At 36.7% G+C, this 72089-nt stretch overlaps 3 protein-coding genes and 1 long non-coding RNA gene across 6 annotated transcripts; 1 reads left to right on the top strand and 3 right to left on the bottom strand.

Annotated features, from left to right (window-relative positions):
• Positions 1–34161: 34161 nt before the first annotated feature.
• Positions 34162–34841, bottom strand: LOC113277308 (glutaredoxin-C5-like). Its single transcript, XM_026526435.1, has one exon. The coding sequence runs from the start codon at positions 34730–34732 to the stop codon at positions 34331–34333; it is 402 nt and encodes a 133-aa protein (XP_026382220.1). The 5' UTR covers positions 34733–34841; the 3' UTR covers positions 34162–34330.
• A 19804-nt stretch (positions 34842–54645) lies between these two features.
• LOC113281100 lies at positions 54646–57721 on the top strand. The gene is made up of 7 exons (XR_003325906.1): positions 54646–54748; positions 55498–55601; positions 55715–55867; positions 56070–56169; positions 56701–56800; positions 56902–57105; positions 57249–57721. It is a non-coding gene; the product is annotated as an uncharacterized LOC113281100 (long non-coding RNA).
• A 151-nt stretch (positions 57722–57872) lies between these two features.
• Positions 57873–60795, bottom strand: LOC113281099 (regulation of nuclear pre-mRNA domain-containing protein 1B-like). The gene is made up of 8 exons (XM_026529745.1): positions 60622–60795; positions 60324–60408; positions 59840–60087; positions 59571–59690; positions 59290–59446; positions 59042–59178; positions 58929–58964; positions 57873–58725 (listed from the first exon to the last, which is right to left on the bottom strand). Exons 2-8 carry the CDS (start codon positions 60400–60402, stop codon positions 57967–57969), a joined length of 1536 nt encoding a protein of 511 aa, XP_026385530.1. The 5' UTR covers positions 60403–60408; positions 60622–60795; the 3' UTR covers positions 57873–57966.
• A 239-nt stretch (positions 60796–61034) lies between these two features.
• LOC113281097 lies at positions 61035–65297 on the bottom strand. Of its 3 annotated transcripts, none has more exons than XM_026529743.1 (11): positions 65116–65297; positions 64436–64554; positions 63882–64129; positions 63628–63747; positions 63398–63520; positions 63171–63290; positions 62957–63079; positions 62687–62846; positions 62459–62595; positions 62326–62361; positions 61035–61881 (listed from the first exon to the last, which is right to left on the bottom strand). In XM_026529743.1, the coding sequence occupies exons 2-11, from the start codon at positions 64509–64511 to the stop codon at positions 61246–61248; spliced, it is 1779 nt and encodes a 592-aa protein (XP_026385528.1). In that variant the 5' UTR covers positions 64512–64554; positions 65116–65297; the 3' UTR covers positions 61035–61245. The 3 variants fall into 3 exon arrangements, with proteins under 3 accessions (XP_026385528.1, XP_026385527.1, XP_026385529.1); XM_026529742.1 differs by having other exon boundaries at positions 64436–64527; XM_026529744.1 differs by having other exon boundaries at positions 62687–62843; positions 64436–64527; positions 65116–65296.
• Between the last annotated feature and the right edge of the window lie 6792 nt (positions 65298–72089).

The following is a 72089-nucleotide window of genomic DNA, read 5'->3' as shown; positions in this document are numbered from 1 at the left end:
AACTTGAGGAGTATGGTGATCTTGGTGATATAACTATTGATTTCAGTGCAGATGGCATTGATGTCCCTCTTGTTTCTGAAGATAAAGACATGCTAGACATACTTGAAGGAAGAACATCATATTGGTTTAAAGAATTTGACGAAAGGGTAGGTGCAGTCGAGGACAAGGTGTCTGATGCAACCTTGTTAAATTGGGAAACCAATGCTGAAGTGACTGAATTGAAGGTGCAATTCAGTGACATAAAGACCATAATAATAAGCCATGCGAAGCAAATGTCCGAGGAAGTGGAAAGCATTCGCGGGTTAATCAGTAACTGCATGTTTGTAGGGGCAAACGTGCATGGAGAAAGCTCAAATCGAGACTCCGAGCCAAGAGTTTATGCAGGTTCTATAAATGCTAGAGAAATTGAGAATTTCTTGTATGAAGTTGAGGCATACTTTGAGGCAAATGGAACTGGGGAAGGACAAAAAGTAACTCTCGCAGGCAATTACCTTGGAGGTGATGCAAAGGTTTGGTGGAGAACTATGCTGCAAGAAGATGAAGCTGCTGGTTATGCGAATCCTATGTCATGAAATGACATGAAAGATGGACTGAGATGTCAGTTCTGGACGAGCAATAGTGCTTGGTATGCAAGGGAAAGTTTACGTAGGCTAAGAATGACGGGTACACCACATGCCTATGCTGAAAACTTCCTTGCATTGGTGCAAGACGTACGTGGCATGAGTGAAGAAGATCAGATGTTCCAATTTTTGGATGGCGTAAGTTCGAGTGTGATTTCTAAACTTAAGAAGCACAAAATCCATAGTATCCAGATGGTTATTCAAGCGGTAAGAGGGCTTACTAGTCGCACGACGACTGAAGATGTGCAAAGATGTGAAGGTAATGCCAAAAGGAAGGAAAAATCTGTGGGCAGCAAGCGAAAGCATGAACCTAAGGAAGAGGAACTACTCCCTTCATCCCGGAAGTATAGGGGATGTTTCATTTGCAAAGGTTTGCATTTCGCAAGAAGCTGTCCACTTAAGGCACAACTCAATGCATCAGTTGGGGATGACTATAAAAGTCATTCTAGTAAGACTCGTGAAGGCCTAAGTGAAGGTTCAAGGAAGAGACCACGCAACGAAGTTGTTGCGCACTTCACAAGAGTAAAAACTAATGAAAAAGCGGGGGTCTAACAACACCACCCAATATTTCGCTTAGCAATCTGTATGGACTAACTCCGAAATACTTTGCTAGAGAATCAACTTGATAGTCAGACTTAATCTAGATAAAAAGTATCTCAAGGAGTTATTATCTCAATCTCTCGATTTGATCTTTACTCAAGCAAATAGAAATATGCAAGTCTTTATCAAAGAGAGATAACTTGGACGGTACCAAAGACCAATGTCCAAGGATCAATCAACTACAATCAACAACCAAAGGTTGGATTAGAGAAGTTGATGATCTTAACGCACAACCTGTATTATTTCAATTATATAGAAATATAATGCAGAAAAGAAATAACATAGACACCAGGCGTTTTATTAACGAGGAAACCGCAAATGCAGAAAAACCCCGGGACCTAGTCCAGATTGAATACGCATTGTATTAAGCCGCTACATACACTAGCATACTCCAAGCTAACTTCGGATTGATCTATAGTTGAACACCTACCAATCTCCCAATGATACAAGGTACAGTTGTACTCCTACGCCTCTGATCCCAACAGGACACTGCGTACTTGATTCCCTTTGCTGATCTCATCCACAACAAAGAGTTGCTGCAACCCAAAATCACAGACTTGAAAATAAACGAATTTGTCTCACACAGAAAAGTCTATCAAAAGGATAAATATGTCTCCCACAGATAAACCCTAGGTTTTGTTCCGTCTTTTGATATGAAATCAAGGTGAACAAGAACCAATTGATAATCCGGACTTATATTCCCGAAGAACAGCCTAGATTAATCAATCACCTCTCAACAAGCCATCCTAACTACACAGCCGGTTTGTCAAGGAATCACAAACAGTGAGGATCCTTAAAGTCAATCAGTTTTGACAACCTAGAAGAAACTCAAGTAAAAATTTAAAAGAACATAATAATAACCTGAATAATTGAGGATCCTTAAAGTCAATCAGTTTTGACTCACACAATCGACCACGATGAAACTGGTGGTCAATCTTAAGCAAATGTATCAACCCTAATCTCTTAAAGTAATTAGGTTTAGTCTCAAAACTAAATAATTGACACAACTGAAATTTATACGTTCCCACAATTGGTTGAAAAATATTTGGTGGGAAAACAAAGTCGATCTTAGTATCATAGCCTGGTCTAACCTCATCAACCAGAGGATGGGTTTCTAATAACTGAACTTCCTTATGGACATCACTAGGTTCAGGAAAACGTGTGTGAAGATAATCTTGTAAAATGGTTGAGGCACATGGAGAATGATAATCACCCCCAAACTTAGAGTTTTGGGTATCTCTAGATAGACTAGCTACAATTTCCTTAATTTCTAGATCGTTGGAATCCTGAAAATAGTCAATTGCTTCTTCTAGGTTATACTCAAGTGACGCATCCTCACCCATATTTAATAGATGTACGAGTTCATTTTCTTCTTCTAAGACCATTGTTTCTAAATCGCTAGACTCTAAAACGATATTCTCAGAATAAACTCGTTCCTCTAAAGCATTATCGACTTCGTAATCAAAAGGAAATACTACATCGTCTAAAACAGGGTATCTCTAGTCAAATCCTCGTCCTTTTGAATAGGTGAATAATCATTAAAATTATCGGGATCTGAACCAGAAATAGCACTATCATCATAAAGTTCATTTGGAGTAACAAATTCCTGATCACTATGCCTACATATTTCAAATTCTTCATCAACACTATCCTCGTCATAATCATCATAAAGCATGAAAATGGTTGAACCTCATCTAAAGTAGTGTTACCAATCCTATCCTTGTCATCTTGATTATGCAAATAACTATCCTCATTTTCAAAGGTATTATTGGAAACACTATATTGGAAATTAAGACTATTTTGAGCAGTTCTTTCCTGGGCCTCTAACAACATTTTCTGAGTCGACTCACAAGACTTTCTTATGGTATTGTGTATAGAAGGTTCACTCATGGGTGCATTTTGTTTATTCATTTCTAACACAAACCTATTTGTATTCTCAGTTAATTTTTTGAGAGACTCTTCTAGAGGAAGAACAGGTTCAGAAGGATCATAATAGGGACTAGTTTTCAACATTTTCATTATATTGTCCAAAGACGAGGAACTCGTACTATAATAATCCTTATTTTCTTGCTCGTATGACCGTTGTGTGTGTGTGTATAGTAATTGGGCTCACCATGGTATGAGCCGTAACCTTGAAAAGGTTGATGTTCCCAATCACTATTCATACTATGGTTAAAATTGTAACGTCCATTTTGAAACTCAGTCGGATATTCGTTGTATTGGCTATTGTGATACCAGTTCGACATTCTATTGCAAGGGTGTGAGTTGTCACACAAAATAAAACCCACTGACAGGGGATTCGTGGGTGGATAGAGTCTTACCTCCCGTACCAGACGGGCGATGAACCGTTGAAGTCGACTCAGGCCACCGACTCCGATGTCATTGTACGAACCCGAGGGGCCGAGACAGTATCGTAACTGTCGTCCTTCCCTGCAAACAGTTTATATTTAATCTTAACCCTTCCGTAGGGTTTTAAAAAATAATGTCCATTCCAAAAATAAAGTCCAAAAAGTGTCCAAAAATAAAAAGAAAAATTACAAAAATAAAACCCTATTTACAGTTTCTAAAAATAAACCAAAATAACTATATACAAAATCTTCTTCTTCACTCCTTTCGGATTCCTCTCTTCTTTCCTTCTTTGGCGATGCTTTCCTTTTATAGTACTTTTTTCTTTCCTTGTAGCTTCGCTCCAATCTGAAAAGAATCAAAAAAATACCAAAGTCGTAAAAGAGAACAAAAATTCTAAAAGAAATAAAATAAATCTAAAACCTAAAACCTAATACAAATTCGCGTCGGCGGCGCCAAAAATTGATGTAATTTTAAAGTGGTAAGTAAGGTTGTCGTTCACTCGGACTTGTGTAGACTCGATTTAGACTCAAAAATAGAAAACACTAAAAATAAAGAAAATATATTCACAAAAGTTTATCACAGTATCTAGAGGTACTGAGACTCAGGATTCCACCAAATTCCATTCAAGCGACTCAAATAATAATTCCAATCAATTATAGTTCAAATAATAAAAATATGGACTCTTGTTCTTTGCCAAAAATAGATTTTTGAAAAGCAATGACTGTAAATCAAAAGCATGATGTATCAAAAATACATAGACCAAGCATACACCATCAAACGAAATCACACCCATTCAATAAAAATCATAAATCAATTAAATATCAATGCAAATAGTCATAAAAGAATTATTAAAATTACCACATGCGTGAAATAGGGCTTCCTCCGTCATCCCAGTGTTGGGGTTTAGCTACTCATATCAAAAACAGGCTCAAAAGAATAAATCATGTCTCAAAAGTTGTTTTTATTGAAGAGATGATATGATTCAGTGAATATGCAACGATGTAGTGGCGTTACAGAGTTCACTGTTACAGGAGGTGTGGTTAACTGAAGATAAATGTGGCTGTTCAGCTGTTACAGAGAGAACACTGTAGCAGTGTTGCGAATTTGAGACGCTGTTCTTCGTTCTGCAACGCTTGTTCTTCAGCAGCAGCAGCAGAGATAGGCTTCCTGTAATCTCTGATTCTCGCCTCCTGATCTCTCCTCTCGACCCAAACTCCCCGTCCTTCTTCTAGGGGACCTAAGCATCCTATTTATACACAAAAGGGTCATTGAATCTTTCCCAAATCGCATCAAAATTCCCTTTTTCCTTTCTTGGCAGTCATGGAAATAATCGCTTCCCAAATTTGTTTTACGCGTTTCTGAGCTTTCCCACTTATCTCAAACTCTTCCTTAGATAGAATATGTACCTTTGGAACGAATTTCTTGCCTTTAATCTCTTTGAATATCCAGAAACAAACCCATCAGGATCGTGTTTCCTTATTTGCTCTGTTTCCTTTTTCTGGCCATTCCAGCCCAATTCGATCGATAAAAACACATGTATTGACCCTTTATAGCCATAAGAAGTCCAGCCCAATCGATTTCCAGTGTTGAATCTCCCTGAAACAGCTCCAAAAATCGAGTCCAAATTTGCCAGGCGTGAACTCATTTTTTCCCGCCAATTTTCTAATTTGAAACGAGAAGAAGGAATTCCCCCTATCCAGTTTTGGTGTCCCTTTAGCACATGCCCGAAATGGGTTACCCCTTATCCAAAGTGAGAGTCTGTATAGTAATTTTCTCCCACGAGCAGAAAAACCGCTTTTCGAGCCAATTTCGCCGCAAAAGCTTATTTCTCCAAAATACCTATAAAGACATAAAATAACCAAAATAAGTACAAAATCGAGCACTAAAAATATATACAATTGAGACATATTAGACACATAAATGCGTCTATCAGGTATACGTTTACTGGGTTCGTGAGAACCATGCCCAAACGTGTACGTGTATGTTGGTTCAACATGATAACCCAAAATGTCAACCATATGAGCATCTCATATTAATCATGTTCGTATTCACCATAACTAGTTCATTTGACTCAAATGAACTAGTTAGAAATTGATCAATTGCTATGACACAATTGAATCAGAGATGATACGATTAGATTGAATCTGCTCACGAACATTATAGCCACGGTTTGCATAAATCGTTCCTTAATAATTAATGTTTCATGTTCAGAGCTCATCTTTAGATCATAACCTCTTAAGCTCACAAACAAGTTCGCGGACTTAAGTTAATCGGTTGAGTTTTCCAAACTCAGCAGAAAATCTCGGCAAGGAGACTTCCGCCAGTTCGCGGACTTAACACGCAAACAAGTTATAGGAAAATCCAGCAGAAATTCTCGGGATGAAAACTTCCGTCAGTTCGCGGATTTGGCAAGCCAATTCCACAATCCTACCAATTTCACTTGATCAACAAAGTTCAAAAACTTCGGTTCAAGGAACATGGTTATTTTATCTAAACTCTCATTCCAACCATTGAAACATTCTCAGAGGACGTTATTTAGTCGTTATTCACAACCTTTTTCTTCAGAGCAATTTCCAAAGACAATTGAAATGTTTCATGACTTTCGTCACTAGGTGAAGATAAACTTGATCAAAGTGAAACGCTTTACCAACACACTATTTTGAGAAACAAGACAAGCATTGAATACTCAGATCGAAATGTCAAGTGTGTATGATCTAGTCTATATAGCATACGACTTTTGTCTCATAAGAAGTAGGATAAGAATAGATAAACTTTCGAGTGATAGATAAGTTCAAGTCTCCACAAACCTTTTTGTTGATGAAGTTCCACGGTTCCTTGGTGTATATCTTCGTCGTTTTCGTTGAATCTCCATGAAGTCCTTAAGCTCAACTACACTTTTCCTATCCAAGTTCGAGACTTAGCTAATAGGCTAGAAATCAAGACTTATAATTTTGATCACTAACATTGACAAACATGCTTGATATAACAACGCATGCGAGGTTGACCGAGCTATGCTCTAAAAACTCCCCCTTTGTCAATTTTAGTGACAAAACTATTAATACATATGGAATATAAAAAAGATAAACTTTAGTGGCTCATATTCCATAGTACAATCTTCGACGTTCCATGAAATGTTCGTCCTTCCAAGTACTCCAATGATCCCAAAGGTTGTAAGTTTAACATCACCGTTGTTGAGGATCCATAGCTACAACAATGAGAGAACTCGAGATTCTCGATCATTATTATACAGTGTCATAGTATTATTATGAACATCAAAGTCCAATTGCATCACGACTTTAACAATAATACTATGGTGATATGTATCACTCTCCCTTAGTCAATACTCCATCTCTATCATGGAAACTACTCCCCCTTACACAATGATCCGAAAACCATATGTATTTGTAGTGTGACCTATAATATTTCTCCCCCTTTTTTTCAAAGGTACAAGAACGGGTTCATAATGGGTTCATATTTGTAGTGTGACCTTCCACGGACGCACTCCCCGCAAGATACTACCATTAAGCACAAGTTCAAAAGAACTCTCCCCCATTTGATGTCATTCCCGAAAGAACAACATGAGCGACCTTAATTTCGAATGAAAATAAGGATTTTGAATTTGGACACCAAAAACCATGGAAATGATTTTCTATATCCAAACCTTCAACCAAAATACTCACAAGTAAACCCATGAATATTTTAATTGAAAACGCAATTAAATCAAAACCACAAAAGTGATCAATTTAATTGAAATTGCTCGACATAAGTAAACCTACGGAGCTACGACTAAGTCAATCACATGGAGATGACTAACTTATTCGTTCAAGTACTCAGTATAAGGAAAACCTTATGGAATACACGACTACATTAACCAATAGAACATGATAGTGTAGCCGTTCATATACTCAACACAAGGAATTGTGGAATATATGAAATCACAACTAGATTAATTATAAGAGAACCTATAATTAATCTAATCAAAAAACAAACAACCAAACTAATCGCCGAAGTTATCAAATTAATTATTATGGGCTCAACATAAAAGAGATTACGGAACCCCGACTAAGATTATCATAGAACATGACCATCTTAACCGTACATGTACTCAACATAAGAAAGAAGGCTTATGGTGTACAAACTAAATAACCAAGGATGATTAATTTAGTTCCTAATGCTCAACATATAGTATCTCATGGAACAACCAACCAAATCAATAGGAATCGACTTAGTCGTATCGTGCTCAACATAAGACACACAATGGAGCCTTCACGGTAAAACATAATAAATGGATCAATGAAGATCAATACCGTGGATAACATACAAGGATCTATTCTATCTTTGCATCATTATATGCATAACAACATAATAGACTTTATCCTTGTTACACAAAAGTTTTAATCATATTTTCCATCACATACATGACTGGATAGGCATAACTTTTGTATATGTCAAAAGTCCATTCGTTCTTTCATCAATATGAATACCAATTCATGAACGACTTTACTTTTGACAACCATATGGGACCTTCAAGTTCACGGACGCAAACAATACATATCCCATAAAAATATTGCAACATAACAAACCAAGAAAATACTACAATAACCATCATCCTCCAAATATTTTTAGAATTTAAAATCAATAAACCTAAAAAAATAACATAAGAGAATGAAAATAATAGCTATGTGTAGTCACAATCTTCGCTATTCAAAGCACTAGTTATTCTTCCAACTAAGCCAAAAAGAAGACATCCTAGGCAACAATCCCTTTGAGAAATTCAGCATCATTCCCGAACTCCTTGTTATCGACGACCATCGGGACATAAGGTTCACGGAGATAAGTGTCAATACCCACGAACTGTCTTGGCTGAAGAGGTCGAATTAGGGTCCTCTGAATTTCCAAGGATTTAGACACATACATCTTTATTTCATAAATCTCCCTTCTTAAAACCTTTAACTCATCAAGAACATCGGAAAACTTCGGAGAGTTAGAGGGAACAACCTTGGGTTTTCTTGTACTTCTGCTTTTTCTTTTCAGGGACTTAGACACAGGAGTTTCTCTTTTTCCTTGATTGAAGGGTTAACAATCATGTTGACATCCTTTCCATCTGATGACAAAATGCTTTGAGAATAATTGTTAACAACTGGATTTGTGTGATGGAATCCTTAACTCAATAAGCAGTCTTATAAAGGATGTCAAAAAGGAGAAAAAATATGTAGGGTTCAAAACCTATTGATAGGTTCGTATACGCCCAACTCTAAAACCTTATAAAGAGAAGAATCTTCGATAATAACCCTTTCTTTTATTTGATAGACAGAAAATAACAAAACTACGAAAAGAAGTAAGAACTTTTCTGAAGCCTGAATCAGCTCTCAATCTTGTCTCTTTTCAATCAGGCACATGAGACAAGATTTTCCCAACAACACAATCAAGTTCTGCTGCGATGAACAACGATTTGTCCATCTTTTTCCCCATGGGAGGAATCTTCTGATTTCTGTCTATCAAAACGACTTGATCATACTTTCTTTTCAAATGGTCTTCTTCTATCCCTGGAAACCAACTTCTTAGATGAATATAAGATCCTACATACCTCGGCGGTTTTCTGAGCAAGTTTCAGCTTCCTTGCTAGTCGATCTACTCTTCGTTGGAGTTTGCTCGCGTGCCTTATTTGGTGCTTGTATTTGTAACACCTTGATAGTTCGTGTCTCCTCATCGAACAAAACTAGCATGTCAATCTTGAATAGTCTTCAGGCATATGAGATGTGCAAGCAGCTAAACATACAGTAGATCCTGAAACATTACTGACAGAGTTTCCAGTGATTGGATTCCGCGAATCTTCCAGCTTGATTGGGTTTCCTTCTTCTCCGAACCCATTGAGGTTGATATATGTATTGCTACAAGTATCAAAATCTATGTTTTCACCAAGAAGCCCTACACTTGATTTCCTATCCTCATCAGAATCATAGGTTTCAGAAATTTCATCAAGTGTTACAGCCAGACCTTTGTTCCCAGTGTATTTTCTACGATTTGGGCATTCGTTAGCAAAATGGCCAAAACCCTTACACTTAAAGCACTAAGGCATGTCCTCGTCATCAGTCTCGTCAGCATCCCTGTTTTTAGGAGGTATGCGACCATGAGGTTTGTCTGATAACCTAGGTTTTTCTCTCGAAAACCGTTTACTTCTCTTCAATAGAAGATCCCTAAACTGTCTTGTGATCAAGGAGACCGATTTATCAAGGTCTTCATCTGAAAAATCATTCTCAGACTGATCATCCTCAGAGAATGAACACTTTTACTTTTGGCCAGTAATTTAGTGTTCTTCTGTGCTTTAAAGGAAACATCCTTTCCGACTTTGGATGTATGCTCATGGTCAAAGATCTTAAGCTTCCCAACCAATGTGTTTCTGGAAAGATTATCAAGCTTATTCCCCTCAACGATGGCATGCTTCTTAGACTCGTATCTAGATGGCAGCGATCTGAGAATTTTCATCACAATGTCCTTTTCAGGAATAGTCTTACCCAACGCAAAAGATGAATTAACAATTTCAGACACTTTGTGATTAAACTCATCAAATGAATCTTCATCTTCCATACGAAGGTTCTCCCAATCGGAATTAAGTTTTTGAAGCCTGGCTTCCTTTTCACTGGAGTTTCCTTCGAATACGGTTTCTAAGATATCCCAAGCATCTTTAGACCACGTGCAATTACACACATGGTGTTGAAGATTTGGGGTAATGGCATGTATGATAGCATTCAAACCGTCGAAATTCTGCTTAGCAGAAAGTATCTCAGCAGGAGTATATTCAGCAATAGGTTTGGGAACGTTTACATCACCAACTGCCACAACGGGAGCATCATAGCCATTAATAACATATACCCATGATTGAAAATCACGCGCTTGAAGAAAAGCTCGCATAGAAATTTTCCACCATAAGTAATTGGATCCATCGAAGACTGGTGGTACATTAATAGAGATAGCACCTTTGTCCATAGAGTCAGATCGCTAGAAACACAGACTGGTTAGGTCTTTAAATGTGTTTGCCTGCTCTGATACCAATTAAAAAAGCGGGGGTCTAAAAACATCACCCAATATTTCGCTTAGAAATCTGTATGGACTAAATCCGAAATACTTTGCTAGAGAATCAACAAGACAGTCAGACTCAATCTAGATAAAAAGTATCTCAAGGAATTATTATCTCAATCTCTCGATTTGATCTTTACTCAAGCAAATAGAAATCTGCGAGTCTTTATCAAAGAGAGATAACTTGGACTGTACCAAAGACCAATGTCCAAGGATCAATCAACAACCAAAGGTTGGATTAGAGAAGTTCATGATCTTAATGCACAACCTGTATTATTTCAATTATATAGAAATATAATGCGGAAAAAAAATAACACAGACACCAGACGTTTTGTTAACGAGAAAACCGCAAATGCAGAAAAACCCCGGGACCTAGTCCAGATTGAATACATACTGTGTTAAGCCGCTACAGACACTAGCCTACTCCAAGCTAACTTCGGACTGATCTATAGTTGAACCCCTACCAAATCCCACTGATACAAGGTACGGTTGTACTCCTACGCCTCTGATCCCAGTAGGACACTGCGTGCTTGATTCCCTTTGTTGATCTCACCCACAACAAAGAGTTGCTGCAACCCAAAATCACAGACTTGAAAATAAACGAATCTGTCTCACACAGAAAAGTCTATCAAAAGGATAAATTTGTCTCCCACAGATAAACCCTAGATTTTGTTCCGTCTTTTGATATGAAATCAAGGTGAACAGGAACCAATTAATAATCCGGACGAACAGCCTAGATTAATCAATCACCTCTCAACAATCCTTCCTGACTACACAGCCGGTTTGTCAAAGAATCACAAACAGTGAGACGGAGATGTTTGTGACTTCTTTATCTTGCCTATCGGAGAACTCTCACGTTTCCAAGCCAATCAAGGATTATACTCGTACGATAGAAGATGCAAGATCAGATCACCCAACTACGATAAAAGTAGTATCGATTTGGCTTCACAATCCCAATGAAGTCTTTAAGTCGTTAACCCGATTTTAGAGAAGAAAATCAAGAGTTAATGGAGATCGACTCTAGCGAGCGCACTAGCATCACACAAGACGTGTGGGGATTAAGTTTATGCTCAAGCTAGATGTCTCCTATGTATAGTCTTCAAATCAGGGTTTTTCCTTAGGTACAAAGCAATCCATATTCACCGTTAGATGAAAACCTAATTTAGTTCAAGCCAATATCTCTCAACCATTAGATCAAAAGACATAGCTTGTCACACACACTTGGGTATACGTTTACTGGGTTCGTGAGAACCATGCCCAAACGTGTACGTGTATGTTGGTTCAACATGATAACCCAAAAGGTCAACCATATGAGCATCTCATATTAATCATGTTCGTCTTCACCATAAATAGTTCAATTGACTCAAATGAACTAGTTAGAGAGTGATCAATTTCTATGACACAATTGAATCAAAGATGATACGATTCGATTGAATCGGCTCATGAACATTAAAGCCACGGTTTTCATAAAGCATTCCTTAATAATTAATGTTTCATGTTCATAGCTCATCTTTAGATCATAACCTCTTAAGCCAACAAAAAAGTTCGCGGACTTAAGTTAATCGTTTGAGTTTTCCAAACTCAGTAGAAAATCTCGGCAAGAAGACTTCCGCCAGTTCGCGGACTGGGTTCACGGACTGAGTTCGCGGACTTAACACGCAAACGAGTTATAGGAAAATCCAGCAGAAATTCTCGGGATAAAAACTTCCGTCAGTTCGCAGACTGGGTTCGCGGACTTGGTAATCCAATTCCACAATCCTACCGATTTCACTTGATCAACAAAGTTCGAAAACTTCGGTTCAAGGAACATGGTTATTTTATCTAAACTCTCATTCCAACCATTGAAACATTCTCAGAGGACGTTATTTAGTAGTTATTCACAACCTTTCTCGTCATAGAAATTTCCAAAGACAATTGAAATGTTTCATGACTTTCGTCACTAGGTCAAGATAAACTTGATCAAAGCGAAACGCTTTACCAACACACTATTTCGAGAAACAAGATAAGCATTGAATACTCAGCTCGAAATGTCAAGTGTGTATGATCTAGTCTATATAGCATATGACTTTTGTCTCATAAGAAGTAAGAGAAGAATATATAGACTTTCGAGTGATAGATAAGTTCAAATCTCCACATACCTTTTTGTTGATGAAGTTCCACGGTTCCTTGGTGTAGATCTTCGTCGTTGTCTTTGAATCGCCATGAAGTACTTGAGCTCAAATACACTTTTACTATCCTAGTCCGAGACTTAGCTAATAGGCTAGAAATCAAGACTTATAGTTTTGATCACTAACATTGACAAACATGCTTGATATAGCAACGCATGCGAGGTTGACCGAGCAATGCTCTAACAACTAAGATATAAGCAAGAAGGTGTGTTGATGTCTCCTTTGGAAACACCTAGTGCAGAAAATATGGTATTTTCTGATCTTGTTTGGCATATCTTAGTTTGATAGTTGTTGCAAACTCTGTGTGTAAAGGTTGGTTGTACATACTTTTATTTGAGTCTTCAAGTTTGTATATACTTTGCTTTGGTGTAAGCAAGTTATTTTTCTTATGAAGTTTTAGCTTTCCAAAAGAGATCAAGTGGATAAATCATGTAATGGTACATGGTCTTGTTATGTAAGAGCAGTAATGAATGAAGGTGTTTTCGTTTATAAAGTCTTGACTCTTTATTTACGATGTAAAGCTAGTTCATGGGGAGATGCTGCAAGTAGCATACTTAGCCTAACGTATGCAGTAGCAAGACAAGTTGAAAGCTAATAAGCAAATCATAGGACAAGGGTCCTAGTTGATGAAGAAGTGATTTTGTTGTTTGGGGATTGCAAAATGGCACGATAGCAGATGGGCACCGAAAGTGCTAGCAATACAACAAGTTAGAGATAATTTTATCTACAAGCATGAGTTGGATAGTACTCATGGCCTTAGAGAAAGATACATACTTTCCAGGCAAGTAGTAATGCAGTTCAAACAAGTATTGGGAGACATGTTGGCTTTGAAGGCATGGAAAATGGCCAGCTAAAGGGTTAGCTAATGTTATGTCCAAGAGATAGTTAGTCACGGTTTTAAATGGGCTGTGCAACTCAATAGTTTTGTTGCATGGAAGTTAAGCAAAGAAAACTCACCATTTTAGTACGGGTATGAAAGATGGCATAAGTATAGAGTTTATACTTGGTGGCCACATTCAGAGAAATGAGTTGTTGAATGATATTTTGCATAATCAGAGTTTGGCGAGGCATGAAGTGTTGAATGCGGGTGTCTAATATAAAAAGAACCCCGATTACTTTGTGACGTGCTTAATGAGGATCGCGGAGAACAACAATTCAACGGAGAAGTAGCCTAACAAAATTGATTGAAAACAAGGCCAGGTCGTTTATAAGTCCTTGTCACGTTGAGTGAGATGTAAAAGGCAAAGTCGGAAAGCGATGGCAATGATAATGGTGATCAGATTAAGAAGAATTATTATGTCCGTACACTTAGGCGTAAATGATTCAAGACGAAATTCAAGCTAAAGGGAGTTGGCTAAAGAAGAATTTCAAGTTTGCATTTGGGTATTGGTGCATGATTTGAGTAGCAGCGTAAGCGTAGTACACGACGCCGAGAAGTGGCTCAAGTATATGAGATCAATGGCAAAGCAGTAAGCTAAGTGATGGCATTTGGTACTAGGCATAAAAGTTTTGGCAAAGATGAGGGCCAAACAAGTTTGCTGAATTCTGAGAATGGCTCATAAGTGTACAAGGCCGAAGAACAAGTATAACAGGTATACTTGGTTGCGTTCAACGAGGGCGTTGAACGGATTAGGTGGGGGAGGTCTATTACGGTGCTGCAAGTAACGCATAATGATTGTGCGTTACAGAGTTGCAAGCCAAGTCAGTACTCCGCTGTAATAGTGCAATGCGAAGCCATAATAGCACAACGCAAGCTATAATAGCACAACGCAAGCTATAATACTGCAACGCAAGCTATAATAGTATTATTACGGTATAGACTATCAAATGCGAGAATGACATAAACCCACAGAGCCAATGTAATGCAAGTGCAGCACTAAATGTAAATACATTTGGCTAAGGAATGAAGCTATTGGCAGACACAATGAAGCTTCATTGAAGGAAAGGCAAGACATGGACAAAGTGACATATGCAACATGCGATGTTGGCATTGATGCATATCCACGGAATTGAGTTGGCCCAAACTCAAGGATGATACAAGAAGAGTGAAATAGACTAAGAGTTAGTCTATGCATTAGTTCAAGGCAGGGCTAAAGCCTGAATAGTGCAAACAAGTTGGTAATGCAAGAGTTGCATTGTTGTTGTCAAGCTAATTGGCGTAGTAAAGCATATGTGACGCATGCGCAACTAGAGTGATTTAATGGAGCTGGTATTGATGTTTGAAGCTTAAGGAATGTATATGCATGAGTTTAGAGTGATAAGCATGCAGGGGCAAGATGGCTGAATGTTGGCGCAAGACAGAATCCAGCATATTACAACTAGCATCCAATATGGCTCAAGTGAAGGTTGCAAGTTAGTTACGAGCTTCACAAGTATGCCAATGATGCGTGATGAAGAGGAGCGGTTATAAAGAAGATTATAAGCGTGGTAGAATAGTTCTAACTGCTAGAGAACATGTGTTGGAAGGCTGGCGCGAGTTAGAGAAGAACTGGCCAGTTAGCACAGTTATTGGCGGTTGGTCATGAAATGTCTCTTGTGGAAATTTCATTATGAACCCATTCTTGTACCTTTGCCAATTTTATTGACAAAAAGGGGGAGAAATATTTTAGGTCACACTATAAATACATATGGTTTTCGGATCATTGTGTAAGAGGGAGTGGTTTCCATGATCGAGATGAAGTATTGACTAAGGGGGAGTGATACATATCACCATAGTATTATTGTTAAAGTCGTGATGCAATTGGACTTTGATGTTCATAATAATACTATGACATTGTATAATAATGATTGAGAATCTCGAGTTCTCTCATTGTTCTAGCTATGGATCTTCAACAACGATGATGCTAAACTTACAACCTTTGGGATCATTGGAGTACTTGGAAGGTTGAAGATTTCAAGGAACGTTGAAGATTGAACTATGGAATAGGAGCCACTAAAGTTTATCTTTTTTGTATTCCATATGTATGAATAGTTTTGTCACTAAAATTGACAAAGGGGGAGATTGTTAGAGCATAGCTCGGTCAACCTCGCATGCGTTTCCATATAAAGCATGTTTGTCAATGTTAGTGATCAAAACTATAAGTCTTGATTTCTAGCCTATTAGCTAAGTATCGGACTAGGATAGGAAAAGTGTAGTTGAGCTCAAGGACTTGATGGAGATTCAACGACAACGACGAAGATCTACATCAAGGAACCGTGGAACTTCATCAACAAAAAGGTATATGGAGACTTGAACTTATCTATCACTTGAAAGTCTATCTATTCTTATACTACTTCTTATGAGACAAAAGTCGTATGCTATATAGACTAGATCGTACACACTTGACATTTTGAGCTGAGTATTCAATTCTTATCTTGTTTCTCGAAATAGTGTGTTGGTAAAGCGTTTCGCTTTGATCAAGTTTATCTTCACCTAGTGATGAAAGTCATGAAACATTTCAATTGTCTTTGGAAATTGCTCTGACGAGAAAGGTTGTGAATAACGACTAAATAACGTCCTCTGAGAATGTTTCAATGGTTGGAATAAGAGTTTACATAACATAACCATGTTCCTTGAACCGAAGTTTTCGAACTTTGTTGATCAAGTGAAATCGGTAGGATTGTGGAATTGTCTTGCCAAGTCCGCGAACCCAGTCCGCAGACCTAGTCAGGGAACTGACGGAAGTTTTCATCCCGAGAATTTCTGCTGGATTTTCCTATAACTCGTTTGCGTGTTAAGTCCGCGAACTGACGGAAGTCTCCTTGCCGATATTTTCTAGCTTAAGAGGTTATGATCTAAAGATGTGCTCTGAACATGAAACTTTAGTTATTAAGGAATGCTTTATGCAAATCGTGGTTATAATGTTCATGAGCAGATTCAATCGAATCGTATCATCTTTGATTCAATTGTTTCATAGCAATTGATCACTCTCTAACTAGTTCATTTGAGTCAATTGAACTAGTTATGGTGAAGACGAACATGATTAATATGAGATGCTCATATGGTTGACCTTTTGGGTTATCATGTTTAACCAAAATACACATACACATTTGGGCATGGTTCTCACGAACCCAGTAAACGTATACCCAAGTGTGTGTGACAAGCTATGTCTTTCGATCTAACGGTTGGGAGATATTGGCTTGAATCTAAATCAGGTTTTCATCTAACGATGAATATGTATTTCTTTGTTCCTAAGGCAAAACCCTGATTTGAAGACTATATATATGAGACATATAGCTTGAGCAAAAACTCAATTCCCACACGTCTTGTGTGATACTAGTGCGCTCGCTAGAGTCGATCTCCATTAACCCTTGATTTTCTTCTCAAAAATCGGGTTAACGACTTAAATACTTCATTGGGATTATGAAGCCAGACCGATACTACTTTTATTGTAGTTGGGTGATATGATCTTGCATCTTCTATCGTATGAGTATAATCCTTGATTGGCTTGAAAACGTGAGAGTTCTCCGATAGGCAAGATAAAGAAGTCACAAACATCTTCGTCTCACTGTTTTTGATTCCTTGACAAACCGCCTGTGTAGTCAGGAAGGCTTGTTGAGAGGTGATTGATTAATCTAGGATGTTCTTCGGGAATATAAGTCTGGATTATCAATTGGTTCCTGTTCACCTTGATTTCATATCAAAAGACGGAACAAAACCTAGGGTTTATTTGTGGGAGACAGATTTATCCTTTTGATAGACTTTTCTGTGTGAGACAGATTCGTTTATTTTCAAGTCTGTGATTTTGGGTTGCAGCAACTCTTTGTTGTGGGTGAGATCAGCAAAGGGAATCAAGTACGCAGTGTCCTGCTGGGATCAGAGGCGTAGGAGTATAACTGTACCTTGTATCAGTGAGAGAATGGCAGGGGTTCAACTATAGATCAGTCCGAAGTTAGCTTGGAGTAGGCTAGTCTCTGTAGCGGCTTAATACAGAGTGTATTCAATCTGGACTAGATCCTGAGGTTTTTCTGCATTTGCGGTTTCCTCGTTAACAAAACGTCTGGTGTCTGTGTTATTTCTTTTCCACATTATATTTCTATATAATTCAAATAATATAGGTTGTGCGTTAAGATCATCAACTTCTCTAATCCAAACTTTGGTTGTTGATTGTAGTTGATTGATCCTTGGACATTGGTCTTTGGTACCGTCCAAGTTATCTCTCTTTGATAAAGACTCGCATATTTCTATTTGCTTGAGTAAAGATCAAATCGAGAGATTGAGATAATAACTCCTTGAGATACTTTATATCTGGATTGAGTCTGACTGTCTAGTTGATTCTCTAGCAAAGTATTTCGGAGTTAGTCCATACAGATTGCTAAGCAAAATATTGGGTGGTGTTGTTAGACCCCCGCTTTTTCACATGGTATTCCATTGGCACATTGGCGTGGGAATTAGGGTTTGGTATGTAGGAACCCTAATTAGCATATACGACATACATAGCTGGCATGCTCGGCTAGCATGCGTGGTTGGCATGTGCGGAGATGATGTCGGTCTATACTATGGGTTCTGCCGTGGAACATGGCACATATATAAAAAAAAAAAAGACACCCTGGTAAATTTCTCACAGACGTATTGAAGGGCTCAATAAATGCGCTAGTGGAGACATTATTACTCAAGTTCTGTTTCTTTTCAGAGTGACGTCACTGTTTGACTAAAGTTTTACGATTTTAACCCTATGCTAAAAAACCACCATCAACAATTTCATATCTTGAGAATATTCGGTTTTGGAAATTCCTTGGTGTCCAAACTTCCTTGGTCTATAAATACCCAAGTTTGCTTTTCGAGCAAACTATCCTAAGAGCCATCAAAACTACATTGTTGTGTTGTTACTGGTGGAGCCGTCTATTCGGAGAAGAAAGTACCCTAGTTAGGAAAAATCTCTTATGACCTCTCGTTTAAAGACTTATGTGGGATCAAGAAGCTCTACGAGTACCGTTGGTGGGGAACTAGATAATTGTAGTATTATTAGTTTTCGATTTGATTTGATCGACTAACGGTTGTTGAACTTTGATTGCACCTAGTTTGTATTCTTGAGAATTTTCTCTTCTTATATTAGATTCACTCAAACTATATTGAAGTGACGACGGTATATTTATAACTATTTGTAGTTCTAAAGACGTCTTGTGATAATCCATTGTTAATAGACTCCGTTCTATGCGTGATTTATCACAAGAGATATAAGTTGTGGTGTGAAGGTGTTTATTGAAGATCTAAGAATATTTGAAGGCAAAGAAGATTTCTTAATTGGGTTCATAATCTTTGGTGTGCACAAAACTTGATCGGCTAGGATCCAACTATAATCGTTTTATCTTTGATAAATTTAATTGATTAGTCGCGTAGATCGGCATCATTATATAGTGTCTTGGTAGATTCTATATTGTTGATTGCATAGTCTAAACTCTGCTACTTTGGTAGTTAAACATAAGAACCATTGTCTAAGTCATATCACTGAGATTGAATAAAGTTGTTACCGAACATATTTGTTGTTCCTATATTGCTTGGAATATGAACCAAAGGAATTGTTCCAGTGCGTACGCTTATTGAATATCGGAAGCGCAGGGATACTGAAGAAACTAGGTGAACTATAGGTTTAGTTGCTTGGTCTCATCTATATGAAGTTGGTTTTATTTTGTATAGCGGATTTATTCTTAGAGTATTCAATTTTGGACTAAGTCCCGGGGTTTTTCTACATTTGCGGTTTCCTCGTTATCAAAATGTTGCTACGTCAATTACTTTTGTGTTTCGCAATTATAATTGTTTTTATTATAATTTAAAGTAAATTACACAAACGTTAACTCTATATTACTTGATAGTGATCCTATAGAGTTTGGTTAAGTCTGAGCCTATTATCAAGTAATCACACTTTGATTATTGTATTGTCTCGATTTCGTATCCATAGGAGATCACACAAAGTGTGGATACCGATTCGTTGTATTGTCTCGACTCGGTCCATAGACAATCATTTTCGATAAGAGGACTTATAGGTGGAAAATTTTAAGATTGTGGTATATTTGGGTACCTTCGTCTTTTCACCAGGGTTTCTGCATTTGCGGTTTCCTCGTTAACAAAACTTCTGGTGTCTGTGTTATTTCTTTTCCGCATTATATTTGTTTATATAATTGAATTATCACAGGTTGTGCGTAAGTTCAATCAATTGTGAATCCAACCTTTGGTTGTTGATTGAATTGATTGACACTTGGATATTGGTTTTTGATACGGTCCAAGTTATTTTTTATATTCAATTGGGCTCGCAAATTCATATTTTTTTGATAGCGGATTGAATTGAGAAATTGAGATATAACTCTTTGATATACTTTTATTAAGATTGAATCTGACTGTCTAGTTGATTCTCTTGAAAGTACATTGGAGTTAGTTCATACAGATTGCTAAGAAAAAAATTGGGTATGGTTGTTAGACTCCCGCTTTTTCAGTTGCCATGACTTTGATTCGCTTGTTCTAAGAAAAACTCAGTTGGATCTAACCAAGATCCCACAATGATGCAAATTAGGTAGTTCGGCCACTTTATGTGGTTAATGCCTTTCAAAAAAAAATTATACCTTAACAAGATCTCATTGTTGTTATGTGCAGTGTTGCAACTTATACTTAATTAGATAGTTTGGCCACCTGATGTGGTTTGTTCTTTCTTTGAAAGGGTAAATTTGTCGGTTAAGAATTAGGGGAGATACCATACATTCGATGATTGTAATATGAACTTGAGTACTTCTGTAAAGTTTTCCGACTACCAAAATCGTATTAATGAATGAATGTAACATGAAGGATGTTCCTCTTTTTATGAAAAAGAAAAGTATGACCGTCTGATTGTTAAGAACCCCACACATCCGTCATTAAAAAAATCAACCATGAATCCCTAAACATCACTCTTCGCCACATCCTATCATATTTATTTTTTGACTCCGTCATTATAGTAGTCACAAATCGTCCCTCAGTTGGTTGACAGAACCACAACCATTTATCATGTTGTGTACCACTTCAATAGAGGGTTAGTAAGTTGTAACAGTATTAATAGTCTTAACAACACCCAAGGTGGCAAGGCCGACGATATTATATTCCGGTAGGTTTGCGACTTTATGCAATTATTTAAAAAAAAATTTATGAAAGTTGTTGATGTAAATTTAAAGTATGTTTAATTTAGTGGGAATGAGTTTTCATTAACATTAGACTTTAAAGTTTCTTCACAAGAGTGATTCCCTATACAATTTGGACTTTGAGCTTCCTTCCTCTTATGGGAATGATGATAGTTTTCATGATCTTACCGAGAAAACCTTTATGTCTTCGAATTGCGAATTGTTTATGTTAGTGAATTGCTCGGTTGAACCCACCAAGTGTTGGTATGTCAAGTTTGGTTGTCATATTTTAGTGAACCAAAACTCATGTTAAGAGTCGCTTGATTATATACTAGAGTTAAACTTCGTATAGGTTAGCTTGAAAGCATTAGAATATGAGACATTACAAGTATTGTGAAGTCTTGAAGATGTGAAGAAGCAAGGAGCTACAACGACAACAATCATCCTTCCACTTGAGATTAGTGATATTTAACTTGAACTGTTTCATTCCCTAACGTATCTTTCAAGTCGTGCATATTGAAAACATAACTGCGAAGCATGTTTGAAGTCTAGATAGACATAGTATTAAGGAATACAATACGAGGTTTATTGATTAACCATTAAACTTTGTAGATAAGACATCGCCATAATTATTTGAATGCTATTGTTATTATGTATGGTTATAAGGTGAGGATTTCATCCTAGGGAACAATGTTTACATGTGTTCTAAGGAAGTAAGTTCATAAACTTGTTTTGTGAACCGAAAAGGAAATTGCCAGGTGTTATTGGTTTTGTTATTCATTGCATATCTTATGAACAACCAATATGTGTGATAAAGTAGAACCGCTCACAACTTGTTGTGTTCTTGGTAGAACTATTCACAAAGGCCTGACTTTTGTACTGGTATAACTTTTATTAGTAAAACCAATCTTAAGTAATCACCTTGGTATGTATCGAATTATGTCTGCCATGGGAAAGGGAACCGATCCTTGTAAGGGGTGAAGGGAACCGATCCTAGTAAGGCGTGAAGGGGAACCGATCCTTATAAGGGGTGAAGGGGAACCGATCCTTGTAAGGGGTGCAGTAAATCAAAGGGAACCGATCCTTGTATGGGGTGCAGCAAGGTTTACAGAAGAAAGGGGAACCGATCCTGTGAACGTGTGCAACACATATGAGTTAGATACCATATATATGTGGGGAACCTATCCTAGTACCTAGTCAACCGAATCTTTTGGAAAGCTAGTGTGACTATGTGTAGTACTCACATGGAGGTGGAACCGAAACTTGTTTTGGTAGAACCATAAACCCATGATTGTGATTGAATGTTGGTTTGATCAATCACATAGTTCTTGAAAGTTAGATGAACCAATTTTAAACTTGTTTGGAAGTGTGGAAAATCGGTTTCAAGATTGTAAGTGTGAAAGACAACTTACAAAGTAAAGATGTCAACAAACTTTGAACACGTGCTGAGAATGTTTATTTCTATAATTATTCAAAGATATTCCTTAAAGGATAATGGAAGAAAATCCTAGGATCGAAACATAAGTAAGTTAAGAATCTTTTAATTAAGGTTATTAATATATCTTGATAGGGAAATTACGGAATTAGTAATGTACATTTACTAATTAGATTTTCCGAGACATTTCGTTTACATTTTTGGACAGAGCATTTTCAGAAATTATGAAAACCGAATCTGTGCATTTATGAATATCTTGAGAATATTTTCGGTTTTGGAAATTCCTTGGTGTCCAAACTTCCTTATCCATAAATACACGAAGTTTGCCTTTCTAGCAAACTAATCCTTCGTAACATTTGACTTCCTATTTTGTCATTGTTACTGGTGTAGACACCTATCGGAGAGGAGATTAATCTAATTAGGTGAAATCTCTTACGGCCGCTCGTTTTAAAGTCTTCTTTGGGATTGAGAAGCTCTAGCACGACTCGTTGGTGGGAAACTAGATAATTGCGTTTTTTCTTGGTTTTCAGTTGATTTGATTGACTAACGATGGTTGAAATATGATTGCACCTAGTTTGTTTATTATTGAGAATCTTCTCTTCTGATATAAGATTCACTCAAACTAGTTCAGAGTTTCGACAGGGATCTTTAGACTGTTGTTATTTCTAAAGACGATCTTGTGATAATCCATTGTTAACAGACTCCGTTTTGTGCGTGATTAATCACAAGAGATTCAAGTGATTGTGTGCAGGTGTTTATTGAAGATTTAAGAAGATTTGAAGACAAAGAAGATATTGAAGATCTAACTTGGGTTTTATAATCTTTCGTGTGCACAATACTTGTTTGGGAAAAGGGGATCCAGTTAATAATCGGTTTATCCTTGTGGTAGATTAGATTGATTAATTGAGTAGATCGGCATCAACACGATTCTTCGGATTAAAGGTGTTGTTTGCTTAATCTTAACCGATTACCTTTGGGTGATTGAACATAAGATAGATCTAGACCCGACGAAGGAGTTTATGTTGAGATAAACGGAAGAGACTTTGTCCGACTCATATCACTTGGTTGAATAGAGTTGTTACCAAACAGATTTCTTGTTCCTTTATTGTTTGGAATACGAACCAAAGGGATTGTTCCAAGTACGTGACTTATTCATAGGTCGGAGGCGTGGTAATATAAACGGAACTAGGTATACTATGGAGTTAGGTACTTGGTCTCAACTATACGAAGTTAGGTGTAATTTTTTGTAGCGTCTTAATCCTGGGAGTATTCAATTCTGGACTAGGTCCCGGGGTTTTCTTCATTTGCAGTTTCCTCGTTAACAAAATCTTGTTGTGTCATTTACTTTTATTTTCCGCATTATAATTGTTTTATTATAATTAAAGTAAATTACACAAACGTTAATTCCTATTTACTTGATAAGCAATCCTATTGTGTTTGGTTAAGTCCGAAGCTTTGTATCAAGTAAACATACTTCGTTGTTGTATTGTCTCGATCTCGTATCCATAGACGATCACATGAAGTGTGAACCGATTAGTTGTATTGTCTCGACTCAGTCCATAGACAATCACTTTCGGAGAAAGGACTTATAGGTAGGAAAAGTTTTAGCTTGAGGTATATTTGGGTACCCTCGCCTTTTCAATTGGTATCAGAGCAGGCAAACACGAAAAGATCTAACAATCTGTGTTTGGTGCGATCCAACCTATGAGAATGAACTCGAATTCTCATGAATCGACTTCAATTAACGTGCCGCCAAGATTTGACGGAACAAACTATCTATGGTGGAAATCTGCTATGAGATCTTTTCTTCAATCACGAGACTTTAATACTTGGCTATTATTCGTCGATGGATATACTCTTCCAAAGAGAGAAAATTCAGAAACTGAGTTTAAACGCTTAGCGGAATTTTCGAGCGAAGAAAAGACATTGGCAAAGCAGAATTCAGATGATTTGAATACTATTATTCATGTTGTAAGTCGCGACCTACAACATCATGTGTCAACATGTCACACTTCGAAAGAAGCTTGGGATAATCTTCAGATCGTATTCGAAGAAAAATCTTCTGAGAAAGAAGCTAGACTTCAAACCCTCACTTCCGAGTGGGAAAACCTTTGAATGGATGAAAACGACACTTTTGAAGAGTTTCACATTAAACTCTCTGAGATAATTAATGCCTCTTTCTCGTTAGGAAAAACTATTTCTGAAAAGGATATAGTATGCAAGATTCTTAGATCGTTGCCATCTATATACGATTCTAAGAAGCATGCAATCATAGAAGCAAATGATCTTTCGAATATCTCACGAAGCACACTCGTTGGTAAGTTAAAGATCTTTGATCATGAATCACAGTCTATTCAAAGTAAATGAATTGCTTTCAAAACAAAAGTTCCAAAAGATCCAACGGAAAGGAGTAGACAGTTGGATGATTTGAATGCACAGATTGTAGAAAATTCTGATGATGAGATTGAACAATCTTTGTCTCTAATTACCAGACAGTTTCGAGATCTCTTAAAGAAAAGAAACAAGAGATTCGTTAAGGATACTTATCGATCTTCTTGACCGCATGATCGAGTTCCTGTCAAAAAGGATCAGGAAGAAGATGATGAATATCAGCCACAGTGCTTCAAGTGTAAAGGGTTTGTTCATATTGCTAAAGACTGTCCTCATCTTAAGAAATACATTGGAAGCAAGGCATTGGCTGTAACTCTAGATGAGTCCTCTGAGTCATACAACTCTGAAGAAGAGGAAACAGCTGATGTTGCATTAGTTGTCAATCTTATTCCTTCCTCCATCATTAGTAATTTACCCATTTTAAAAATGGACATGTCTTCGATGTTATTAAATCATCTAATGGTAAAAGGAAAAATAAGACAAGATGCAAAAACTGTCTTAAACACAGAATTGCTAAAAGTTGTGTGTGCAATTCCGATCTATCTCAAGATATTTTGTTAGCTCAGGGTAACAAAAGAAGATCTTTTCATACTATACTAGATCAAGAACACTCTGGTTGTTCAAAATTCCATAATGAGAGAAAATCTCATGCTAATGCCACTTGATCGGTGTTAGAATTCTTTCCTCATCTTGTGTGCCGAATTGTGAATGAGGAAGAAAAAATCAATGCACTTTTGTGTAGATTATGGAAATAATATCTAGTATTTGAATATATTTGATATATTCGTATTTATAGGAATATTATATTTCGGTTTAAGAAAAATATAAAAAGACTCTTCTCCCATTTTGATCATTCCCTGTCCGAACTATGGGTCTGGATCAAATGGTTTCTCTGGAGAAGATGCAAGATCAGAAAGATCATCTTAAAACTATGTCCGGATTATCTCTCGACATTAAGGGTAAAATCAGAAAGGGAGATTGGCTTAGCAAGAAGGAGAGAGAGAATACTCTGAAGAAAGATCAGTGTATCGAGGCATTGACACACTTTTGTGTTCAATCGAAGACAGAATTACATGCTCTTGCATAATCCTTCACAAAGATTTCTCATATGCAAGATATTCTGGTCAAGCAACAAGGCTTTCTACTTGAAGAAATTCAAAAGCTGAAAAGTAGTAATGCACCTTCATTCGGTTCTGATATGAAGGATTAGGTTGCAAAGATAGAATAGACATCAATTTGTGATTTCTTTCATTAATTGTATTGGTCTATTATGAATAAAATTATTTGTTTTGAGTAATTTTCTTGTGATAGTTTTTGGTTTACATAGCATGTGCTTAATTGCTTTTACCTTATTGCTATGTATGTTTATGAGATGTATGTTTTCGGTTTTACTACCTTAATATTCGATCTCATATATTATAGACCCTCATGGTTTGGGTAACTTTTTGATTTAGTGGGATTAAGTTCTAGCCCTAGTAGGTAGGCTTTATCAAAGGATTATGAGGGGCTCTGATAGAAATAGTATGTGAAAAAGTCACAATATGTTGAATCGGTTTTGGTTTAGCATAAAAGCATATGTGTTTCGACGGTTTTCAACTTTTGCTTGCAATAGTTAAAACCGGTTTTCAACCTTTCACTGGTAAAGGTTGAGGTATGTTGTTATTCTTTTTTTTACGCATAAGGATGACAATGTGGGGATATTTCGATATCAATTCTCCCTCATATTGGAGAAGTGGATGCGAAATTTGAGGTAACAATCTTGTTAGTTAATTGTTTTCCTGTTTAAGAAAATCCTGAGTTTATATTATATATATTTGTTTCTTTTTCTTAACGAAATCTAGGTTCAATTGATTTTTATTCCATAATGTCTGTGTGGATGTGTGTTTCAATTGGTTCCTGTTAAGAAACTATTTTTATCTTGCTTTATTATGTGGTATCAATCGTTTAGGCTTACAAAATTTCGGTACAATTGACGTGTGTGTGATTCAATTGGTTCCGGTTAAGAAAAACCTTTGGTATTTTGCTTTTGTATAGTATCAATGGTTTAGGCTTACAAAATTACGGTGCAATTGTGGTGCTTATAATGTCTAATGTTGATTCAATTGCTTCTGGTTGAGGTGGATAATTTTGCAAGTTGATTTATATTGGTTTGTATGAATTATTTATGGCTTAACAGAATAATATGTGTACGGGATGAGTTGTTTAGTCCAATTCGATTCCAGATAAGAAACTAATTTAATTCTGATCTCAGTTTGTCTTATCAAAAGTGAGGTTTCGATTATTCAAGTCTAATCGAATGCCTAAATAAAGAAATGCTAGTTAACTAACCTAGTATTTGGTTTGTTTAAAATTGAAAGGTATAAGTTATGGATAATTAGAAACTGATAAGAAAAATGGATTTTATTCTTTATTTTGGTCTTATCGAATTAAGCGGTTTTTTTTTTTGAACAATCGGTTTAGCAAAGGAACTAATGTGATTAGTCGTCTTGGTTTGCTAAACTAAATGGGAAAAATTGTTTCGGGCAATTGTTTCCTTGGTAACATATCAAAATAAGACTACTTGTAGTTTCAGTTTTGATATTGTTTATCAGAACGTGATGTGTGGAACCCTCGTGCCTAACTCTACATGTTTACAAGTCTATTCTGAGATTTGTAAGATTCTTTTCGTGTTGTCCTTTATCTTTTCGTTTCTTTGTCATTTTGTGACAAAAAGGGGGAGAAATATATGGAGTAAACAAGTGATACTGTCATTGATTTTATATTAATTGGTATCACTAGGGAAAAGAACACTGGTGCTTGAATGTTATATCTAACGAAAGAGTGAAAGCACAGACTAAGGGGGAGTAACATGTCACATTGATTGGTATAACAAAGACGTGCGGATTTAATATCTACCTATCTTCCTTAGTGGGAGTAATAGCTTTGTTATTATAATGTCAACAACGATATTTCCAAGGATTGAATGTAAGCAGTTTTACTGTGCTGTTGAATCGGGAATCAAGCGGATTGTAATGAATTATTGTAATTTGTTTATCCATATGATGTAATAGTTTTGTCACTAAAATTGACAAATGGGGAGATTGTTAGAGCATTGCTCGGTTGAACCCACCAAGTGTTGGTATGTCAAGTTTGGTTGTCATATTTTAGTGAACCAAAACTCATGTTAAGAGTCGCTTGATTATGTACTAGAGTTAAACTTCGTATAGGTTAGCTTGAAAGTATTAGGATATGACACATTACAAGTATTGTGAAGTCTTGAATATGTAAAGAATCAAGGAGCTACAACGACAACAATCATCCTTCCACTTGAGGTTAGTGATATTTTACTTGAACTGTTTCATTCCCTAACGTATCTTTCAAGTCGTGCATATTGAAAACATAACTGGGAAGCATATTTGAACTCTAGATAGACATAGTATTAAGGAATACAATACGAAGTTTATTGCTTAACCATTAAACTTTGTAGATAAGGCATCGCCATAATCATTTAAATGCTATTGTGATTATGTATGGGTATAAGGTGAGGATTTCATCCTAGGGAACAATGTTTACATGTGTTCTAAGGAAGTAAGTTCATAAACTTGTTTTGTGAACCGAAAAGGAAATTGCCAGGTGTTATTGGTTTTGTAATTCATTGCATATCTTATGAACAACCAATATGTGTGATAAAGTAGAACCGCTCACAACTTGTTGTGTTCTTGGTATGACTATTCACAAAGGCCTGACTTTTGTATTGTATAACTTTTATTAGTAAAACCAATCTTAAGTAATCACCTTGGTATGTATCGGATTATGTCTGCCATGGTAAAGGGAACCGATCCTTTTAAGGGGTGAAGGGAACCGATCCTAGTAAAGGGTGAAGGAGAACCGATCCTTGTAAGGGGTGAAGGGGAAACGATCTTTGTAAGGGGTGAAGTACATCAAGGGGAACCGATCCTTGTATGGGGTGCAGTGATTAATATTTTTGAATGATGTTATAGTAATGAGGTTCAAACTCTCGGACTTGTGAAGATTAAATTTAAAGATTTAATAAAATTATATACAAAAATATTAACAAAGTGGGCGAGAGGTAACCAAGACACTAGATTCCACTATGACACAAAATTGAATGATACATATTTCAAAACTCTAATTATCTTTCAAAACTCTTATTTCTTAATTCACAAATAATCTGGAAAATTCTCAAAAATTATTGTATCCCCTAAGCATAGATTATCTAAACAAAGCATAACCTATCTAATTGAATCACAACTAATGAAGAAATTTTTTGCAAACAATTAAAAACTCTGCAAAAGCAGTGATTGAGTGAATTATAAATTATAAATTAGAGAGAATAAATAATTACCAATTATTCATGCGTAAATAGCTTCCTCATTGACTTGGTTGTGAGAGAATTAGCCGCTCATCATGTTGGAAAACCTCTCAAAGAATTTCAATGATGCTCAAAAATGATTTACAAATGATGAGAATATGAGAAATACAATAAAACCGGGTTTGTAACAGTTATAAGTGTTACAAAACAGTTGTTACAGAAAACGACAGACAGAAAGTGTTGTAAACACTGTGCTGCGACCCTCGCCTCTGTGTCGCTGACACTGTTAAAAAACGACTGTCTCTGCAGGTCCGTTCTTCGTGTTCTTCATGTTCATCATCATCAGCAGCAGCAGAAACCGAGTTTGGGAAAACTCGAATTTCTTCTTCTCTGGCTCTCCTCAGCCCCCCAGACTCTCGACACCCTTTCTATGATACCTCAAGACCCTTTTTATACACCTACAACACAAGAAATCTCCTCCATAACTCGAGATAATCCTCTCTTTACTCGGGTGATAAAAAATATTTTCGGGAAGATTTTCTTCCCTGTTTTATGATTTTCACGCGTTCTCAGCTGTGTTTCTTTCCTTTTATACCTTCTTCACGCTCCAGAATATTTATTAAGTCTTCCAATCACGAGCAATACACGTTTAAACTCGTGTAAGTTTGTGTTTATCCTCCAACTCACTGTTTGGATTAAACCAAGTTATCCAGCCAAATTTGATCGAAACAAACACCCATACCAGCTTTTCTATGACATATCACATCTACCCATGAAGTTTCAGCGATTGAATCGCACAAAAACTCCTCCAAAATCCGATCGAAAAATCTGCCTGTGGAAAGAAATATTTTCCCGCCAAAATATTTTTTTGAATTTGTGAAGAAGGTCACCCCTTATCCAGTGGTCGCCCTTTATCCGTTGCTGGAGTCCGAATAGCACATGTCCTTTGGGGTGCCTTAAGTAATTTTTCTGGGGTGTTTTTAGTCTCTATCTTGGGGTGCCTTTAACACATTTCGGGGGTGTAAAATATCACTTTTCGAGCCAATTTCGCCGCAAGAGCTTATTTTTCCAAAAACATCTACAAAAACATAAAACACCATAATAAGTACGAAATCGAGTACTAACAATACAGAACATTGAGGACAAATTAGACACAAAAATGTGTCTATCATGCAGCAAGGTTTACAGAAGAAAGGGGAACCGATCCTGTGAACGTGTGTAATACATATAAGTTAGATACCATATATATGTGGGGAACCGATCCTAGTACCTAGTCAACCGAATCTTTTGGGAAGCTAGTGTGACTACGCGTAGTACTCACATGGAGGTAGAACCGAAACTTGTTTTGGTAGAACCGTAAACCCATGATTGTGATTGAATGTTGGTTTGATCAATCACAAAGTTCTTGAAAGTCAGATGAACCAATTCTAAACTTGTTTGGAAGTGTGGAAAATCTGTTTCAAGGTTGTAAGTGTGAAAGAGAACTTACAAAGTAAAGATGTCGACAAACTTTGAACACGTGCTGAGAATGTTTATTTCTATAATTTTTCAAAGATATTCCTTAAAAAGGCTAATGGAAGAAAATCCCAGGATCGAAACATAAGTAAGTTAAGAATCTTTTAATTAAGGTTATTAATTTATCTTGATAGGGAAATTATGGAATTAGTAATGTGCATTTACTAATTAGATTTTCCGAGAGATTTCGATTATATTTTTGGACAGAGCATTTCCAAGAATTATGAAAACCGAATCTGTGCATTTATGAATATCTTGAGAATATTTTCGGTTTTGGAAATTCCTTGGTGTCCAAACTTCCTTGTCTATAAATACAAGAAGTTTGCCTTTCTAGCAAACTAATCCTTCATAACATTTGACTTCCTCTTTTGTCATTGTTACTGGTGTAGCCGCCTATCTGAGAGGAGAGTAATCTAATTAGGTGAAATTCTACGGCCGCTCGTTTTAAAGTCTTCTTTGAGATTGAGAAGCTCTAGCATGACCCGTTGGTGGGAAACTAGATAATTGCGGTTTATCTTTGTTTTCGATTGATTTGATTGACTAACGGTGGTTGAAATCTGATTGCACCTAGTTTGTTTATTCTTGAGAATCTTCTCTTCTGATATAAGATTCACTCAAACTAGTTCAGAGTCTCGACAGGGATCTTTAGACTGTTGTTAGTTCTAAAGACGATCTTGTCATAATACATTGTTAACAGACTCCGTTCTGTGCGTGATTGACCACAAGAGATTCAAGTGATTGTGTGCAGGTGTTTATTGAAGATTTAAGAAGATTTGAAGACAAAGAAGATATTGAAGATCTGACTTGGGTTTTATAATCTTTGGTGTGCACAATACTTGTTTGGGAAAAGAGGATCCAATTAATAATCGGTTTATCCTTGTGGTAGATTAGATTGATTAATTGAGTAGATCGACATCAACACGATTCTCAAGATTAAAGGTGTTGTCGGCTTAATCTTAGCCGATTAACTTTGGGTGATTGAACATAAGATAGATCTAGACCCGGCGAAGGAGTTTATGTTGAGATAAACGGAAGATCCTTTGTCCGACTCATATCACTTGGTTGAATAGAGTTGTTACCAAACAGATTTCTTGCTCCTTTACTGTTTGGAATACGAACCAAAGGGATTGTTCCAAGTACGTGACTTTTTCATAGGTCGGAGGTGTGGGAATACAGACGGAACTAGGTATACTATAGAGTTAGGTACTTGGTCTCAACTATACGAAGTTAGGTGTAATTTTGTGTAGCGGCTTAATCCTGAGAGTATTCAATTTTGGACTAGGTCCCGGGGTTTTTCTGCATTTGCGGTTTCCTCGTTAACAAAATCTTGCTGTGTTATTTACTTTTATTTTCCGCATTATAATTGTTTTATTATAATTAAAGTGAATTACACAAACGTTAATTCATATTTATTTGATAAGCAATCCTATTGTGTTTGGTTAAGTCCGAACCTTTGTATCAAGTAAACATACTTCGTTATTGTATTGTCTCGATCTCGTATCCATAGACAATCACACGAACTGTGAACCGATTAGTTGTATTGTCTTGACTCAGTCCATAGATAATCACTTTTGGAGAAAGGACTTATAGGTAGGAAATGTTTTAGCCTGAGGTATATTTGGGTACCCTCGCCTTTTCAGTTTAGTAATTTTAATCGTTATGATTTATCCCTACTCCTGTTAGCATGGTCTGGTCTCAGCCTATTCAAGGGCCTCTACTGGTTATTTTGTTTTCTTATGGTTCTTTATCTTGGATCGAGCTTCGGAATTAACTTTATATTTTATTTCCTTTTCGAAAAAGAGGTGAACCTCTTACAATATATTGATAAATCCTATTTTGAAAATCGGAAGCATCATATAAGAATTCCAATCAATAATTGGAAAACTGGTTATTATGCTTGAATCATCCTACCTAAACATAATAACCAGTTTAGAATTCCAAGAGGACCAAGCCTCGTCAAAGGCCAAATTGGTTTTGTAGCAAAATCAATATGTATGGCTACATAAAGCAGTGACTGATCAAATTCAACCCAATATTTTCAAGATCATGCACAACTAAGTAACATGATATGTTTTCAAAGTAACAATATCTACTTAAATCTAAGTAATTGCAACAATAATAATTCCTAATGTAACAAAGATCATCGAAGTTGGTTTTTAGCGGTATGTATTGGGGTAAATCGGACTAGGAGACTTGGCAACATCTGTCATAGTTGATGAAGTAGAAGATGATCTAGGTATTTCTGTCTTTGTTTCCATTTTTTTGATTAATGTTGTTCTTTTTTCTGCCTTTGATTCCATTGCTTGGATTGCTGAAGAAATTGTTGTTGTTGTTGCGGGTGAGTTAACTCCAGAGAGAAACATGAAAGAATCATCAGCTGTGAACTAATGAACTCGCCGGAGAAGACGTCAGAGCTCCTGTACTCGTATAAGATAATTATCACTGGTCTTGAAGCAAATATTGATCAGACCGAAACCCAAACTTAAGAATGTCATTACACAATCAATCACAAGAACCAAATATGGAGAAGAAAAAAAAGTAGAGAAGTAATCCCAGAAGATTGTAATTCGAAAAATAAAACCTAAATTATATAAAACTAAAGCTTAATACAAATTACCAATAAGTAGAAAATAAGCAACATGCAAAATACAAGAGATACATAGAGCTTGTGGTGGCTTCTAAAGCACCGATTTAAGTGGAAATGATTTCAGACTGCTATAATTTACAGAACACTATTTCAGGAGAGAGAGAGGATCAGGAGACTGAATGTATATTGTAATTAACATTTTGGCAGATGAAAAGAAGAAAGAGAACACATGTAGGACTGAATAAATAAGAATGGGAGAATAAATATGCACCGGATTTAAAGGTTGCACAATGTTTTACTTGTACAACCTTGCCGCAAGCCAGTATCTTAGATGAGCTTACAACATAGCGTCATCCATGACCTGAACAAAGGGTATTATCATCAAACCGTTTGATAACGAGTTGCCTCTTTCAGTCCATATAAGTACCGTTGACCTAATAGCAACCGTCAAGGGCAAAGGCTGACAAGGCACAGAATCATATGGTCTGATCCAAGTGTATGTTTTTGTTGAAGTAATTTTTGTTTGAAATGAATATGTTTGAGCACTACCAGTCAAACTCACACAATTATTATTTGGGGGTTCAGACTTCAGTCGTGGTGACAAAGTGATCACAAACCCCATAACCTCAACTCACATGCCATCTCCTTTTAACACTCTCTTACACAAAACACATTGATGAGCAGAATTTGCATAAAAGAAAAAGAAAACCAAAGAAACCAAAATCCCCCGACTCATGAAACCAACTTTTAGAAAAGAAAAGAATAACAGAATGAAGACTTTAAAGGGAAAAAAAGAAAACATTCCTCTGCATACATAATTTTCTTCACACATTTCTCTTGCAATTTAGAGCCTTTTTCTTTTCCATAGTAGTTTGCAGTTAGTGGTTTAACAGTAATTGTGTTAGTGTAGTAAAGTCATTGTGTGATGATGTCAATGACATGAGTTCAAATCCCCTCAACATCAAATTTTCTACCGTTCAAAAATAAAGGTTCGCAGTCACTAAGTAGACTTTGGTCATCTTAAGGATCAACGGGAAGAGAAGTAAAATAAGCACACAGATTTTTCTTTTAAGATAAATTTCAATAAAAGTACAAATAAAACGGGGGAGCCAAACATCGTTAATCTCCACTCCTCTCTCTTTTGTATGATCTACTAGCTAGTAAGTTAAAAATGAAAGAAAAAACAAACGCATTAGGAGGGGTACGCGTGTCCTAGAGCCAAAGGGCACCAGCATCCTTGAGCAGAGGAACAAGAGACCCATTAATATGAGAAGCCATGACTCTATCCATAGCACCAATCAACTTCCCACCAATAAACACAACCGGCACAGCTGAATTAGAAGAACAACCACTAGCACTTAACAGTCTCATCAGTGCAATCTCAATCTGTTTCCCGGTAACGGAGTCTCCGTCGAGTTCATAAACCGTTGGATTCACACCCATTCCACATAAAAGTCTCTTGATGGCATGACACATACAACAGTTACTCATACTAAATATTACCACTGCATTTTCTGATGCAACTCTTTCGATCACCTCGAATGCAGACGGTGCCGTCGCCATGTAACTCGACGACTCCCATGTCTCGGCCGCCCTCTGCTGTTGGTAATGCATCTTTACAACAAGGTATAAGAAGAATTTAGATAATGGAGAAAATTTGAAGCTGATGGATTGAATAAGCAAAGTGTAAGAAGATTTATGGGATGCAAATGAGTTTGGGATAACATTTGGTAAGGTAGGGTATTTATAGAGAGACGTAAAGCTTAAAGAAGCGTAGGAAAAGAAAGTGAAGTGAGAGAGGTTTTGAGAAAACACATAATAAGACAGGCTCTTTTTTACAGACTTGTGTTGTCTGGTAAATTAAAGTGAAAAAGTAAGTATAATGAATTCAGGTATGGACAATTAGTAGTTTACTACACACGGAGTACAACATAGTACCTTTCATACTATATACCCTGTATTTTGGGTCTTGTTAACTTGTATACCCGTATACATGTTAAGTTTCATTAAAATAACTACTTTTTGTATTGGAAATAAGATTTGTTTGTTTTATTGCATTAAAAACAATAATTGTTTGCATTGGGAAAAGAATTTATTGTTTTTCATGCAAGAAAAACCAATTTTCTAGTAGAATAAGACAAAAAAAAAAAAACACAATTTCCAATGAAATAAAGTAACTCTTTATTAAACATTAACATGTATACTGGTATATAAGTTAACAAAAGTCTTGTTTTTCTGGTTTGATGAATTTTGAGTTGTACTATATTGTTCCCCATGCGGATGTTGATTTTCTCTGGCCCTTGTTTCTCCTTTCCCACCTAATGTCCGCGTAAAAGAGTAGAAAACTGGGCCGAGATTTTTACCTTATTCACCTGACATGTTTAAGATTTGGTTCAAAATTGTCTGGAACTTTTTTTTTACCTTGGGTCATGTAACAAAGTCGGTAAGAACAGATTACTTTGATTACTTTGTCTTTGTACTGACTAATTATGTATATTAGTTGTTTGTTTTGCAGTTTGAGCGCCCACCGGCCAATTAGAATAAGTCGTCTGGCATCGAGAACTGTATTTATATTCGTCTCATTTTATGATATAGGATTAGTGTTTTCTAGGAACTCTAAACACGGCTTCCCTTCCTGATTGGGAAATAAAAACTGCACATCCATGCACTTGAATAATTTTATGCAGCAAGCTAGGCTACAAATACTAAGGAAAGACGGTGTAGTTGTCGTTGCCAGGGACGTAATCCATGGCCTTGTTCTTTGAATGTGGTCATGACAGTGTGTTAACAGCCAGTATCTCGTCGTATCCGTTTCTTGCAAAATCTGAGTACACTATATATGGAAAAGAACTTTTAAGTAAATATACATGTTCATAGCATGTTTGGATGCACATTCAGAAAAAAAAAAAAAAAAAAAAAAAAAAAATTAATTACAAAATGCAAGAAATCAGTTTAAATATAGAATTTCAGAACAATTTCAAAAATGAAAAATTAACAGTTTGTAAAGTAAAATAGTTGCTTTTGACTTCTACCTCGAAACGGAACCACTTTTATTTCTGGTATCTGATCCTAAAACAGACCACTACAAATGAATAAAACTCTGAGTTTGATTTTAAATTGTCGAAGCACATGTTATCAAAACCGTAAAAAGACCCTCAATTGCGGTTTCTGTGTCTTAATTACTTAATTAGTCTAAGCTTGTCTTGTCGGGGGTGCTTAATTAATCAACCTAGCATGCCTTAATTAGCAGTATAATAACCCCTTAAACACACTCTGCTTAATTTTTTCACAATCCCGACAACATGGGAAGGCCTTCTTTGACCGAATTCAAACAAAAAGTCAAAATTATTGCTACGCATGATGACGCTCACCACCACCACTTTAGAGCCAAAATACAAAATCCCAAATACAAGATTCCAAATCCAATACCTCTTTCTCTTTGTCTCTCTGGTACATCTAACTAGTGATGCACATGCATGTACATAAATTATGTATATATACACACGTCATGCCATGATCATGCTGTACCATCTGGGATTGGGACAGTTTTGGTCCTCTTGGACAGTCTTAACTTTAACACATCATCATCTACATTCGATGCTTCCGTCATGAGTCATGGAGACATCCCACATGTGAAGAAATTATAAGATAATACCTAAATTGGCCTAAATGACAACAGATGGTAAAGGTTGTTGAGTGGATAGGGTTAGGGCCGTTAGGCACACACGATTTGTGTGGATCATTTTATTTTATTTTTGTTAAGATCAAGCGTAAGGGTTAGAGGCTTAGAGCAATTCCAAAGGGAAGCAAAGTACCAGACTTGCCTATTATGTATCCACAGTAGGACCGGCAAACAAGTAATATGGGTGGATAATTTCTTAAATTCGAGGGTCTGTCCATCGAGACTCAGAACTTGTTTGTTTGCAGCTGACTCGGCGTCTGAATCTGAGTCAACCCCTGACTCGGACCGCGTCAGCAGTCATACCGTTTGTTTTCCATTTTGAGTCAGATCTGACTCGACCTCTGACTCAGACATAACCCCTGACTCGTACTCATTTGAGTCAGGTAACAAAATACCCCTGACTCATGGGACCAAACCACTGACTCACTTATTTCTGAGTCAGATGAGTCAGATCTGACTCAAAACAAACATATCGACTCAGATCCAGATGGGTCAGGTGATTTCACTCAGATTCAGATGATTCAGATGCAGACGACTCAGATGAGTCAGGAGTAAACAAACATGGTGTCAGTTTGAGATGATCGGCTGAGTCTGAGACGAGCACATTAATTTAGGACGTTCGGTTGATACTGAGCCGAGACTCGATGCAAGTAAAGACGAGTCTTGTCTCACAATGAGACTACCGTCCTTGATTGAGTCGTCGACGAGTATTTTCATCTAACAGCTTTGATTTCATTCCCTATAAATATAGTCATTTTCAACTCCGAAACCATACTTTCTTCACCTTCTGCCCCGCAACTTCTTATAATTTCACTTTCATTTTCAAAATCTTTCCAAAAAATTCAAAAATAAAAAATAACTATCAGAGATTGTGGTCCTAATTTTAATCAGGAAGAATATTTAGCAATTTGCACAACTTATGTTTTTCAAACAAGAGAAAATATCCACGATGTTACAAATTTTTCGTGAACGACTTTTTGGAAACAAGTTTTTGCAATGTTTGATGCAGAAACGGGGAATCTGAGAAGCTGTGATGTCAATGGACCGTGTGCTCGTTTTCAATCAATTTGTCGTGTTGTTAACCAATATCTTGGTATGCTAATGCAGATTAACCGATATAGGATTAACAATGAAACCGAAGCTGAAGTAATCCAAAGAACTGCAACGATATGGCAGGAAACTAAAGGAAGACCTTCTCCGTTTTTAGCTAGTTTCAACATCCTTAGAGAACTTCACAGGTTCAATGGCTTTTGCCTTCTAGATGCTCTACCAGTCGCTTCACGAATGAGGATGTTGATTACATCGCTTTTATGATTTATTTGTACTTGCATTTAATGTAATTTTATTTAATCTAGACTTTTGTTAACCCGTATAAAAGGATATATGTTAAGAAAAAATAAAATAATATTTGTTTACTTTGGATGGCGTAATTGTGTTTTGGTATTTGGAAATTTATTGGGAATCTGATTTGTCTTTTTCAAGGATGGTTAGTTCCATTGTTACCCTTTAATTATTTTTTTTAATCCTAGAGAAGTTAAAGCAAAGAAGTATAATTTTTTTTTTAATTTTTTTTTGAAGCATGTTATTAATTAAGAGGAGTTAGGATACAATTTGTCGTGGGTATGTGGTGCCCACGGAATCATGAAATAGAATTTGACTAATAAAAGATGGGATTGCCTGGTCCCATATTTTAGTTGATAAATTCCATGTTTGACTTCCATTTGTTGCATGATTGGCTAGCCCGCCTGCCGCTTGATTTCCTTCCCTGTAGTTGTGCTGAATAGCTGCCTGCGGGATTTGTCGAAATTTGAATTTTATTTCCTCTATCATACCTGATATGTGCCAAGGTGGTGGGGTAGAGGAAGTGATGAATCGCATGAGGTCTTCTGAATCGGTTTCAAAGAGAACCCTTGGCCATTGTTTTTCTATTGTTGTTCTCGATGCTAATAGCAGCGCCCAAGTTTCTGCAGTTAAGGCAGTCGTGATTCCTAGGGGTTAAACTACAGCCATTAAACTTCGAGCGTCAGAATCTCTGCATATGAATCCTGCCCCCGCAAATCTCGGGTGACCTCTTGATGCTCCATCTGTATTAATCTTAATCCAATTGATGTGTGGGATAGACTATCCTATCAATATTGTTGATATTCTTTTGTCTCTCGTTGGATGGTTATATAACGGTGCATCTCCTGGTATGATTGGTGGTGCAGAGTGTAGTGCCCCGTAGAATCCTTGTTGTAGTTTTTGCGCCCATGCTAGGATTTCTTCCGAAGTTGTTTGCTTTTGTTGGTATGTTAGGTTATTCCTAGCTAGCCATAAAGTCCAGAATAGAAAACAAAAAGAGGAGATTACAGAAGTTGATGCAGGTTGTTGTAGGATTTCAGAAATGGTTGTCTGATGCGTAATAGTGAAAGTGGGTGGGGGATTGGAGTTTGATGAAATTGGTAGTTGAGTGAGTAAGATGTTCCAAGAGGTAGTTGTCGTTGGATAGTGAATTAGAAGATGACTTGATAATTCTGGATCAGTGTTACATCTAGGACATATGTCTGAGTTGGTCAAATGGAAGTGATGTAAGAGTGAGAAGGTTGGTAATCCTTCATTGATGGATTTCCACAAGAAAAGCCGAATTTTTGGTGGACATGGTAAAGTCCATAGGAATTTGGTGGGTGGTAGAGGAGCGTGGGTTTGGTGATCATGGGTTAGACATTTATATCCCGATGAGGTGGTGTAGTTTCCAGATTTTGAGTGTGGCCAGATAATTTTGTCCTGAGGGGAATTTTGGGGAAGGTGGATGTTCATGATTTTTGGGGTTATGGTATTGGGAAGGGAGCTTAATTTTTCGTGATTCCAAGTGTGGGAAAATGGATCTATGATATCTGCTACGATTCAGATTGGATAGCATTGTGATTGGTCCAAGTTTGTTGAGTGTGGAATCCAATTGGCTTCTATCGGTGTTGATAATCCATTTCCAATGCGATGGAATATCAAGTGTTGCATAGTAGGGACAATTGCTGCTAGTTGTCTCCATTGAGGACTGGATGAGGAAGGCATAGAGTTAATGCCATGTAGAATTGGTTGTTGGTTGAGATATTTTGCACCGAAGAGACTTCCGCATATAGAGTTAGGTTTTTCATGAAGATTCCAGATTCTATTCATGAGAAGTGTTTTGTTATGATCATTGCTCTTCCTTATTCCTAATCCTCCTTCGGATATTGGTTTTGTTACTTTATCCCATCCTATAGGGTGAAGTTTTTTAATGGTTGAATCATGTCCCCAGAAAAAATTTCTGGTGATAAAATCTATTTGTTTATGAATATTGTTGGGTAGATTTTGTGTTTGCATAATGTAGTTTGAGGTGGGAATTAGGGAGGTTTTGATGAGAGTGAGTCTTTCGGTTGGAGTTGAGCATTTTGTCATCCAACCTTTGGCTTTTCGGGCTAATCTTTGTAGTAGGGGAGGCGAAGGTTTGGTTGGATGCCCTTCCTTGTTTGAATTGAACTCCTAGATATATTGGAGGTTTTGAAGTAGCCGGCATATTAAAGAATTGTTGAATTTCGTTTACTTTGGTCGGGTCTAGATTTGGGTGATGGATGATTACTGATTTAGAAGTATTAATTATCTGCCCCGCAGATGTGCTATAAGAGTGCATAAGGGTTTTAAGGTGTTGGTTACTCTGATTGGAAGCTTTATATGTAATTAGTAATTCATCCGCATACATTAAATGAATAATGGGTGGTGCTTTTTTTTGATATATTGAAACCCCGAATTGACTTTTGGTTTTGTAGATTTCCTAGATTTGTAAAAAGGATTTCAGCGGATATAATAAAAATATAGAAAGATAATGGGTCTCCTTATCTAATACTTCTAGTTGGGGTGATGTAGCCATGGGGAGTACCATTGATGTTGATTGAGTATATAACTGTTGTGACGCATAGCATAATGTAGTCTATAAAGGTTGATGGAAATCCAAGTTTTGTGAGTGAGGTTTTAATGAATCCCCAGTCTAAGCTATCATAGGCTTTCTAGATATCAAGTTTGAGAGTTATTTTTGGATCTTTGGTTAGTTTAGAGGTTTTGATATGATGAAAGAGTTCTCCAGCAATCGCTATGTTATCATGTATTGATCTTTGTGGGACAAAAGCACTTTGGTAAGGGCTTATTAAGAATGGGAGAAGTGGTCTAATTCTGTTGACTAGAATTTTTGAAATGATTTTATAAGTGACGTTACAGAGTGTTATGGGTCTGAACTGAGAAGGTTTTGATGGATGGTCGATTTTAGGTATTAGCGTTATGTTTGTGTGATTCATGAGTGGGTGAATATTTAGGTTATTAAAAAAACTTCTAACCATTGCTATCAATTGGTGTTGAGTGGTTTCCCAAAAAACTTTGAAAAACTTACTTGTGTAGCCATCTGGACCTGGAGCACTTTCTGAATTTATGGAGAAGAGTGCTTCTTTGATTTCCGTTGTAGTTACTTCCTTTGTGAGTAGGTCTGATTGTCTGGGAGTTAATCTTGGTCTGATATTTGTAAAAAGGTCTTCGTCAATCATTGTAGGTGGGGCCGTATATTGCTGAGTGTAGTGATCTAGAATGAGTTGAACAACGTCTTCTTTCTTGCTAATCCAGTTGTTTTGTAGATCTTGTAATTGTTGTATATTGTTACCATCTCTGTGGATGGTAGCTTTGATATGGAAGAAGGTTGTGTTGACCCCTGGTTGTAACCATTTAATTCTAGATCTTTGTTGCCAATATGTCGCATGGCATTGTAAGAGTTCTACATGATCTATTCTAAGCTGTTTTTCTTGATGTAGCCAGAATTCCAGGTCAGAACCCGATTGGGTTGCACATTGATGTTGTACGTGCTTTATCTTGGTTGTTGATTTCTTGATCATATTTGGTAGGTGGCCGAAGGTTTGTCTGTTCCACTCTAAGAGGGTTTGTCCGGTTGTTATGAGTTTTAGTTGGAGGTCGAGGGTAGGTTCACTATCTTGTTGTTGCTCCCATGCTGATTCGACTACCTGCTTGAGTTGGGGATGAGAGAGCCATAAGTGTTCAAATTTGTAGTTTTTTGTTCCTTGCCAATCCACTGCTTTACTTTGTAGCAGAATTGGGGCGTGATCGGAAGTTATTCTTGGAAGATGAGTAATTGCCGCATGTGGATTTGCCGTTCGCCAAAGTTGGGTTGCTAAAGCTCTATCTAATCTTTCTAGAATGTTATCCTGCCCCATTTGGTTGTTCGTCCAGGTATGTAAGGGTCTCCGCGGAATCCCAGATCTATAAAACCCATTTGATCCATGAGACTGAGTAGCGGTTGAGATTGAGCATATGTCACTTGCCTTCCTCTTTTTTTTTTTCAATTGATCTAGGACGTCGTTGAAGTCTCCTAGTAATAGCCAAGGAATGAAGGGATTGATGTTGCTAAAGATTGTTGGGAATTCCTGCCACAGATTTTTCCTTGTATCTGGATGCGACGGCCCATAGATACCCGTGCAGAACCACGGTTGCTCTGGAGGGGGTGGTGTAACTTTTGTGTGAATATAATCTTAAGAGTGGAATAAAATTTGGATATTTAGGTTATCATTCCACATTATACATAGTCCGCCTCGCCTTCCAATTTTTGGGACCGAGAAGTAATTATTGAATTGGAGGGTTTGCGATAATCTCATCATGTGTTGGTCATTAGCTAATGTTTCAGAGAGAAACAATATTTTAGGTTTGTGAAGAGAGACTAATCCTTTCAAATGTTGAATTGAGGGTTGGAGGTTTATGTCTTGACAGTTCCAGGCTAGAATATTCATAACGAGGAATAGATAAATTGGTTTGAGTGGGCTTTGATGTAGGAGGTTAAATGAGAGATTGAGAGGGAAAGAGTGAATAAGGTTTTAATGGGCTTTCATGGAGGAAAAGGCCTGTAAAGTGAGAAAATCAAGTGAAAGGTTTCTGATGCTAACAAGGAAAAAGGTAGATAGTCAAAAGTATTTTTTTTTGAATTCACAGCAGAAACATTGAAAGGAAGGAAAGCAAAAAACTATTTTGAAAGCACTTTAGAAAGAAAGAGAAATTTAAAGGTTTTAAACCAAACTAAACAATATAAAGAAGCTGTAAAATAAATTAAATTGATTTGATAAGACCAACGTAGTTTGAGAAGACTTATCTAGGGGTTAGTCAGACCAGAGGAGTATGGGAGTGGGATTGATGGTATCAATTCTTCATAATCGGCACATATAATGGAGGAGCTAATAAGATTGGGATTAAAACTATTTTCAACAAGAAGACTAATTTTAAGGACAAATTGAACAACAATAAAAATAAAAAAGAACCACAAAATGAATATAACTAGAGACAAAAGAAATCCTAGTTAATGAACACTAATTAAAAATCCTTTAAGGCAAAGCCACCCAAAATTAAGATAAGACTTTAAAAATTCCTACAAATGGTTAACTATATAAAGATAAACAAGATCCTAAAAAATGAACATTTGAAATGCTAAATAAACATTCTAACCTAAATCAGTAAACGACGCATGGTTATAAAAAACACATCAGGGCACAAAGAAGAGATTAACGAAAATGAAATTGGAGAGTACTAGGCGTCAATCAAGACCAAGGCTTGCAAAGGAATGTAAACCAACTTTCTAAAGTAAATTGCATAGCACTAATCTGAAGAACTCAGACTATCCTTTTTAGATCAATACCACAATTTCAACAGAAATTACACAATCAAAATTAACCCATTTAAACCTATAAACTCACATTAACATGCAAAATATAATTGCATTTCATCTACAAATCTAAAAAAGATCGCCAATCGCGCGCCGATCAAACAAACCCTAAATCCCTAAATTAGTAAAAGGGAACCTTAATCAAGTAACAGAGGAGCACGAATTAACATTAAAACCTCAAAAAAATTCAGAAGAAAAGCCTAATACGAACTAGACAGGACATTCCTAAACAAAGGAAAAAAGGGGGGGAAATGGAAGAAAATCTTGCCTCAGTTAACAGCCTTTGTGCCTAAATCAAATTCCCTGATCTAAATCGCCATGCTCGTAATCTGCTTCTCCCCTAAGCAGCCTTAAATTTCCTGGCCAGAGAAAGAGTAATTCGCCATGGAATCGCGATGAGAGAGAAAGTCGTTTTTCTTTCCTTTTTATTTATTCGTATTATTCTCGTAGACCCTACTTTAAGATCTGTACGGCCCTGATTCAATCTTTTCTTATATCCTTTTCTTCCTTTCTTCTTTGTTTGCAGAGACTAATGGAAGTTGGAATTTGTTTTCATAATTAAATTCCACCCGTACGTTTACCTCATATCAAAATTAATAACAGGACGTTAACTAATTTTAAGATTACAATCACCCAATCATAGTTGATAAACCTAAGGAAAAATTAAAAAAGCATCTTCTGGTTTGATAAAACCCTAAGGAAAATTAAAAAATCATTATTTTTCATAGTAGATAACCTCTTTCCCCTTTATTGTGATCTGAGATTCAAAATTGGGTATGAAGATTAGAGAAGTTGAAAATAGACCAAAAGAAAACAAAAACTATGTATCTCTTGAGCTTCTCGCGAGAGCTATTGATGGAACAATCGAAGATTCATCACAAATCTAAATTATGTAATTTTGTTTAGGAAACGTTAACATTGGAGATTTATTTGCAATAAAAGTAGAGAAGAAATAAGGAAAAAATAGAGTGAGATAAGGAGAGAAATTCGTGGTCATTTACTCCATTTATTATTCATGAATGGAAAGTCAGAGGGTATCAGTGGAATACTGGAATGTAAATCACAGTGAGAAAGTCGAGGGATTATTATTTTGGCGACTGATTTCAGTATGTAGCTAAATTTCGATTGTACCCCTGTAACAGGACCCTTTAATCTAATGTACTTTGATTCCAAAAAATTGTTCAAATTGGTTATGCTAGTACATGAATGGTGCAAATACAAAGACATTTCCATTAATTAAGCACCTAACAAAATAACGATGTCGAATCAATTCACATACTTAATCAGCTCACTCAAACTTAAAACACGATGGACAATTCCAGAAGTGTTTTCCAAATGTGTCTTCTCTAATGAAGTGTGCAAATGCATAAAATATTATCAACCGACGCTTGAGCATTCACTAATCATGTGTTTTATAAACTCTACTTCTGCGTAGTGGTCTTGCCTTGGCTTCTTCAACCCAACTTTAAGTTTCAAGTTTTTTCACGATGTTGCTTCTCCGAAGTTCTCGTGTTGTGGCTTCTTCAACCTAGATTTAAGTTTCAGGTTTTTACACGATATTGCTACCTTTTCATCTTCTTGATCCTTCATAACATCAACTAACATTCGTGGTCCTTCGCGACAGTTAGGATCTTGACATTGCAAATACCTGAGCTTTTCTGGTTGTGATTTAATGACCATTATGTTAGCTGAAAAACCTACTTGTGGACACTTAGAATACATCTAACGGCATTGCTTCATGTTATGATCATCCATGAAAAATAATGGACAAACCTCTTTTGCTTCTACACATATAATTTGTATTCCTTTGCTTTCAGAAAACATGGTGTTGGTTGAGAATGTTTGTGGTTGTGTTTGGAATTTATTGGTTGCAATGTATGATTTATATAAGAAAAAATATGACAATTATGATAAAGCCGTTATCTCGTCTCAACTTGAGCCGATCTGCCTTGGTTGAGTCGGCAACGACTAGTCTCGTCCAACATCTTTTATTCCACTCCCTATAAAATTCAAACGATTTCAGCTCCAAAAACACACCTTCTCTATCTTAATCTTTCATTCTCAAACTTTCGTAACAAAAATCCCAAAAAAATGTTTGCTAGATCTGTGGTCCTAAATTTACTCAAGAAGAAGATTTAACTATCTGTAAATCCTACGTTTTCCATACTATAGAAAATGTTATGTGTGATCAAGCCATGTCGCATATGTCTATTTGGAAAAACATTTTCACACTATTCGTTTTAGAAACAGGGAACTCTAGAAATCGAGATGCTCGTGTATTGTGTGCTCGTTTTCAATCAATTGATCATGCAGTCAAGTGATTCCTTGCTAAGGTGTGGTAAGTTGATCGAAAAAAATTTAACGGTGTAACTGAAGCAGAAGTGATCCGTTAGAGCATAGCTCGGTTGAACCCACCAAGTGTTGGTATGTCAAGTTTGGTTGTCATATTTTAGTGAATCAAAACTCAGTTTAAGAGTCGCATGATTATGTACTAGAGTCAACTTCGTATAGGTTAGCTTGAAAGTATTAGGATATGAGACATTACAAGTACTGCGAAGACTTGAAGAAGTGAAGAAGTAAGAAGCTACAACGACAACATCATCCTTCCACTTGAGGTTAGTGATATTTGAATTGAACTGTTTCATTCCCTAAAGTATCTTTCAAGTCGTGCATATTGAAAACAAAACTGCAAAGCATGAACACTCTAGATAGACATATATTAAGGAATACAATACGAGGTTTATTGCCAAACCATTAAACTTTGTAGATAAGACATCGACATAATCGTTTGAATGATATTGTGATTATGTATGGGTATGAGGTGAGGATTTCATCCTAGGAAACAATGTTTTACATGTGTTTTAAGGAAGTAAGTTCATAAACTTGTTTATGAATCGAAAAGGAAATCGCCAGGCGTTATTAGTATTGTAATTCATTGCATATCTTGTGAACAACCAATATGTGTGATTTAGTATAACCGCTCATGACTTGTTTATGTTCTTGGTAAAACTATTCACAAATGCCTGACTTATGTATTGGTATGATTTTTATTAGTGAAACCGATCTTAAGTAATCACCTGAGATGGTATGATCGAGTTTGTGATTTGTGTATGACCGACTCTGGGTAAAGGGGAACCGATCCTAGTAAGAGGTGCAACACATCACAAAGGGGAATCGATCCTTGCATGAGGTGCATCAAGTTTTTAGCAGAAAGGGGAACCGATTATATGGACACGTGCAGCACATTTTTAGGCAAAGGGGAACCGATCCTATGGATATGTGCAACACATATAAGTTAGATACCATATATATGTGGGGAACCGATCCTAGTACCTAGTCAACCGAATTTTGGAAAGCTAGTGTGACTATGCACAGTACTCACATGGAGGTAGAACCGAAACTTGTTTTGGTAGAACCGTTAAACCCATGATTTGTGATTGAGTGTTCTTGATCAATCACATAGTTCTTTAAAGTCAGATGAACCAATTCTAAACTTGTTTGGAAGTGTGGCAAGTCGGTTTCAAGGTTGTAAGTATGAAAGAGGACTTACAAAGTAAGGATGTCAACATACTTTGAACACGTAAAGTAATGTTTATCTTTTATTGTTCAAAGTTATTCCTTAATAGCTAAAGGAAGAAAATCCCAGGATTGAAAGATAAATAAGTTAAGAATCTTTTATTTAAGGTTTTTTTAATTTTATTTTAGCAAAATGAGAATTAGTAATGTGCATTTACTAGTTGAAGATTCTCCAAAGAGATTTTCGGTCATTATTTTGGACAGAGCATTTCCAAGAATTATGGAAACCGAATTTGGAATATATTGCATATCTTGAGAATATTTTCGCTTTTAGAAATTCCTTGGTGTCCAAACTTCCTTGTCTATAAATACTTGAAGTTTGCATTTCTAGCAAACTAATCCTTCGTGACAGCAAACTTCCTCGGTTGTTTTGTTACTAGTGAAGCCGCCTATTCGGAGAGGAGAGTAACCTAATTAGGCGAAATCTCTTACGACCGCTCAGTTTAAAGTCTTCTTTGGGATTGAGAAGCTCTATTAGTACCGTTGGTGGGAAACTAGATAATTGCGGTTTATCTTTTGTTTCTGATTGATTTGATTTACTAACGGTGGTTGAACTTTGATTGCACCTAGTTTGTTTATGCTTGAGAATATTCTCTTCTGATATAAGATTCACTCAAACTAGATCGAAGTTTCGACAGGGATCTTTAGACTGTTTGTAGTTCTAAAGACGATCTTATGATAATCCATTGTTAACAGACTCCGTTCTGTGCGTGATTGATCACAAGAGATCCAAGTTGTTGTGTGCAGGTGTTTATTGAAGATCTAAGAAGATTTGAAGACAAAGAAGATATTGAAGATTTCTGATTTTGGGTTCATAATCTTTGGTGTGCACAATACTGGTTTCGGTATAAGAGGATCCAGCTATAATGGGTTTATCCTTGTGGTAGATTGGATTGATTAGTTGTGTAGATCGGCATCAATACAATTCTTTGTGATTAGAAGTATTGATTGCAAAATCTTAACAATTACTTCGGTAGTTGAGAATAAGATAGATCTAAGAAACTAACAAAGGAGTTTATTGAGATAAACAGAAGAGCCTTTTTCAAACTCATATCACTTGGTTGAAGAGAGTTGTTACCAAACAGATTTTTTGTTCCTTTACTATTTGGAATACGAACCAAAGGAATTGTTCCAAGTACGTGACTTATTCATAAGTTGGAGGCGTGGGAATACATACGGAACTAGGTGAACTATAGGTTTAGTTGCTTGGTCTCAACTATACGAAGTTGGTTTAATTTTTTGTAGCGGCTTAATCCTGAGAGTATTCAATTTTGGACAAGGTCCCGAGGTTTTTCTGCATTTGCGGTTTCCTCGTTAACAAAACCTTACTGTGTCATTTACTTTCATTTTCCGCAATTATAATTGTTGTTATTATAATTGAAAGTAAATTACACAAACGTTAATTCCTATTTACTTGATAACAATCCTATTGTGTTTGGTTAAGTTCAAACCTTTTATCAAGTAAACATACTTCGTTGTTGTATTGTCTCATCTCGTATCCATAAACGATCACACGAAGTGTGAACCGATCAGTTGCATTGTCTCGACTTAGTCCATAGAAAATCACTTTCGGAGAAAGGACTTATAAGTAGGAAAAGTTTTAGCTTGAGGTATATTTGGGTACCCTCGCCTTTTCATGATCCAAATAGCTCTAGAAGAATTGCAGGAAACTCATGGCTAACATTTTCTTTGTGAAGCTTGTTTTCACATCCTTAAAAATGGTTCATCTCAGTCACATATGTACTGCGCCCGAAGGGCTCTCCTTTATTTACTATGGAAGAAGATGTTACTCTTATTCGATGTTGGCTACATATTGTAACGAGAAATATGACCAATAACTATTTCTTGAAAAGGGTGTGTCAAATATTTGTAGCGTTGCAAAATGAACATTTAAGAAACAACAAGATCCTTAAACTAAGATTTTTATTCATCAATAAGGATGTCAGACGTTATACAAAAGTTTTGTGGATGATTCACCGTGATAATTCTAGATTGTCCAACGAAAAACTGGTGAGTAACTGCATCATAGTCCTCATTGAACAACTGCATCGTAGTTTAACTAAAATCATATTAACTTGTTGTTTATCTATTTTTCAGAAAACCATGGTTCAACCCAGTTTATTAAAGAAAACGGAAGAGAGTTTAAACAATTTGAATGTTATGAACTCTATAAATTTATTTCCATGGATTTGATATAGTTTGATGTCATTGTAGTCGTCATGAAATCAAGTTACTTTATATGCAAGTTTAAATGTAATAAGTATCGCTTAATATAAAATAGAAGTTTAACTTAAGGTCTAAATATTTTATTAATTAATATTGTTGTCACTTATTTTACAAGATATAAACTTAGACAATAATAAGAACTTAATATTGACATCAATAAAAATCCATTACAATCTTTGGCCTCCTGGTTTTCTTCATTTGACGCATCTTCCATTCAACGCGTTCATGAACTGTTTTTCCTTTTTTTTATATATCTTCGGTTGTTAACTTTCAAAATTTGATCTTTTCTTTTCCTTTTAGGAGGACATTTTCCTGGATTAAATTCTAAAACTTGCACATCTCGTTCCTTTTTACCATTTTCATTTTATTTTTTTTAAATACCACATACCTTATTTACAACAATCTCAAGTTTGGCTTTACAAAAAAGAGAAATAGCCTTATGAGACATTTCAAGAGAATGATTTATAGTTGAATGTTTGAATCCTTGACACTCTTCTTGTGTGTCCTAGCTGTAAACTAGAGTCGTCCTCTCCTTTAACCTTTTTAAGTTTAGAGACTAAAAAGACTTCGCTTAGGGATTCGTGAAGCCATATCTAACTATATTTATATTGATGGTTCGTGTAACCTGATCTTGTTACTGATTGTTGAGTCCCACTCCGATCAGGTAAGATTGACAGAAATCACAAAGTTCTTCGTCTCAGACTTTGTTGAAAACACGGGGGTATAACAACCACACCCAACATTTCGTTCGGCAATCTGTATGGATTAAACTCTTATATAATTCCAAGAGCACCAACTTAAAAATGAGACTCAATCAAGAAATATATCAAAGAACTTTATCTCTTTCTAAATACAATCACTAAATCAACTAGATAGAAATCCGTGAGACTGATTATTATGAGAATAACTCGGATGGTACAAAAGACCAATGTCCGAGTGTCAATCAAGTCTTATCCAATAAACAAGGTCAGATTTATCAACTATGATTGAAATACACACAACCTGTTATATTTCAATTATATAAACAAATATAATACGGAAAAGAAATAACACAGACACCAGAAATTTTGTTAACGAGGAAACCGCAAATGCAGAAAAAACCCGAGAGCTAGTCCAGATTTGAACACCACATTGTATTAAGCCGCTACAGACTCTAGCCTACTACAAGTTAACTTCGGACTGGAATGTAGTTGAGCCCTAACCAAGTATCACACTGATTAAGGTACAATCGTGTTCCTTAAGCCTCTTGAATCCCAACAGGACTATGCGCACTTGATTCTTTTAGATAATCTCACCCACAACTAAGAGTTGTTACGATAGAAATTCGAAGACTTATAACCAAATCTGTCTCCTACAGATAAGTATATTTTTGTTGTTGTTTCCGTCTTAAGATAAAGATCAAGATGTACAGGAAACTCAACTAATAATTTGGTCTTATACTCCCGAAGAGCATCCTAGAAATATTAGTCACCTCACAATAACCTAACTGATTAACATAAAAAGTTATTGCGGAGTCACAAGAGTCTGAGACGAATAACTTTTGTGATTAATTTTTATATCTTACCTATCGGAGATAAATCTCGAGAAAATCTTAGATAAGATTAAACTCAATACGATAAAAAAAAGTAAGATCAGAATACGCAAACACAGAGAAAACAGTTGGATCTGGCTTCACGAATCCCAAATGAATTCTTCAAGTCGTTAACCTAATAATGGTTTTGGAAAACCTAGGTTAATGGATAATCGACTCTAGTTTGCAACTAGGACACACGAGAGTGTCAAGAATAGGTTTCTTAGATGCTAGAGTTTTCCCTTATATAGTATTTCAAATCAGGTTGATTACAATCAAATCTAAGATAGCTTAGTAACAAACCAATTGATATTCACCGTTAGATGAACTCCTGATTTAAGATTCAAGCTAAGTCTTCTTAGAAAATAAGTAATCAATCTCTATCGTTAGATGATATTAACTTGATACACACAAATGAAATATGCTTATATTTGGATATGGATGAACCGTACCTAAACGTGTATAATCGTTGGCTCAATAACAGTTAACCGAAGTTATCCATATGAACACTTATAGTTTAGCCATATTCATCTAACACTTATAGATCAAATATGATGATCACTTAATCATGATAGATAATCAAATGAATCTAAATGTGCTTTACGAGAGTTGTTCAAATGTTCACTATATCATAGAAATATCCACGAACAATTTGAAACATATTCGGTTGGTTTGTAGATGTACAAATTAATTATACAAGAACCAATTCATGAACATAATGCCACAGTTTTCAAAACACGTTCGCATAACTTATTTCATTAAAGTTCCAGGGACTTTAGTTCGCAAACTGAGTTTGCAAACGAACCTGAGTTCATGTGCAGGAGAGGTGTGGTTCTTAAGGCACATTCTGAACCACGTTAAAGGTCCGACTTCTTTTGATGATCTATTAATTTTTTATGGAGAGAGATGTCGAACATTCAAGAGAGCTACCGAAAATATGGGACTCTTAGAAAATGATCAGCGTGCGAGAGCGTCTTTGGCTGAAGCAACAACAATTAAGATGCCGTCTGCTCTGAGAAGACAATTTTCCTCTATCTTGGACATTTGTAATCCGACGGGCGTGAGAGAATTATGGGATGAATTTTTAAACAGCATGGTCGAGGATTACTCGAGTTCAAGTAATACAAGCTCCACATTCTTATCAGATCGTCTTCTTCATGAGTTAAATTTGATCTTAATCTCCACGACGAAGATATATCCATGTATGATCTTCCACCTAATTTAGGCGCATAGGGTGAGGACTTTGAGATTTCAAGTCTGATTCAAAAAGAGTTTTCGATTCCTATATCCGAGGAAGACTTATCTTCTATCAACAAGTTGAATAAAGACCAATATAGGTCCTACGATACAATCATGAGAGCAATTGAGAGAAAGGAAATCAAGGTCTTACTTATAGACGGTCCTGGAGGTTCTTGAAAGATATTTTTGTATCGTGCTATTTTGGCGACTGTCAGAAAAAATGATGGTATTGTGATAGTAATATCGACGTCTGGAATTGCTGCTACTATGATACCTGGTGGGAGAACAACACACTCAAAGTTTCAGCTTCCAATGACACCGACATCAACTTCAATATGTCGTACGATAAAACAATCTGAAGAAGCTGAACTTTTGAGACATGCACAGTCTTTATGTGGGATGAAGCTACAATGACGCATCACCACTCTTTGGAAACATTTGACCGGGTGATGAGAGACATCAAATATTTCTAAACCATTTGGTGGAAAGATTCTGATCATGGGAGGTGATTTCCGCCAGATACTACCACTGATTCCAAGAAGTACAAGGGGACAGACAGTCGGTGCATGTTTTAGCAGGTATTCTATATTGATATGTGATAATTAAGACTTAATATTTCTTAAACTCTGATAATTAGCTTTTAAGAAAATAATTCAAAATGACATTAATCACATTTGTGGGAAAATGTACATGTTTACATCTGAAGAAAAATATGTGTGCAACCGAGGATGCATCTTATTCTGAGTTTTTGATCCGTGTTGGTGACGGGGATGAACCTTGCGTTGCTAATGAGATGATAAAGGTTCCAGAAGAGATGGTCATATTGTGGGTTAGTGACGATTCATTGTCTCAGCTTATAGATGTAACATTTACAAACTTGGTGGAGAATGCAAGAGATAGAGACTACATAGTTAACAAGGCACTGATCACACCATTGAACGAGTACGTCGAGAAGCTTAATGACCGGGTACTTGGCATCTTTCCTGGAAAAGATGTTATATTACACTCATTTGATTATGTGGACGACGATACTCATGGTCTTTACCAGCAAGAATACTTGAACAACATTGCTTCAGAGGGTTTACCATCACACATTTTGAAATTGAAGATCTGTGCACATATTGTTGCGGAATGTTGATGCAAAAAATGGTTTATGTAACGGTACCAGGTTAATAATCAAAGAGTTATTCCTGAAATATGTATATGGTGTAATTATTAATGGGAATTCCACAGATATACGAGTCTTCATTCACAGGATGCCACTGGAGCCACCTGAGAATCTGAAGCTCCCATATAAGTTTAAACGTAAAAAATATTTGATTTGTTTGTGTTTCTCTTTTACAGTCAACAAAGCGCAAGGGCAAACAATCAAAAATACATGTATTTTTTTCCCCTGAACATGTGTTTAGCAATGGTCAACTGTACGTTGCTCTCTCGAGAGGAGTCTCAAATAGCAACACGAAAGTATTAGTGATTAAAGGCGTTGTTGCAAAGAAGAAAGGAACGTACACGAAAAATGTTGTATATAAAGAAGTCTTTCTGTTCTTGATGTAAAAGGATAATTATGTTTGAAAAATTATTAAGGGTTACTTTTTGTAGATTAGCTTGAAATGAGTTTTCACCGATTGGCATTGATCATTAACCGAGTGTAGACTTTGAAACCGTTAACTACAACACGTCAAATAAACAAATTACGGAACAAATGGAAACAAGTGCGTCGGGTGTGCATGTTATACATATATTTTACTACCTTACACTTTTATTTTTTCATTTTAGCCTAAAATTGGGCCAAACTGAAAAAGTGGAAGTAACACTTTCGAGAAACCGAGGGAGTATAAACCTAGGGGTCGTGAATAACATTTTGGATCTAAAAAACAAGTCCATGGACCTGACGTTAAAAAGGCTCGTAATATTTGTACCAAGTTAACTATTTATTGCTGGGTAAGGGCAATTCCTATGGAATGAACAAACTTGGAGTTTGTTCATTTTGCTCCCACTATGGAATGAACAAACATGAAAAATGAATGTCCAAATCAACAAATCTGATGCTTTGAACATCGAGGTGGACAGCCCAGCGCGCGTCTGTGGTAACGACGGACGATCTTGCTAGGAACGCTGGCGTTGCAAGAACCAACGCGCGATCATGCCAAAAACGCCAGCGATTTTCTCATTGACGCCCGCGTCTCTTGGTTTAACGCCAAGTACAATTCCTGATTATTTTACTACTTTTTAATCTTATTATATCTCACTTTATCCTATTTTATCTCACTTCATCCTATTTTATCTCACTTAAATATTATATGTTATTTTTCATCTTTATCCTACAAAACATTTTTTATTAAAAAGAAATACTAGTGGGTCCTAGAAAACCAAATCTGTTCATTTTGCTCAGATTTTACCATAGTGAAAAAATCCGTTTGACCATACACGTGGCTCAACAAAATTTTGAGTTAGAACATTACCATATGAACTGCTCTAAGGCGGGAAGGTAGCCAGTAGAGGACCGTTGGAGTCGAGAGAGAGAGTAAAACGATGGCGGATATTTCTAACTCCAAAAGTTTGCATTCGACGGATGTTTCTGATCCGTGGCTCTAAGCGTTTGCGTAGGGTTCTGCCTCGGTAATTCCATTTAATTTTTCTAACGATTATCTAATTGATCTTGGCTGGGGTTTTGAAATCCCTAATTGAGTTGTAAATTGCGATTTTTTTTCTGGGATTTTGAAGCCACTTTTTGCTATGGGGTTTTGAAATTGAAATCCCTAATTGAATTATAAATTGCCATTCTTTTGGGGGGATTTTGAAACCCCTGTTTGTTATTTATTTGTTGATTCATCCCTCGTTCAGTAGATATATTCCGACTTCTCTAACTGTTATAAACATTTTTCTTATGATATCGAATCTGCGCTGGGGTTTCTACTGTTAGTTTCTGGGTTTTATTTGCAATTCATATTTACCAAATGCTTGATTTAACTTATTATACAATGCATCTTGTTGTTGTTGCCATCTTTGCTTACAGTTCTATTCGCAACATGAGAACATACTCTAATTGACACATAACATGAAAACATACTAAACTTCGCCGCAGCCGCCAGCATTCCGCCCAGACACTTGGGCAATACTAGTTAGTCATCATTGTAGAGTTTTGAGTGATTTTCTGTTGGAATCTTGTTTTCAAATATGAATTGAATGTCTTGGTGAAAGCTTGTTTATGAACATAGAGCAAGTAGGGGTTGTGATTTCCGAAGAGAATCTTAAACTGGGACATGGTTAACTGGTTATTGGCACATTTCTTTATCACAAACTCAGTCGAATGCTTTTGATTTGCTCAAACTTTTGAGTGATTTTGGTTTTAATCTCGGCTGTTTCAGGTAAAACTGAACCCAAAGAGGAACGTACCTGCACAACTAAAGAACCCCATGATTTAGTAAGACCATATGCAATGGATGCCATAAGTTTTTATAGTGAAATAACAGTCAGTTCTCTTCTGAATCTTCTTTATTGCTATTCTTGAATTCAATCTCTATTTTTTGTGGGATTCCCTTAATCTTTCTTTTTTATTCTGTTGCCTTGGCCCAAAACTCGTAGGGCACAAAATATGAGCTGGTGGAGCCTGGTTACATTGCACATGTGCTTCTTTTGAAATGCCTTGTTCGCCATCTCGACTTCACAGCCAAAAAGACTGATGTTGATGATGCTCCAGAGGAGATATTTTTTGCTGAACTGACAACTATCAACAAGGTTCGTTGTGTCAAGGTTTGCTGAACTGGCCAAAAAAATCAATTTCAAGTTTGTATTTAACATGTAGATGTGGTTTCATTCGTCTCTTACTGCTACTGTTAGGTGCATTTTTATTCTTGCTGATTGATTTGTTTGTCAATTGGATATCACTGTTATGATTTATGACTATTTGTGTTGGCAACTCTATGAATTTGTCTTGCAGGAGATAAAAACAATGGCTGCCGTTATTGCATGAATTACAATGCTCAGCATCCTAGGGATGGAGGATTCATGGCTGGTGGTGCTGGATTATTCCGTGATGAGTAAAATCAATAATCCCTGGCTTGTTGGCGGTGAACTTTTTATGAACATGACAATGTCGGTTGTGTATATTGAAACTTAAGTTAGAGTTTGACTATATTTGACGCATGCGTAGTTGCCTTTTGATATTTGTGCCTCTGAAGAAAATCTGGCCCATGTTAAGGGTGTTGTACTGGTTGTGTATTCGGACATATTTAAAAGTTCGTGAGCAACTGAAGGATGCATGTTGGTTTTAGAAAACATCGGATCTTTGAATTTCGATCTGAACTTCCATAAGGCTTAATTCTCTTAAGAACTAGATATGTGCTACTGCATTATTGCGATTTCTTCACCATGTTTATGCTTGGCGGTCAACTTAGGCAGTACTAGCTAGTCGTCCTTATAGAGTTTTGAGTGATTTTCTGTTGGAATTTTGTTTTCAAACATGAATTCAATGTCTTGGTAAAAGCTTGTTTATGAACATAGGGCAAGTGGGGGGGTTTTGATTTAATCGAACTTTTGAGTGATTTTGGTTTTAATCTTGGCTGTTTCAGGCCTAATGATATTCCCAGAAAGGAACGTACATCTACAGACAGCCATGATGTAGTAAGGCCATATGCAGTGGATGCCATAAGTGTCTATAACGAAAGAACAGTCAGTTTTCTTCTGAATCTTTATTGCCTTTATTGAAATCAATCGCCATTTTGTTGTATTCCCTTAATTTTTGTTCTGTTGCCTTCGCCTAAAATTCGTAGGGTTCAAAATATGAGCTTGTGCAGCCTGGTTACATTACGCATGTGGATATCGGACATGCTTTCTTCACCATCTCGACTTCACGGCTAAAAAGACTGATGTTGCTGATGCTCCAGAGGAGATGTTTTTTGCTGAACTGACAACTACCAACAAGGTTCGGTGTGTCAAGGCTTGCAGATGCATGGGGCCAAAAATAGTAATTTCAGGTTTGTATTTAGCATGTAGATATGGTTTTTGTGGTTTTGTTCGTCTCTTACTGCTACTGCTACTGTTACTGTGGTTTCATTCGTCTCAATCAGGGATCACTATTATGATTTATGACTGCTTGTGTTGGGAACTCATCTTGCAGGAGATAAAAACAGTGGCTGATGTTATTGCATGTCTTACAGTGTTCAGCATCCGAGGGGTGGAGGATTCATCGCTGGCCGTGCTGGATTATTCCGTGATTTATAAAAACTATATTCCTTGGCTTTTGGCAGTGAACTTTTTATGAACATAAAAATGTCAGTTGTGTATATTGAAACTTAATTTAGATTTTTGACGCTTGTGTATTCGGACATATCTAAAAGTTTGTGAGCAACTCAAGGATGCATATTCATTTTAAAAAACTTTGGAGCTTTGAATTCCGATCTAAACTTCCTTAAAACTTAATTCTCTTAAGAACTTCTAGATATGAGCTACTGCATATAATAAGCAAGTTGCTGAAACTCACGCCACAAGAGTTTCCACTTTCATCTTGAAGTTAAGAGATCAACTCGTCGCTGTCAAAACTTCTCCAATCTTCAGATACTCAGCTCGCACACCCAAATTTGCAACCAGCCACAAATCTTTGCTCATTTTAATTCTTCCCCTGACTGCTTTATAGGACTAAACAAATCTAGCAGAGGTTAAACTCAATATACAGCTTTTGTACTAAAACTTCAATATGTATTGCTAATCACATACCCTGTCCCTCGTGACATTACTAAAAGTGCAGGGCAACAAACAACATTCACTTCAACCTGAAAGCTAGCAAAAAGGTTTCTTCCTCCCGCTATCCGGGTTATCACTTCCAAAATAAGACACATCTACTGCTGAGAGATTGCGGATGATGCAGGCGCTGATGACTGATTATAAAATCCACCTTCTGATCCTGGAAATTCTTGACAGAACTTTGAAGGCTGGTCGGAAGACATGCCTGCAACTGCATAACTGTTTGGTGCACTTGTCATAGATGCGGCACTACTCTGCATGAACTGGCTTTGTGGTAATGGGGTAGGAGGTAATGTTAAGGGCAATGACGACGATGAAAGAATTGTATCCGGTGAGGGTGGTTTCTGTTGGTGCATTGGTTGCTCAGAAGTGACTGCAGCATCATGTTGCAATGGTTCAGGGTGTGGACAAGAAGGTAAGGGATCTGACGCTGGTTGCTGAGACTGTATACCACCAGAAGGTGTTGCATTTTCGAGTTTGATCCTCTTTAATGAAGAAAACTCAATAGGAGGATGATTTTGCTGGTTCACAATGCCGTCGTTAGATGCTAGAGAGTTATGGACAAATGAGAGCATCTCAACAGAGGATGCTGAAGCTGTGAGTTCTGTAGACACAATTGCAGCTGCAGAGTTTGAAGTATCCTCTTCCATGTTGGAAGAAATGCTGGTGACAACAGGATCTGGTCTCTCTTTCTCATCCCCATTAGCCACTGGAGTTTCTGCAGTGACACTTGAAGGTATGCCAGCGACAGTGCTTGTTTCCTTCAACCTTTCCTCAGTTTGCACATTTCCGCTATTGCAGTTTATTGACTGTTCGCAAATGTTTACAACCTGTTCTGATCGAGTCTGAGCAGCCTGAGGGTGGACATTGCAAGAAAATTAGTGAATAATGTAACGTGAAGCTTGAGAGAGACTAGTTTTTGCTCACGAGTCACATCAACTACTTTACTAGTTAGTTCAAAAGAAAGAGCCGACATATCCAGCGGGGCAAAACCAACCAAGTAAAAAGAATTACAATTTATTCTACCAAACCAGGTCGTAAAAGTTTGAAATTTTACCTCTAACTGGACACGGACTTGCTTCAACTTTAATTCCTGAAAACCAAATTTGCCATTAACTCATCATTAGAACCAGACAATCTAGAATTCAGATATCGGGAAACCTAACCAACCTGCTCTTCAAGAGCCTCCCTTAAGCGTGAGACAAGATTTGTTCTTGATGATTCAACTGCTGTCAACTGCTCAATGCTTTCTCTCAGTATACCATGCTGCTCCTGAAGCTCGGCCAGTACAGACTCATTGAATTTCCCTATCCATTAAAGAGAAACCCTCTGAGCTCTAGTTAAGGAAAATATATGTTGATGATAACTTTCTGTTGTTTCCTGATGGTCAACTAAGATTTACTCATCTAAGGCGATACCTGAGCTATAATCACCGCCAATTTCCTTATCTACTCTATCAACAAAAGAAACAGCTTTCCTGCATTTGCTCAATAAAGCTTCTTCATCGACAGGGCCATCATATACAATTTCATAACTCAAAATAATTTTCTCCACCATACTTCCATCAGACTGTTTCTGCTTAACGCGAAAACAACAACAACAAACAAATAAAAAATGAAGTACTGACAACATCTTTGCACCTCAAACGAAAGGGACAATTTCCTAAGATATGCCCCATGTACTCGAACCAGGTACTCACCAGTTTTTCTCTTGAAGTTCCTCCATCTCTATTGCTCTCCTCCGAGTTCCGTCCCAGAAGCTCTTCTTTTAATACTTTCCCCTGAACATAAAAAACTTTTCTCTCTTCCCAGATACCAATCTACATGTGCAGAACAGCAAAACAGGATGAACAAACATAACATAGAGAAAATATAGTAGATAAACTTTAACCTACCAACAGGTACATAAGGCATTTTTCGTATTATCCAACACGGAACTACATTGCGCAACAACTAGGTGTGCACGTACCAGTCGTTCAGCAGCCTTCTTTTCCGCCTCTTCTCCATTCTCGACTACATCACGGAGAGCACCTGGAAGAACTTCCCAAAATTCAACAACAAATTCTGGACCCTTTTCCCGACTTCTCTGCAGTACATCATTTGCAAGATAGAGAAAAGCCAATTTCTGGTCCTTAGGGGAACAATGGAACTGTCTAGCCCATGTTTCCACAACTTGCTTAGCTTTATTTCTGTGACACATACACCATTGTGACAGAGCTACATACAGTTAAGTAAATCAAGCAAAGAACATCAACACATAAATTCAACCACATGATATTTCGATTTAGTTAGTTATGGCCAAGCATCCCAAATGTTCTGCATAAAAGCGACCTAAACCTGAAAGTTCAAAAACTCCCCTTGATTACAAGAAATTTTACCTCCTCCACCAAACAAGAGTTACTCAGAAAATGTACCACAACAGCAGAAAGACGTCAGAAATACATGAAGGATACAATGAATGCATTTCTTTGAACAATTGAGGTTGGCTAGTTTTTCCCCCAACTTCTGTTCATCAAATGTACCTCCATCCATGGTTCCCTACAACAGAGATGAACACAACAAAAAATACCAATTAGTTCACTAAAATACTTCAAACCCATGATTCAATGTACCAAAATATGCAACCCCAGAACAAGAATTATGTGTAAAAAGTATAGAGAACAGAACAGAAAATACTAACATTACCCTCAAAAAAGAAAAAAAAAATTGATCTTTTTTTTTTCTTTGACATGATTGAGTAGAGAAGCTAACCTGTTGATATAAATGTAGCTGCTGAAGGAGACAGGGAGAGATGTTTATGATGATGATCTGTTTAAGCTGTGCATTCTCTTTCTTAGGGTTTTAATTTGTCATTTATGTTTTTTTGCTTCATGGAATCTGTAGTAGTTATGAATCGGTTTGAACGTTGAGTTGGGATCTAAGGGGGCGTCAATTCCTAGGATAATTAATTTTATTGGACCAAAAAACAGGTTTAACTTTCGTGAGTCGGACCAGAGTCCGATTTTTTGTTAAGAAAAAAAAAATTAGCAATATTTTTTTGTTTAAGTGCACTCCAACCATCTCATTTCCCAGAAAAATTATCCCAAAAAAGAAGTGCAGGTAACAAAAACTACTCCTAATTAGCAACCGCTTTTGCAAATGTCTTAACATGTTTTCATGACAAAATACTACTACTAGTTAGCTTCACATCTTTGCGTCCAAAAGGACTGTTTATACAACTTCTGTACTAAAACTTTATATGTACATACCCTCCTCCTATTGTGCCTCCAAAAGGTTACCCAAAACTGCAGGTAACAAAAACCATTCATTCCACAAAATACTACCAGTAGTGTTATCACCCTCCAAAAAAAAGCTGAGTTGCGGCGGAGTCTATTATTAAGATGTTGTGGATGATGCTGACATTGAAATCATGCCTCTGACTGGATGTTTGCCCATTGAGGAACCGGTTTTCATAGGTGATGGTGGCTGTCGCTGCTGTGAATTTGACATGCCAGAACTGTATGGTTTTTGCAGTGGCACAGCTGGTAAGGCTACAGGTGATGATGACAAATGTTGAGGCGATCCAGGGTGTGGAATATAAGGTAAGGGTTCTGATGCTAGCTGCTGAGACTGTGTATAAGAAGGTGCACCATTTTCGAGTTTAGTCCTCTTTCCTGAAGGACACTTGTCAAATGCAGAAGCATGATTTTGTTGGTTTCTAATGTAGTCTTCGGCTGCTTGAATCTTACGGGCACGTTTAAGGTTTAATACTGCAGCTGCAAGACACCAATTACCTTTTTTCATGTTGGAAGAACCTCTGGAGAATGACGGACCCTGTGGTGTATCCTTAATGATGGGAGCTGGTTTCCCTTTGTCATCTCCACTAGCCCCTAGAGTTTCTGAAGTGAAACTTGGAGGTGAGACAGCAACGCTTGTTTCGTTCAACCTCTGCTCAGTTTGCAAATCCCCGCTTTTGGAATTTATCAGATGTTGGCAAATGTTCTCAGCCTTCTCCGATCGGATTTGAGCAGCCTGAAAATTGTATACTTCATTGAAATTTGAAAGTAATGAACAATGAAACACAAAAGCATTATTGTTTTCTAAACGACATTAAGACCATTTCTTGATTGGTGTGTGCCATTTTTGATGTCCCCAAATGGATAAAGCATTTGGAGCAGCTCAGAGTGCAACCAAAGGTTCAAATTTTAGAGATAAGTAATCTGGGACTAAATTAGAGCAGTTCATATTTTCTGTCAGGCACTCGAAACTGACTAATCATAACATGTTTTTCTTTCGCTACAAAATAAAAGAGTGTATTGTTCTCCCATCAAGCTGGTTGATTCAAAATAAATGCACAGTCATATAGCCTATCAAGCCGATAACATACTCTTGTTGCTTATACTAAGTGTTGGGGACTCTTAAAAAGGTTTGAATCTCGTACTATTAAATCAGGTTTGAAGAAATGTGAAAACTTACCTCTAAATGGAGACGGATTTGAACCAGCTTTAATTCCTGAGGATCAAACTTTGCCATTATTTTATGAACAAAACCAGCTAATATAAAATTTAGAAACTGCAATCTTATTATAGCATATAGAAAACTAGCCAACCTGCTCTTTAAGAGCCTCCTTTAGACGTGTGATAAGATTTGTTCTGGATGATTCAGCTGCAGACAACTGTTCAATGCTTTCTCTCAGTATACCATGCTGTTCATGTAGCTCATTCAGCTCAGATTGATTGAGCTTCCCTGTCCATCAAGCAAGAAAAATTCTGAGAAATCCATGAAATAAAAGAGACGAGCAAATAATAACTTTACATTTTACTACTTTACGCAGTACCTGTGCTATTATCCCTGCCAATTTCCTTATCTACTTTGTCAACAAATGCAATTGCTTTTCCACATTTTCTCAATAGAGATACTTCATCAACAGTTCCATCACATACAATTTCATAACTCGAAATAATTTTGTCGACCATACTTCCCACAGATTGTCTCTGCTTAATTAGAAAAGAAAACATAACAATGAACAGATTAGGAAACAGGAGATACTGACAGCAGTTTCACACCCTTGACATATGCACACTCAATACTCAAACCAGGTTCTCACCAGTTTTCTATCCAAAGTGTCTCCATCTCCATTGCTCTTCTCAATGCTGCCTCCCACAGGCTCATCATTTCCCAGTACTTTTCCTTGAACATTCGAAAGCTTTTTCTCTTTGCCAACACCAATCTATATGTGGAGAACAGCAGGACAAAATGAATAATACAAGAGATGGAGAATTTAAATAAGTACACACTTAACATATGCACTAAGTTCTCACCAGTTTTCTAAAAGTGTGTCCAGCTCCATTGCTCGTCTCAGTACTGCATCCCATGGGCTCATCATTTGTCAGTACTTTTCCTTGAACATCTGAAAGTTTTTTCTCTTCGCCAACACCAATCTATATGTGGAGAACAGCAGGACAAAATGAAAGATACAAGAGATGGAGAATTTAAATAAGTACACACTTAACATATGCACATCCACATACTAAAACTAGGTTCTCACCAGTTTTCTGCTCAAAGTGTGTCCAGCTCCATTGCTCGTCTCAATACCGCGTCCCATGGGCTCATCACTTTTTGGTACTTTTACTTGAATAGAGGAAAGTTTTTTATCTTCCCCAACACAGATCTACATGAGGAGAGCAGCAGGACAAAATGAATGATACAAGAGATGGAGAATTTAATTGAATACACACTTAATGTATGCACATCCACATACTCAAACTAGGTTCTCACCAGTTCTCTGCTCAAAGTTTCTGCGTCTTTATTGTTTTTCTCCATGCTCCGTCTCATGAGCTCATCTCTGAGTACTTTCCCAGGGAAATCAAAAACTTTTCTCTCTTCCCAGATTTCAATCTACAGAAGAAGGAGAATAAGAACGATACAGAAGTAAGATAAAATAGCTTAGTAACCCTACATAAGGCCTTATTTCCTATGTTTATCCGACAAGGAGTTGCATTGTACAGAAAGTAAAAGTTAAGTGACCATACCAATCGTTCCGCAGCATTCTTTTGAGACTCTGCTCCATTTTCAACTATATCATGGAAAGCTTTTGGAAGAACTTTCCAAAATTCAACAATAAACTCTGGCCCCTTACTCCGACTGTTCTGTAGTATATCATTTGCAAGATATAGAAAAGCCAACCGCTGCTCTCGAGGGGAACAATAGAACTGTCTATCCCATGTTTCAACAAGTTGCTTAGCTTTTTTTCTGTGAAACATACACCAGTGTGATACAGCTACATAGACTTAAGGAGAGCAACCAATGAACATAGAAAGGTATAAAGAGTGATATAGAACAAAGTCTAAGACTACCCCAAACAAGGGTACAACATATTACCACCACCAAACAAGATTACTCAAATAGTGGGTTGTTCACAAACAAATATCGAGTCTGCGTAGCTTTAAATCAACCTATTGAATAAAATTACTACAACAGACACTAATTTCATGTTTTGACAAATTACCAACCAAGATGGGCAATTTTCTCCAATGGAAAAAAATAAAATAAAAACATAGTATAGGCTGTATAGCAAAAAGGATACTTTGAATGCTCAACTGTGAACAATCAAGCTTGGCTAGCTTCTCTACCAGAAGGTATCCATTAAATGTGAGACTCATCTTCACAAAATATAACCTGCTGAATGGAAAAAAAAGATGGAACCTATGAAGCAAAAGAAACAAAATTGAAGTAAGGGTATAATTTTACTAACACAGTTTCACTTTGAAAAAAAAAATCATTTTTTTTTATTTCGAGTTACAACCCATAATGAGGTAAACAATTGCATAACTCAAACCCATGTTTCAATGTAGAAAACCTAAAACCCTATATCAAAAATTATACCAAAAAAATTATACCAAAAGTTGAGATTACATAGAACAGAACAAAAGGTTAACACCCACAAGCAAAAGTTGGTGAATTTTGAAGGGAGGAGCTAAACTAAACCTGTTGATAGAAATATTCACAACATATAACCTGCTGAATGGAAAGGAAAAAAACACCCAAATTGAAGTTACAACAGTTTCACTTTGAAAAAAAAATCACTTTTTTTTTTTTTGGTTTGAGTTACAAACAATTACATAACTCAAACCCATGTTTCAATGTATAAAACCTAAAACCCTAGAACAAAAATTATACCAAAAGTTGAGATTACGTAGAACAGAACAAAAGGTTAACACCACAAGCAAAAGTTGATGAATTTTGAAGGGAGGAGCTAAACTAAACCTGTAGATAGAAATGCAGAAGCAGCGGTTGTTAGAGAGGAGAGTGGTGATGATGATTATCTTTGCATTGTCTTTGTTTGGAGAATCTCTTAGGGTTTTAAAGGCACTGCACTGCACTGCACTAGTAGTTTGCGTTTTAGAGTGGCTTTACAGTTTACAGTCTGGGGGTTCTGCTTCTTTTAGCTAAGAGGCACTAGTACTTTTTTTCAGAGTGTTTGAATGCTGGCCTGTTGGTATTCGGAGAGTATTTGCTGTTTACTACTGCTGCGCTGGCGTACCCACAACAGCGAAATATCATCCGTCTCGTGATTTCAGACCCAGTTACAGCCGTTCATCTGTCTCTGAATCGTCTAGTTACAGCAAGATACTAAGGTAAATAGTTCCCCATCAAAATGAACCTTGTTTTAGGGTCTACAAAAAAAACTACATGGCATATTGAATAAAGACAAAAAATGGGTTGGAAATAGTAAAATAAAAAGCCTTTAACCAAATATTTTTGGTAATGACAAATCTGTCCTTTCAGTATTAGTGTTAATAATATTGATTAGTTATTAATAATTTTGATTAGTGATTAAGATAATTTAGTTATATAAGATTGAGTAGATGAAAATTTTTGAATAAGAAAAAAAACGTTTGGTTTTTCTGGAGAAGGAGAAGGGGAAAGTGAGAGAAAAACCTTGTATTTTGATTTTTGGTTCAATGGATGAGGAGGGACAATCTTCATCTAAAAAACCTAGGAAAATACACATCAACCACGAGAATGATTCGGAAATGGCTGATTTCTTAGATTATGAGAATGATTTTACACAAACTCAAACACAAACTCAAGATGATGATTTTTATGAGCCAAATCCAGATGATGAAGACATTGATGATGAACCCAATGCTAGTAATACACAGTTATACTTCTATCTTATGTTTAATTTCCTTTTTGTACGTTGAAATCATCAAAAGTTTGCATTTTTTCACCATGGTTCGGCGAAGCAGGAATGGGTTCGGCTTATAATTAGCAGCCGAAGCCACCAAATTCTGTACAAATGATGAACAGTTCGGCTAGATGAAAGTCTTAGCATTAGCCGTCGAACCTATATTTGTAACTTGGCGCCTATTTGCTAGATCCTAATTCGGCTTATTTGAAAGTTTCATACATAGCCGAACCTTTTCCTGAAAGTTATTGCAAGAATATGATACGAAACGATTTGTTTCTTATTCAACGGCCAGCAGCTCAAGCTCAAAAGGTCATGATTCAAAGAAATCAATAAACCAAAGGGTAACAATTTGCTTAATAATTTTCGTGTTAATTATCAATGAATGGAAAAGGCCTATTTATAGGCTACATTACTTGGAAAATAAGAAAACAATACTACTCCTAAAATACTATTCCAAATAAATATAAACTCTAAATAAAATAATTAAATACTTAAAATATAATAAAATACCTAAATAAATATATTATCTCTAATGTTAAATAATGTATGCTTATCCAATGCCTTGTGCCTCCATTGGACTTGTGTGCTCGCTGCGCCCTTCACTTGCTATCCAGGGTGGCTTCCACAATCTTGAGAGACTTGACCCGTATAAAGGATCATATATGCCAAATATGCCTGAGTGACGCATGGGGTCAACACCGCTGACATGTTCCATAAAACGTGGTCTTATTATTCCACCCTCCTTAAATGGGACTTTTCCCTCAAAGTCCACTATATGTATTGATACTGGCTCCACATGTGATATTACTATTCTACCTTCCTTAAACAGGACCTTGCCCTCGAGGTCCGATTTTGAGGCACTTGCAATTTTGTTTTCTTCGTCAACAACTAATGGTATCAGAAAAATTAATATCACTGAGTTTTGGAATCTCAACAATGAAATAATATGACGTAGTTGCAACATGTTGTGGCTTCACGACTTTAACTCTTTGATGCTGCTTGAACTCCTGGAATGCAAATTTCCAATAAGCACGACTTTCGTCTAAATCTTGGTGCAAATTAGCTAGTGCTAGCATTGGGTCATCACTTCAGAAGCGCTTTAATAAAGCAAAACAAAAATTCTTCCATGATCCTGAAATATAATGTTGCATCCACTTATACCATTTGAACGGATTACCGATAAAGTGATCACTAGCTAACTTCACAAAGTCTTCCGAAGGAATTTTATGGAATTCAAAAGCTAATTGTGCTTGAAATAACCAACCCTCGGAATCTCTGCCCTCAAATCACTGACATAACAACTTTTTGTTGGTTTCTTGGTACATACCGCATAGAAATTGGATGGATTGCTGGACTTGTTTGTTGGGATAAATGGGTTTTGATGTATGTTGGCTAGGTATGCAACTAATGGACAGGAAAAAACGATGCAAGACTGGGTTTTTTTTTTTATATGCTGGTATGAGATAAAAACTATTATGCTGGTCTAAGATTTAAAGAGTGATGGGACGCCGATGCAATGGGTGTGCAAAAACCGTTTTGGATGATATTAAATAACGTGATGATGTGTTCGAACCAAACAGAAACACGAGAAGAAAATATGCAAATTGTGCTTAACCAATAAACTTATGAACTCGTGTAAAAACTGGAACGCACTTGACATGCATGCGATGGATATAGAATACTACAGGAGGCGGAAGTGCTAGGGTTATGATGGATTCGACAAAAAATAACAATGGCATGCAACGAAGTGTATGGATGATTGAAAAAGATGAATAGTTTAACTAATTAACAAAATCAATGAGTGACGTGATGAGATACGTATATGGAAGGATGACGTAACGATGCATGCAAGACTATTCAAACCTAAAAGTAAATTAACAACCACAATAAACTCACCCAAATATGACCTGCAGCAACTCGTCGATCTTGAAGTTAACGATAACTGACCAAGATGAATCTTCGACGCTGTGTAACTTTTTTTTTTTAATAACGATGGAAATATAATGGTGGTGGTGGTGGATGAAGCGACGATGACGATTGATGATTATGATGATAATCGCGGAAGTTGGGATAGGAGCGAACTTGCTCTGATACCAATTGATAAGAAACGATTTGTTTCTTATTCGACGACCAGCAGCTCAAGCTCAAAAGTTCATGATTCAAAGAAATCAATAAACCAAAGGGTAGCAATTTGCTTAATAATTCTCTTGTTAGATTAATCAACTGATAAGGCCTATTTATAGGCTACAATACTTGTAAAATAAGAAAACAAACCCTAAAACAAATCCTATGAGAAATCCTAATAATAATAAAAATACTTATTTATAATAAACTCCTAATAAAACTAATAACAATTATCAAGTTCTCCATAAAATTCATATTCTCGCGTTCCGTAGTCACTAGCCAAGGCGGCTTCCATAATTTTGCTAGACTTGACCCGTATAATGGACCAAGAAGAACAAATATGCTTAGCCGACGTATCGGGTCATCATCGTCGCCATAGCCGATAAGACGTGGTCTTATCATTCCACCTTCCTTAATTGGGACTTTTCCCTCAAAGTCCACCTTATATGCACAAATAGGCTCCGCAGATGGTCTTATCATTCCACCCTCCTTAAATAGGACCTTGCCCCCAAGGTCTGATCTCGATACAATTACAACTTGTTTCGCTTCTGTCTTCGACTCGGTGCTTGTTACTTCGGTGATATCAGTTGAACAAACATCTTCAATAACCTCGACAAACATGTGGGATGGCATAGAGTTACAGTCATGAACTGCTTCAATTTTCTCATATTTTACTGCTGTAGTCGCTTGATATTCCTCACAAGTCATCTCTCCAAACTTAGACAATATACCACACAAGAAACTATACCAAGATCTCATATAAAGAGTTTCCCATTTGTACCATCTTAATGCATCCCCTTCAAGATGTGCAACGGCTATTGCAGTTTTCCTATGTGGTGGGATATCATTGGACTCAAAATATAATTCCACTTCAAATAACCTTTTTTTTAATGAAGAAACCATGTTCAATCCTGGATAAGCATATTGATAAACACATTTTTGTGTTTAATTTGATCTCAATACTATATATTGTTGGCACTCGAGTTTGTACTAATTTTGGTGTTTTATGTGTTTGTAGGCACCTTTGGAAAATAAACATTTTTTGGAAAATTCGACTCGAAAAGTTGGTAAAAGCCCCGGAGGACACGTGTTATTCGGACTCTCACCGTTGGATAAGGGGCACCCACAATTACTAAGGGGCACCCCAGGTCACCTCAAAAGGCATCTGCTATTCGCACCCCAGTACTGGATTAGGGGGAGGTCATCTTCTCCATTTGAATTTTGTTTTTGGCGGGAAAATAGAGAACACTTCTGCAGATTTTTGATCGAATTGTTGAACGTGTTCTAGGGAGATTCAATGGTTGATTTTTGGTAGATAGTTGTGATATGGCCTATTAAACACACTGTGGGCGTTTGGTTCGACCATAATTGGCTAGAATCAGCTAAACAATTCACGAGTCGAAAACAGGGAAGTTCGTGTATATCACGGGTTTCACGTGATTTGGAGAAGATTCAATGTGTTTTGTGCGTGCATGGAAGACCCTCACAGCCTGTTGGAGCGTGAAGGAGTTAAATATGGTAATTTGGAGGCTTGAAAACGCGTGAGAAGATGAAACAGGAAAGAAAATATTCCCAAAAATATTTTCTTTACTGCCGAGTTAAAGAGAATTATATGGAGTGAATGAGCGAGATTCGATGGGTCTGTTGGCTATAAATAGGTTGTTGGGGTTGAGTAGAAAGGGTGTCGAGAGTCTGGGGGGCTGAGGAGAGCCAGAAAAGAAGAAATTCGAGTTTTCCCAAACTCGGTTTCTGCTGCTGCTGCTGCTGATGATGAACATGAAGAACACGAAGAACGGACCTGCACCAGCAGTCGTTTTTCTACAGTAATAACGACTCACAACTGTGGGTCGTACATCAGGCAGACTTATTTGCTACAACGTTTGCGACACAGCTGCAACAGTCTTATTTTGTCACTGAGGGTCGTAGTTCTCTGGTTTGTAACAAATATAATTGTTACAAACCCGGTTTATTGTATTTCTCATATTCTCATCATTTGTAAACCATTTTTGAGCATCAATGAAATATTTTGAGAGGTTTTCCAACATGATGAGCGGCTAATTCCCTCGTAACCAAGGCAATGGAGGAAGCTATTCACGCAACATAAATGGGTAACTATTTCATTTAATTATATAATTCACCTAATCGCTGCTTTTGCAGAGTTTTAAATTATTTGAATGATTGTCTTAATTATTTGTTATTCAGTTTGATAGGTTATGCTTGGTTTAATCTCTTGATAATCTATGCTTAAGTTTTACAAATAATGTTTGAGAATATGTATGATTGATAGTGAATTAAAGATAAAAGAGGACTTAAGAATTGAATAGAGTTTTGAAATATTTATCATTCAATTTTGCATAATAGTGGAATCTAGTGTCTTGGTTACCTCTCGCACCCATTGTTAATATTTTTGTATATATAATTTTATTAAATCTAAAATTCCATTTCCTTCACAAGTCTGAAGCGAATCCTATTTACCGCAACGACTCTCAAAAATTTTAATCATTTTGGCGCCGCCGACGCGGATTTGTGCTTAGGTAGAATTTTTAGGTTTTTATTATTTTTTATTATTCCATTTGTTCTTTTTACGTCTCTTTGGTTGTGTCTTTGTATTACAGGTTTGAAGTTGGATACCAAAGACCTTGGAATCAAATCTTAAAGCTAAAAGAGAAGGAAAAAAGACAAAGCAAAAAAATAAATAAAAAAAGAGAGAAAAAAAAAACAAAAAAGGAGAGAGAATTATTATTTTATTTTTTTAAGAGACTTTCCATTTTTTTTGTAATTATTATTATTATTATTATTATTATTTTTCCTTTTCTTTGGACTGGACTTTGGACAATTCATTTTAACTTTAAACCCTACGGAAGGGTTATGTAAAAAAAAATTAAATATAAACTGTTTGCAGGGAAGGACGACGATTACAATATCGTCTCGGCCCCTCGGGTTCTCACATGACATAGGAGTCGTGGCCCGAGTCGACTTCAGCGGTTCTGGGCCCGTCTGGTACGGGAGGTAAGCTTTCGAAACACCCGTGAATCCCCTGTCAGCGGGTTTACTGTCTGTCTTAAGATGATTATATGTTGAGGACTGAACCGGCTGCTTTAATTTCCTAGTAAAGGGCAAGAACTGGCCATATAAGATAAGGGTTCGGACTTCATCACCGTTCCCTTCTTTCCCGCCTTAGGTAAACGAAACCTAACACGAATCCAAGCTTAAAATTTGATTAGAACGAGACCGATAGGGTAACGAGCTTAGTAGGAAAGTCGTTCGAAAAATATTGGTTACTCTTTTAGCATACTTCGAAGTTCATGATGGTTTCTGTGAGTTGAATGCGTGACTGCGCCGCCTTGTGATAGCGGTAAGGCCTTGGGTATCAAAGCTCCACTGAGCTTCCCTCGCCTCAATTCAACTTACTTTGACTCGGATTGATTCCAGAGGGGTTTGCTTAAATTGTAACGAATTCCTTTTCGAAGGATTAGAAGCTGGTCTAGAAACAATCTAAGTGGAGCCATCATGCTTTTTGTTTGCTAGATTCTATAGGTTTGATTTGGTCGAGTCAGCCTTGTTTGTGATTGTGTAGAATTCCCTTGCAATTAAGAATGTCGAACTGGTATGATAGAAGCCAATACAATGATTATCGACCTGAATTTGAATATGGACATCATCCTTTTTATGACCATGGTGGGAATAGTAGTTGGGAACTCCAACCTTTTCAAGGTTATGGTTTATACCATGGTGAGCCCAATTACTATCCACACGCGAATTGGTCTTACGAGCAAGAAAATCAGGAAAACTGTAGTATTGGTTACTCGTTTTTGGAAACTAGTCCTGATTATGATATTTCTGAACCTGTTCCATCTCTAGAAGAGACCCAACAACGGATTGAAAGGACGTATAAACGTTTATTTGCAATGAATAGTTCAAA

Source organism: Papaver somniferum, chromosome 5 (genome assembly GCF_003573695.1).
Source record: "Papaver somniferum cultivar HN1 chromosome 5, ASM357369v1, whole genome shotgun sequence".
NCBI lineage: Eukaryota > Viridiplantae > Streptophyta > Magnoliopsida > Ranunculales > Papaveraceae > Papaver > Papaver somniferum.
The sequence above is the reverse complement of the archived record's forward strand: the minus strand, read 5'-3'. Positions and strand labels throughout refer to the sequence as shown.

Excerpts from the sequence above, each read along its gene's own strand:
- LOC113277308 (XM_026526435.1), bottom strand. The coding sequence starts at position 34,732 with ATGCATTACCAACAGCAGAGGGCGGCCGAGACATGGGAGTCGTCGAGT.
- LOC113281097 (XM_026529743.1), bottom strand. The coding sequence starts at position 64,511 with ATGAGTCTCACATTTAATGGATACCTTCTGGTAGAGAAGCTAGCCAAG. Across the intron at positions 64,130-64,435 it reads TTCACAGTTGAGCATTCAAA|CTGTATCACACTGGTGTATG; the intron begins GTATCCTTTTTG and ends AAGTCTATGTAG. Across the intron at positions 62,362-62,458 it reads AGGAGGCTCTTAAAGAGCAG|GAATTAAAGCTGGTTCAAAT; the intron begins GTTGGCTAGTTT and ends TTTGATCCTCAG.
- LOC113281099 (XM_026529745.1), bottom strand. The coding sequence starts at position 60,402 with ATGGATGGAGGTACATTTGATGAACAGAAGTTGGGGGAAAAACTAGCC. Across the intron at positions 59,447-59,570 it reads GAACTTCAAGAGAAAAACTG|AAACAGTCTGATGGAAGTAT; the intron begins GTGAGTACCTGG and ends CGCGTTAAGCAG. Across the intron at positions 58,726-58,928 it reads AAGTCCGTGTCCAGTTAGAG|GCTGCTCAGACTCGATCAGA; the intron begins GTAAAATTTCAA and ends GTCCACCCTCAG.